Source organism: Dasypus novemcinctus, chromosome 12, assembly GCF_030445035.2.
Source record: "Dasypus novemcinctus isolate mDasNov1 chromosome 12, mDasNov1.1.hap2, whole genome shotgun sequence".
Classification (NCBI taxonomy): Eukaryota; Metazoa; Chordata; class Mammalia; order Cingulata; family Dasypodidae; genus Dasypus; species Dasypus novemcinctus.
The window spans coordinates 82,505,486-82,568,984 of record NC_080684.1 but is presented as its reverse complement, the minus strand read 5'-3'; the positions used below and the strand labels follow the sequence as shown (position 1 = coordinate 82,568,984).

Below are 63,499 nucleotides of genomic sequence, written 5' to 3'. Positions count from 1 at the left end.
GGGTGGGGGTTCAGCGTGTGCTCAGGTCCAGAGGATGAACAGGCCAGCGTGGGGTAGGGCTCAGGCAGAGCTGTGAAAGCCAAAGGCAGGACAGATGCAGTATTCACCAGGGATGTTCATTATTGCCCCTTCACGCTCCTCAAATAAAGGTTCTTGCAGGCTCAGTTGCTGAAGAGATGAGATACAAGCCCCAAGCAGGAACAGTAGTGGAACCTGGCAGGGTTCATATTCTCCCACATCTCCAACCTCACAGGACCGACCCCTCCTTGATCCACTCATTACACGTCTTTCTTTCACATTCTCTTCCCTATGAGCTCTCCATCCCCTCTCAAGCCTGGCTTCCCTGAGGACCTAAAATTTCATAAGTCATGCTAGGAAGGGGGATAGACAGAAAAAAAGACATTACCCTATTTACCACCAGAAGATAAACTAGGTCCTGGGTCATCTCAGCAATGAAAACCAACAATCTACAACTATCCATTTCATTAATGAATGATTAATATGGATTAACCTCATTAACAGAATAAGCAAAAGCCACTCACAAAGTTAATTGTTCTATTTCTTATTCCATGTATGTATGGTCTCATTTTAGAAGCACCCCCCACTCCCCCGCTAAATCCTTTCTTTTTCAACTCTCAAGCTACTGCCCTCTTAGAGCTATCAACACTTTGCCCCACACTAACAATGAAAATGGTCTCATCAAGGTCAATGATAACCTGATTGTACATTTATTAACTCTTCCCCCAAAATGCCCAAGTCAGGTTCAAAGATATTCCTCAAACTGTATCTCATGTACTGCTGAGCACTGTAACTGGCACAAAGGAGACAACAAATATATGCTGAAACGGGTGAAAAAATTTTGTAAACAATGAATCTCAGCCAATTTTAAAGCACTCTGAATATAGCATAAATGCCACTAATGCTTCTAATACCAGGACATAACAGAATCACATGGAATCCCCCCACCCCACTCAAAGCTTCCCTACTTTCTTTTCAAGGATTTGGTGGGAGGATGGTATGTGAACTCTGAAAAGCTCTCCAAGACTAATTCAAGGTGACAACTGACCAGATGTTTATAGCCTTTTCTTGCTGAGACTATATTACTGATGAGGAAATAAAATGTTTAACACAATGACAAAGAAAAGGAGAAATGAGAAGTCAAAGGACAATTTTATTTTTAAATGCAGATCCTACCAAAGCCAGCATAGCAACTATGCCTCCCTACCCCCAACCAAGGGCAAACAGAAAGGCTATAACCATGGGCAAGGCTCAAACTCCTACAGCTCAACTAGATCCAGCTACAACTATGAGCAAATTCATCTACAATGGAAGATAGTGGAGGCTGATGCAGTGGGAGCAGCTATGGGCCAGGCAGGTCATCTTTCGACCCAGGTTCACATGGTAGCCATGGCAGAGGTCCCGGGGGCGGCATCTCCTACCAAGGCAAACAAGGAGGCAACACATCACAGTCAAAATACAGATCCCCTGGAGTCTGAGCAGAATTGCAGTGGCCCTCCCAGCTCTCACCAGTCCCCACAGAGCAACTATGGCAGATCACAACATAAACTACCTGTACAGTTATGCCCCTCCAAGAGGCATGAAGCTTAGTACCTTCTGCACTTACACCCTATTGTAAGATGCAGTTTCCGCATCAGTTAGCAAAGCTCTGAAATGGTTGCAGAAAAAAATCAAAATTAGAAGTCATGCTATAGAACTTTTTTTTTATATATAGAACTTCTAAGAGGTTTAGAACTTAGAGGTACCCACCCAAAGTGGAAGGGCAGGGCTGAACCCAGGAAAACTGGTTTAAAGAATGTATATACACATTGGTGTAGGAAAAGTGGCCATGGTGGCTGCTGGGTGCGGGGAATGGAAGAGATGAGATGTGGAGGCGTTTTCGGGACTTGGAGGTGTCCTGGGTGGTGCTTCACGGACAATTACGGGACATTGTAGATCCCCCCAGGGCCCACTGGATGGAACGTGGGAGAGTATGGGCTATGATGTGGACCATTGACTGTGAGGTGCAGCGATGCCCAGAGATGTACTTACCAAATGCAATGGATGTGTCATGATGATGGGAGAGAATGTTGCTGTGGGGGGAGTGGGGGGTGGGGGCAGTAGGGTTGAATGGGATTTCATATTTTTTGAATGTATTATTTTTTAAAAAATGAAAAAGAAAAAAAAAGGAATGTATATACAGAGTTGGTCTCTTAGGCCCTCTCTGCCAAACCAGATACAACCAGATCCATTATTTCCCAACTATGTAAACTTGGGCAAGTTTCTTAACCCCTGAGTATCAATTTCCTCACTTGTAATGAAAGGATAAAATGCATACCTCACAGAATTATCACAAGGAGTAAATGAGTTAATGCAGCAAATGCACAGAATACCTATGGTAAGTGCACAATAAACTTTATTGTAATTTTAAGCCTTTGATGTTATTTGTGTCCTAATTAATTACAGCGTATGTATTACTTTGAGAATCAATCATTTAAATAAAATTACCTTTGTGGAGAGACTTGAATGATGGAAAAATAACTGAATTTTCATCTTTTGAGGACAGGTCCATGAAAAAAAAAATGTGACATTTTTGCTTCGTCTCAAAGTAAGATTAATAATCATGAGGGTTACAGTAAAACAGAGGAAAAAAAGAAAAGGAGACTGAAAAGAAGTAGTTACTCTATTGGAGGAAGTGGGAGAGGTATCTTTGGAGCTTCCTTATGTTATTCTGTGAGTATAATGGCTATACATTGCTTACCTAAGAACTAATGAGGAACTTACTATCATGAATAGAACATGTGAGAACAGACTAAAGAAAGAACTAAATCCTCAATAATTAAAAAATACTCTACAAGTTATGTTATCTCAGAATTGTAGTATGTTATTGTATAGTTGTGTTGTAAATCTGGAAAGCATTTATGCAATGACAAAACCAGAGGTTAATTACTTTTTTATTATTGAATTATATTGTAAAGTCTTAACTACTACATCTACAATTTAATCAAGAAGAAATGCTTTGCATTTACATCAAGGACACATTTACTCTAGTGGCATAAAACAGACACAGACAAAAGACCAAGTACATGTTTTAAAAAATAAAGACTACATGTTTTAGCTGGTCCTACTTTTGCTATTTTGGACCACACTTTTCCTTTTAGAGAACTGACATTACAGACATGTTAAATCTGATTTATCTTCCCACATTTTTAAACATTAAATGCGGTTTCTCACACTTTCTAAGTTATAAACAAAAGACTGAAAACAATATGGGAAACAAAACTTAAAAACAAAGTAAGACCTGCTGTTACCCTATAGCGGAAAGGTTGAGTAAAACGTGGCCCCTCTGTGGCTCATCTCAAAGAAACACTTTTACTCAGAGGCAAACATTTCTGATCTAGGAGTAAGTTTCCCACTCCCTCTGCAGGACCAGATCTTCAAGTGTTTCTGGTTTTGAATGCAAAGTAAGTGAAAATGTCTACAAAACATCAACTAGCTAAAAATCAGAACAGGGCTAATTAAAATCAAATTTCTGTGCCAGTCTAAATATATATCTTCAGCTTCAGCTTTTTCCTTTTTTGAAAGTGTCATTTTTATTGTAGATGATATTCAAAAATAACTTACATTTTTAGTGTGCTTTATGTTCAACAATTCTAAGTCTGAAATGCAAATGATTTAAGTTTTTAATTTTTTGTTTCACTTGATTCTATGGGAATTTCAATTACTTACAACTTTACTTAGCCAAGTTATACATGAGGTAAGTGTCAGCTTAAAAAAAAAAATCCACCACAAAGATAAAGTTAACCAGTTCAAGAGTATACAAAACCATAATGCCCTCCTCATATTCTGAGTTTACAATTTTATGAGTTAACTACTGTATATCCAAGAAAAGTTTATGCATTGAAAGCAGATACTTTTTTGCACTTTATAATCAAATTATGTTGGGAAATACAGGGCAAAAAACTTGGCAGAATTTGTTTTTGGTAACAGGAGACAATGCAATAATGAATCCAAATGGAACGTAAGACCAGTGCTTAAAGTTTCTAACTTCTAAACAAACACACATACTTATCTATCTAAAAATTATTTATGTACCAAATTGTACAGAATAAATGTTTTGCTGTAAATAAAGAGGACAAATTTCCTATTATGGCTTGATAGCCAGCTAATAGACTTTAAAAACGTGTATAGCCAATTTACAGTAATCTAAAACACATATGTTTGCACTAAAAGATCCCTGCTAAAAATCAACTGTATTTAAATGGGTTTTACTGAAGTAGGACATTCATGATACTAGAAATCTTTTAAAAAGTGAGTACAATAGGGCTACAACAATAATATTACTATTAATAAAAATTACAGATTATTGCTGTACTTTTCCCCATAAACACTATCAAACTTTGTTCAAATTGTGCAATTCCAAATTACTTTTCCTCTTACTGAATTTCATTATGTTTCACATATCTAAAGCTCTTAATTCAGCAGAGAATAAATCTTAAAATCTGTTCTGTAAGAATTCAAGGTATTTAAATGTGTGGCTTCACATTATACTACCATGTTTTGCCCTTCTTGTTTTCCAAATACACAAAAACAATATACATTTTTCTCAAAAAATGAAGTAAAGATGTCCACATTAAAAAAATAAAGCCTACAAAAAGTTCCAGAGCTAAAAAAGGTTATTCGTATGGCCACAAAGTGATCTCCTACTAGTCCAAAGTCCAAAACATTTAAATGAAGTCCATTTATATGCCTTCTTTTCAATGGAATACGACATTTATCGCGGTGAAATCACATTTTAGTTCTTGAGTCAACAAGAGTACAGTGTTTATATACAGTTATTAAAATTAGGAGACCAAGTTGAATGTGCCAAAGATATAGCATTCAGTTGGATTTTGCAGACTTATCAGAAAGAAATTTAGTGAAGGGATTTCCTTGGTTGGTTTCCATAGCTTGATAGACCAAAAACAGAAAGACTGCCACAACAACAAACAGCAAAATTTTTATCCACACAGGAATGGAACGTCCCTTTTTTGTTTTTTCTGACTTGACATCTACCAAGGGAACATATTTAGGAACATATTTAGATGAAAAAGATTCCTCCATCCTGAAATCACTGAGTTCTAATGGCCGGCCTGCAGCCCCTTTGATTGGCCTGCGACAACTAGCACTGTTGGGAATGAAAGAAGAGAAAAATAAATTTTAGATAAAACCTTGATTTAGATAAATAGCATAAAATGACATTGCTCTTTGTAATTCCAAGTAGCAATAAAAGTTATCACTGCTACTCCTAATTCCAAGCACATTCTTTTGAGGTAACTAAAAAATTATCTCACAAGTGGTCTCAGTTAAGTCAATAACCTACTTTTAAACCTCTATTTTTTCATTTAAAAAGTCAGATGTGTATCTTTTATCAGAAAATAATATTTAGATAAATATTTATCAGAAAACTGATAAATATTCTGTAAATCTGCCTTCTTAAAACTTTTCCAAAGCTTATTTAGGAGATAAGTGTGTGTGTGGGGAGGAAGTAGTTTGGTTTTAATTCCTTTGTCAGAAAACAAATCAATGAATATTTAAACACAGCCTTTTCATTTAGGATAAAAGTATTAGGAAAATATTTATTTCCTTATTATATGAAATATACAGTGGGCAAATTATTTATCTACAGTTACTTAATCAAAGTATTTCTGAAACTAGCTCAACTTTCAAAAATATGATCATCTGGTAGTTTAGAGGAATTAAAGTGTTCCCAGAAGGAGAACAATTCAATCCTGAGAACAGAATTAAAATAAAAAATTCCCTAGTAGAATGCACTAATACTTGTTTCAATGTATGTGAATACCTAATTCCTGTTGGTGTAGATGCTTCAAAGGGAAACATTTCCTTAAGAATATCCCTTTCTACTCTTCTTTCCTCTGTTTTTTCTCCCACCTAATAAGAAACAAACAATCACAAGTTAAAATTTAAGTAAAAGTACAATAATTAAAACAATTTTAAATAGCAGTTTTAAAGAACAAAATGCATTTAAAGAAATCTACCCTAGTTTTTACAAATACTGTTTCCAAGTTCATTATTGCCTAGGTGTCCAAAAGCTTCCAAATGCTCTTCAAATTTCTTCAATATGAAGATACCTTAATGTGGAATTTTGGGGGGGGGGAGCACCACATATTCAAATAAGTTTTTTTTAAAAAGTCAGTACATCTAATAGGGCAGTATAAGTTTCCTCAATGGATATACATGCATTTCTTCCTGTTAAAGATTCTGTAATAAACTGTCAAATATAGAAGATATCCACTTAACACGGACCTTGAACAAATTTCAGCTATGTTTTAAATTATAGTTAATCCAATTTTCCCAACTTTAAAAACATAAAATCTTTTAACAACCTAATTGTCTTGCTGTTTACCTTTATGACCAAATAAAAATAAATACTTCATCTCCTTCAGTAGTCACTAAAATTATAATGCACCATGCAGTTAGTTCTTTTAAGCTTAATTATACAGGATTTAAATCAAGCATCAGATGTCACTTCAAAGACCCATTATTTGACTTTTCAATCTAACAGACAAAAGTGTAGCCTCCCTCCCTCACAGCCTCAACCGTGACAAACAGAACATACTACAAGTAGCACATAAATGACCACTGCCTTGAAAACTGGATGTAGGCTCATAGTAGCAAAAAAAAGAGTATTAGCATATCATATTGTGTTAGGGTTAATTTCCACTTCTACTACTAAACCTCTCTCTTTAAAATAATATACACTCCACCCAATAAAGAAAGCACTGCACCCACCCACACCAAAAAACAAATAAGAATATTTCTTCTTTAAAAGATTAATGACAGGCCTCGATCTAAATTTTATTCATTTACTTCAGCTCTTGTCAATGGTTTCTTTGGTGTTCTTCTGGGTATGTCTGAGAATTCAGTGATTGGCAGAATAGGAGCTGCATGCTTGAAATTTCCAGTCACCCTATTGACAACCTGCCAAGATTCAAATTATTCAGACTCAGAATTATCCAAACATAACAAAGACACGTAAAAAAAAAAGAAAAGAAACAGAAAGATATTCTATGTCTGTAATATTTACAACTTTCCCTTAATATAAAAACTTTGGCAACAGAGCCTACAAACACATTAAGTGCTTTCACATGTGCCATCTTATCATTCTTTAAAAAGCATCCTTATAGTATTTAGGATTCTTGTACAATGAATCTTATTTATATAAATTTGCTATATAAAAAAATTCTTAAGTTCAGAACTGTATGGAGAAAATCAATTTAAAATACAGTATTTAAAAACATGAAAAATCTGAGACTTGGCAAAATTCACCACCTCCCCAATTCTAATTAAAGGGTAATTTACAAAGAATACCACTTGTATAATTTATGAAATATATTTACTAAGCTTTCGTTGCTTGAAGCCATTATGGTTTCAGCTATAGGAGTACTCTCTGAAATTACTGCACCATCTATACGAAAATGTTCTGAAGTTTCCACCTGTTAGTTTGAAAACAAAACAAACAATAAATATAAAATAATCACTAAAACCCTACCAATGTGAAAACCCAATTCTAAGCAATAAGCCTTGCATCACCCTTTTCCTTGGAGTTCTTCTCGACCCTCTTGTAGGTTCCCTAGTTAATGCCTGCAGAGGTCCGCCTTTTGAAGATCCACTTGTCCATTCAGTCTCAGTTATTCCAGCTTGAGAATAGCTCTATTCAAGCATCGACACATTAAAAAGCCATATTCTAACATCAAACACCTTAATAATAGCCATATTAGTATACTGAGAAGCCAAGACAAACCTCCAAATGCTAGCATTTACAAACATGTCCTCAAAATATTTCTAAATAAACTGATTGAACTAATATGTAGGCACCGGAAAACACTAAAAATATGGTGACATACACTAAAGAAGAGCCTATCATCTCCAATAGCTCACCAATTATATAAAAAGTAGGAAGAAAAGTATATCAATTATCACTGGCTACTTCTGTGACTGCTAGATGGCTCTAGTATCACAGCAATGTCATTGGCTGTCTAAACAAAAATCACACTAATCATGACTTAGAAAAAGTCATTTGTGATAACAAGTAAATTTCCTTTTAAAACTAAAATACAAACTTTTATGATTATTGGCATATCAAACATTTTTTTTATATGGTTAGGGTTACTTAAGTGAAAGATTTTGAATTATAATCCACACATAGCTATCTGAACTCAAAAGGTGTCAAACCCTTTTGAAAACAAAAAATGTCAAAATTGAGCAGCAACACAAACCTAGTGCTCATCCTTTCATGACCGTGTAAACCTAAAACGTCACTGCAAAACCACCATGTGATTCACTCCTACAGAAAAATAAGGAATGTGCTAGACAAGTTGTTACCTTCCTGTCTCAGATTCTTTTCTCCGTGAAAAGTGGATCAGTATTTCCTCATTTAACACATAATTGAGTAGCCCTTACATACCAGTTTGAAAATGACTAGGTTAGTGTTTCTTAGACTATAATATACATAAGAAGCACCTGGAGCTTTTGTTAAAATGCAGATTCTGATTCAGGAGAAGTGGGGTGAACCCTGAGATTCTGTATTTCAAATAGCGCAGCATTCAATTTTGAAGCCACTATTCCATGATTCTTTTTAATTATTTTAACCAGAAAATATCCACCAAAAATGATTATAGTAGAGTGTTGCTTATATTGTCACTTTTGCTTTCAAGTTAATATTTTATTTAGGTAACATATTTTTATAATCAAGCCAGTGTCTATTAATTTAAAAGATTTGTTTTGCTCTTATCTTGTGTCAAAAGATACTCTTGTAACAGAAGCAGTCATCCAATAAATGTTTATTTGGCTGAAAGCATTACTACCAAAATCCTGCAAGGTACACAATGTTTCATATATCTAATTTTGTATCTAGCCATATCTAGAATTGTCATCACAAGAGTTTTTCTTTGACTTAACCTGAATCACTGGGTTGCCTTATCCTATCAACTAGCTAAAAATTTTCAATGCAAACTTAATGTTAGTCAAAATATTACACACACAAAAATAGTAATGCTTATTAATAGTCAAAATCCTTATTATGTAAATTAATAGAGTAACTAATCTGAGTTTTCAACCCTTGGCTGTACAGTATCATTTGAAAAGCTTAAAAAATAAGCAAGGCCCCCAACTCTACCTTTGACCAATTAAATCACAACCTCTTCCTGAAAGACCTTGGCTTAATTTTTATAGCTCTTGAAGGGATTATAATGTGCAGCAAGAGTTGAATACAACTGAGTGAAGAAAACAAAGCGCTTTTGAACTACTTTCATTGCTGCTCCCCCTTTAAAGAATTACATTACTTGAAAGGGCTAATAAAGTTTTCAGTTCTGCAACTGAGCCTATATAAAGACCAGATATTGTGCCTATATCCATAAAGATAAGATGGGGATAAAAGACAGTCATTTTGTCCCAGGTTCAATCCCTGGTACTGCCTAAAAAAATAAACAGCCATTTTCCTTAAAATTGTTGCCTACAAAACTCTAGGACTTTGTATTTATGTTGTTTTGAATAATCTCATCAAAATTTTCACAATTTTACCAGTTATTAAATCATTTTGGTTAAGGGGAAAAAAATATGAAGAAATATGTACACTATTAGTATCTGTGACTATAAAGATCAAGTTCTAATTAAAGATTATTTTCTTCTGTGAAAGCAATTTAAGAGCTCATATTGTGGGAATGGCTGAGAATGGGGATGTTCACTATACATCACTTAAACTTTCTTTTGTTGTTTGGATTTACTAAATTCTCAAGTTGAGAAATGTCATCCAATTTTATTAGTACCTATATATCACCATCTAATTTAGAATTAATCAATCTTCACAGAAAATTCATTGACAATCCTTCACACAATCAGGAAAGATATTCTGAAGATTAATTTTTAGAATCCACTAAAAAAACAATTGGCTTTGAGAAGAAAATATGAATAAAAATTATAAAAATATAATCCAATGTTTTAATTAGCAAGATGGATCATACATTAATATAAAAGAAAGAAATTCATTGGTACATGAAAAAAAGTAAAAACCTTTTCACATTGCCTTCTGATAAGGTATCAGGTAAAAAGTTAAGCAGTAGGCATTAGGTAGTAAGGCACATGAGAACACAGAAGCTGGGCTATTATAGAATGTTATAAATCCCAGTAAATAAAAAAAAAAGCTCTGAACAAAAAAATTATACAAAACTAAGTTATTAAAAGAAATGACCAGGATAACTAAAAGCTACTTTAATTCTGAAAAGCTCACTATCACACAAATAATCTTAACTTTTTTTTAACAGGGTCAAATTTCTCTATTAGAGGAAGGTACTCTCATGCATTGCTGGTTGGAAGGCCAAATGCTTCAACTCTTATGGAAGGGAATTTGACCATATTTGTAATTTCGCAATTACATAAGCATTTGTAAATAAACCTGTAAATAAATTTGGCAAAATTACTTGAGCATTTACCTTATGACCCAGCAATTTCACTTCTAGATTTCCCTATGGTAAATTGACAAAAATAAGAAATGACACATGCAAAAGACTATTCTTAGTTTATTGTGGCATTCTTCGTAATAGCCTAAAACCAAAAACCCAAATACCCACCCAAAAGCAAACTGGCTGAATAAATTACAGTACAGCCATAAAACGCAATACTGTGCAGCTGCACAAAGTAATGAGAAGATGACTTCATAATGAGAAGGAGTGACTCCAGAATATGCGTTTCAACTGAAATCAGAAAGGTCAAGGAATGAGAAATGTAGGCTGCCTTTTGTATAAAAGGGCAGGAACACAAATAAATTTACATATTTACTCATATTTTAACAAAGAAATTATAAACTAAAAAATAATAAAAATGATGACCTATAGATTGAGTGGAAAAGGAGAGAAGCTAGATTTCTGACTCACCCTTGCTTTGCCCAAATGAAGCCACATACAAATTCTCAATTTTCAAAAAAATTAACTGTGAAAAGAAAAATGCAATCTCTAATATTAGATAGCAAAACTAACTACACAAACGGATGGCCTTACACACAAAGGAAAACATTATTTCCAGTGACTTTAAAGCAGTGTTTTGACTATCCTGAGGACAAGAAAAACTGAAAAAATTTTCAAAATTGCAATTAGCGGCCTTATTTTTAGTAGTAATGTTATATTATAATTCTTAAACTTTAATATATATAGTGATAATTTCTATAGTAATACCGTTTTAAGAACCAAGCCATTGATCCTAAGAGAAAAGAGATACACGTATAACACAAAGAAGTTAGATAGCTTATAATCTTAATTTGAAATATCAATATAAATTCCTAACTCTTTTTTCCTTTTTAAAAAAAATTAAAAAAAAAAAGGAATTCCTAGCTCTACCTACTGAAAAGGCTTAGAAGTAAGACAACCAGTAGGAATATACACCCAAATATGCAGATTGTAGCCTCCAAATAGCATTTTCCATTAAAAGAAACAGGTTCCCTGGAAAAATGGCTGATTTCAGATATGAGGTAGGAAATAAAACATGAAGCTGGGACATCTTACTGTACCAGAAAACAACTACTAGAGACAACTGAGGTCAATAAAAGATATAGAAACCAACTCAGTAATTCCACTGGCTAAAGATGATACAATGTGAACATTAAAAAATGACTACAATTGACTAAAACAAATAAAAAAGATAAAAGCCATAATACTAAAATCTTACTGGTCACCTTTCACAGTGGCTGGGTAACTGTATTTTGAAAACTGGTATAAAAAGGCGAGAAATAAATTTACCCCGGCTCTCCTGTATGAATTTTATTTCAGGGTCACCATGCAGTTTGAGGGAATATATGGCCAGAATTAAAACAAACAAAGAAACAAACAAAAAATCAATGGAACTATACTACACAATGAACGCTAAGTTAAACCTATGGACTATACTTAATAACAGTAAAATTCTAAGAATGTGCTATCAGTTATAATAAATGTTCCACAATGCTGTAAGGTGTGGGTGGTGGGCAGAGTATGGGAATCCTGTATTTTATACACACAATTGTTCTGTAAACCCACAACTTCTCTAATAAAGAAAAAAAATGGTTAGAGAAAATAAACAGAAGGAAAAAAAAGAATTATTAGTAGTAGATGCCAAGGAATGAGGCAATAAGAAAAATCCCCATTTTACAACTTCAAATGAAGTAATAGCTCAAGACAATAATCATCAGTAGCTGTTGAATTAAATAAAAGGAGGACCTGGAACTTTATAATGGATGGATCAGGCTTTTGACATCTGTTCATATTATTAATTAATTTTAATATTAACAAAGGACATTATGTATCTCCTGAAATTATGCAATAGGAGGGGCACAACACTATTTATGAAGTATTCCTGCCCAAGAAACAACCTGATTTTAACCAACCCTTAGCCAAATGAAGCTAAATGAAATAAAATTAAACATTAAGTGTAATTTCACATTCCAACTATTTAATAGCCATATGTGGCTAGTGGGTACCATAAAGGACAGGACAGATTTAGAACACTTCTATCACTGGAGAAAGTTCTGCTGCATAGTAAAGTATAATATAACACCTACTCTACAGGAAATGTAAGGTATAAAAGAGCAAATTATATAACATTTGAAAAAGCAATCTGAAAAAGCAATCTGCCAAAGAATGTGAGAAGTTCTGTAGAGAAATGACCTGGTTTCTTCATTGAATAAATGGAGGAAGGAGGAACTCTTATAGTGGGAATGGCCATAGATTTAAGAAATTAAAAACAAATGATATGTGGATCTTGTTTGGATCCTGATTTGAATAATTTCATCAAAAAAGAAACATTTCTGAAACAACTGGAGGACTCTGAACATGGATTAAATATGAAAGAATTACTGGTATTGGTATTATGTATTTTTAAAAAATTCTTTTAGAGATACATACTGATATTGTGTGAAATGATATATCAGATTTAATAGCCTCTACTAAAAAACAAAACTACAAAAGCAAATTGAAAAGCTAGAGGATAGAGGGGGAAGATGAAACAAAACTGGTAAAGCATTGATAATGACTGAGGCTCTACTTTTCATTATGTCTGATTTTTCCATAAGGCCATGGTCTAATATGGTCTGTCAACTCCAAAATCTACATCCCCCCCTCCCCCCACTATATATCCTGTTCCTCAGTTTAGATTCTTATCTCAAACACTTACCCCTTAAGTATATATATTTTACTTATCATCTGACCAGTCATACACTCCTGCTAGCACACTACCACCTTGTCTTCACACTCTGGACCAAAATCTCAAATGTTTGTTTCAGATTTTCCTAGTCTCTCTTCCTGTTATATCCTTAATCTTCAGCATGCTACTACAGCTCTTCCCTAACAAGCCTAGAGTTCGGTTCTACGTTAAATGCAATCTTTTTTCATTCAAATTTCTATATATTCTCTACATAGTCACCAAGCTTGTTTAGAAATTCAGCTTATCAATTACATCAAATGAGGAGAGGGATATAGCTTAAGAAATCTCAAGGATGTGTCATTTAAAAAATGATAAATATAAGATGAATAACCAATGAGAAAAATCTTCCAGCCAGGTATCAAGTAAGAGCAGGAAAAATCACTCAGTATAGCTGCCTTGTAGAGAATCTGCCAAATTACTATTAGGTTAAAGCTAATAATGTGCTCTGTAAACTAGTTCATTTCAGTACCTGGGCTTACTTTATTTCTAGTTTCTTATATTTTCCTTTGGAAAAATTTTATCTTACCTCTCCCATAACGAAAAAGGCAATTTCCCCCATAATTTTCACGTAGAAGAAAAGAAAGAAAACTGTATGGCTTTAGGACCAGACTAGCTTCCAGGCTAAATGCACAGTAAGAAGTCTGAAGACCAAGACACAAACATACCTTCCCCAACTTTCAAAAAGAATTATTTGAATCGTACTTAGCACAAAATTAAACTTGCATGAGACATTTATTAAGCATTTATTTTTACAGCAAGGAAAGGCTACAACACACTTACAAAAACAAAAAGTTGGGACTTCTAATTCCACTTTATTGAAAATGGAATGAAGGGTTGAATTTGCTAGAACCTGGCTGTCAACTATTCACCAAAGGCTAAAACAGAGATTAGTGTTGTCAAGGTATTATTTATACCTTTAATGGTAAAGATATTATTTATATCTTTAATGGTGATCATAAAACTAAGGATACCTGATTGTGTTCAAATCTTCTTTGCTTGAGTATTACTGGAGTCTTTGCTTTCCCCTTCAGTGGTTCTCTCTTCTCAAGCTTAAGCTCTACTTTAGAGTCTGAAAATAACATCAGAGAAACCATTACCATCTGAAACTTACTACTAAGTACAAAGCATCCTAATATTACTTAGGAATCCTGAGTTTAGGCACATTAATAAGTAAAACAAATTTGTCTATTGTTATTACCTCAACAGGTGAAAATTATTAACTATACTTTCTGTCCTCATTATTTTATTGAATTCTTATCCCCCCACTTCTTAATCTGATCACCATTTCCTAATTATTCTCCTTGCCATTTTCTGGGACTCATATATCCTTAAATATGAAGTGAATTAAAACTGTTCCCATGGAGGATTTTTGTTAAATGCAATTTAATTTGGGGGAAAAAGGACAAAGTACTGAGTTGCTGAGATTCTTTTGTCCACGTATTACATTATTATTTGACCAATGTAAGCTTATTAAGATTTGGAACGTGGAAGGGAGAAAGCTATACAGAATTTTAAGAATGAAAAAACCTGTAATATATCGTCTCTAAAAATTCAATAAATGGTAATTAACAATAACACATATGTACCATTTAAAAGTCTCTCCTCCCTCATTTGTAAATATAGTTACAAAAAACCTGGGTACAACTGAGGTGGAAGGCAGAAATCTTGTTCGCAACCAATCACAAGTCATTCCCTGCCACCCCCACCCTGCCCATAACCAAACCAAGATAACATTTCTTCCAAGGGAAACCAGTGTTCTTATGTATTAGTTGGCTTACACCATGATGGCTATTAACAATTCAAAGATATGTCTTTCTCTCTTTTTTAGGAGGTATTGGGTATTGACCTTGTACATGGGAAGGCTATCAACCACTGAGCTTCATCTGCTCCCTGACATATCTTTTTTAACAGACCCCAATATTCTATTTTTCCAGTCTTGGATCTTATCATCTTTGAAAGAGCTTTTTTTTTTATTAAACTACTGAACAAAAGCTTAGTTTTGCACGAACTCAATGTATTTGTGCTAAGAGTGGTCAAGATAGCTGTATTATGTGTCTTGCTAACTGTCCAGTCAAGTATTAGTCAAGAGACCACTTGGCAAGTTTCCCCAAATTGCACAGTGACTTTTACCAAGTTAGTTCAAACAGTCTAATCTTTATTTAGGACTGAGCTATTAACTCTACCCCCCACCGCCTGGTAACTTCTTTTAATGGATCTATCCGTGTATCTACGTTTGGTATAACCTTTACTCTTATGCTTTGTTAACTCAGAATCTAAGAATCAGAAAGCACAAAGTAAAAAACTCATTAAGAATTGAACAGAAATTGATTATAGACAAAAAAAAAAAAAAACCCACCAATTTTCTTACAAATTTAGATTCCAACAGCAAATAAAAATATGGTCCTCAAAGGGAAGAAAATCCACACAACCATTAGAATATTTTCAATTACACCACTGGAATGTCAAGTGAACTTCAGTATTGAAATGGAAAAGGTATGTGTATAAACAAATATCTAACTTGTTGCAATTCCAAGAATAAAACAAACATACGTTTCTGAAGACCACACAAAACTGTTCAAATTTAACAACTTTATTGAATTTGCATAACCATTCTACAGTAATACATTAAAAAAATCACATAGCAATTAGTAGGTACATGAATACATGTACATTTCAGAAGACAAGTAACAAATAAAATTACTCCCAGAAAGCTGTAAAGATGGACATGTATAGCTTAAGAATATGGCAGTGGTTAGAGAAGTACCCAAGACACTATATTTGCTTATGCTTATTGCAAGTGTTTTCCATAAAAATATTAAAAAATGTGATTATCAAATAGACTGTTTCATCTTACAATCACAGAAATGGTAACAGAGGATAATACACTGCTTTACACAGATACATAAATACTATATATTATTGATTTCTTATGGCTCTTTTTAAAAACCAGTAATTCAAATTTGCTTTTAAAGTTTAGTTTGCAAAGCTTAATCATCCATGAACTATACCTTTCAAGAAAAGTATTACTAAAAAATCCCCTATCTGTCCAGTGTCTAGTTAATCTGAAAAACTAAAGTGAGGGTGAGAATGCATTAATCCAAGAAATCTATTATATTCTAGAAGAGTGTTTAAGTGTGACCCATGGATTGGCACTAACCCACAAAATGTCTGCTACCAGTCCATGAAGAAAAGAGGAGTGTGCACCAAAATTCGAACCAACACGTTTATCAATAAAGTTTTACTACCCCAAAATCCCTGTCAATTAACTCTAAAAAGGACCTTTAGATTTAAATTCTGGTGCATGTTTGTCTTGTCTGTGGACCAGCACTTTGAGGTGCACTGGTAAAATATTATGTTGTAGATGTAAGTAAAAAAACAAATGTAAATGAAAAGAGCAAAAAATATGGACAAGTTCTAAAAACTTAAAAGATACTTTGATGGGAGTATTAAACAATAAAAATCATTGTTCTGAATGTATAACAAGTGTTTAGTTTTGTCCTAGGTAAAAAAGAGAATACATATGTTGCTCTTAAACAGTAAAGATTCTACTTATCCTAGTTATTATAATTTTCCTAGTTTTAAAGAGTTGTAAAAGCATAAGTAAAATGGAAAATAATGAACTATTTAAGACAAAAATGTGATCTAGAAAGCTTTAAATTTTTGTACCAAACATTCTATTTGTTCAACTTAAAAAAAAAGAGAGGCAGTTCTATGCAAGCAATTATTTTTGTACTATAATCTGATGGGCAGAAGCTTAACACTTTGAAATTAATCCAAAGACTAAAAAAAGATTTTAAAAGAAAATTTTGGCAGATACACCTGAAATTCCTAGAAAAGCTCCTGATTTCCCTGTATCAAAATAAGATGTCTTTGTTCTTAACTTTATCAGTGTTTATTTCTGCACTTTTTAATTACTTTGTGTATTTCTTCTCTGAATAATGTCCCACCTTTAAAGGGAGTAACAGCCAGCTTATTCTTAGAAGCTGGATTAATTTTGCAATCCTTCAGCCAAAGATATCTGCGACCCAGAGTAGAAGATCCCATTGCATGGGCAGCCATCTTCACTTCATCAAATGCAGCTTCACAAAGAAATGAAGCCGCATCATATGTTTTGCTCAGAATCCCAAGTGCCTGGTGCACATGACTAGGATCAGAGCTAAGAATTTGTGCAGTTTGACTAATGTCTGCCTGCATGGCCCTGACTACAAAAGCACTATGGGTTGCAATCTGCAATGCTGATGCTGCAGCTTCATATGCTCTACTGAGTGCTAGGTCCAACTGTTTATCACAAGACTCAGCAGAGGCTGCCCGAATACCTGCTGTTGGAGTGGCTTCAGAAATAAACTCTAGGATTTCATCATCTACTTTTGGAACGGATAATATCCGTGTTGCCTCTCTGGAAGAAACTGGATACTTGCATGCCAATGAAGGCAGTTGCCTGTCAATTTGCTGCCACTCCTCTTCAATTACTTTTAAAATAGATTCATGGAGAGGAAAAGATAGTTCTGAGGCATTTATTTTATCATGCTGTGATTGCTTAGACAATTCTATGCCTAAGGTAGTAAGTGAATGAGAGACAACAGTTTTAGCAAAAGAAGACATTGGTTCATCTTTAGGTAAATTTTGAAATGCCACAAATGTTCCTGAATCCCTTTCCTCTAGTGCCTTTTCATAGCGTCTAGGGCGTTTTTGTGGAGGGGATAGGGATTCAGTTTCTTGAAAATTTGATCGTTCAAGTCTCTTCTGTGTGTTTTCTACATCCACTGGGGGTATAGAGTTAGAAGTCCCAGGCAAACTACCTACCCTACCCTGAACCAATAGAGAACTGACATAATCTCTGATTGCCTGAGCAAGGGGTGGAGAAATTACCTGTGATCTCTCAGACTCTTCTAGTCCCTTCCTTTCACCAGGAAGAATTGACTGATCTGAAATATGGGGCCTTTCAGTATATAATGGTTGAATTCCACTTTTCTCTCCACAGCAAATATTTTCTAATATAGCTTTATAACAAGTAGTGGTGGTTTCTTTAGTCAGTGAAGGAGAAGCTGCAGCAGAGACCAACATGGCAGTGAGTTCATGCTGAGAAGATGACGAAGAACTTTTCTCTAAACACCTATCATGACTAGACTTGGAAGAAGTAAACAAATTCCCTCCAGAGGCTAACTTTTCCAACTGTTCCCTGCCAGGCAGGGTTGTGGCATTAAGAGGTTCCCTAGATGGGTCTCCCTTAGAAGTGTATACTCTCTTAGCTGCCTGTAGTTCAGTCCTGCCCAAAGGAGGACGGGTGGAGATTTCAGGAAAAGAAATACACTGAAAAAATCCACCAGAGGGAGTAGTTGGAAGTTCAGAAAAAGGAACAAAATCCCTAGTGGACTTCACTTTCTTGTGTTCTTTCTTCTTTCCTGTAGAGGCAAAAGAGGCAGGAAGTTTAAGCATTACTTGTGTTTGAGCTGATTTTATTCTTTGCCTCCTTGCTAAAATAGTGCTGTTGAAGAAAAAGGCTCTATATTGCATATTCTGAAAATCAATTTGACAGATTGTGCCCTGGCGGGCAATTCTTACGGAGATATAGGCAATGTGCATCAAATTAAACAATCACAAAATTAAGAATTCATAATTTAAAAGCTTATAAAAATCAAGCTGTACTACTAATACATTTTAAAGGGACATTTAATTCATGTACTACTCTAAAAAAAAGTTAAATATGTCAAAATTTCTTAAAATAGTTTAGTCTACTAAAAAAATGTACAAACTATTTGCTTTAAAGTTGCCTTAAAATCACATTATCTAGCAAACACTGTAAACAATTTAAATGTCTATCAATACAGAAGAGAGAAAAGATGCCCTATTCAAATGTTATCACTATATATTTATACAGGGAACAAAATAATTTTAATAATTAAAATTGGACCTCAAAAATATGATATGGAATAAAGAAAAGTGATTAACATTTAGTATATCTACTATATAGATTTTTAAAAAGCACAAGTAAGATAAAAATATATGTAAAAGTATGAAAAAATGGACTGGAAAGATAAGCATCAAAGTTATGTAGTGGTAACTTCTACAGAGGTGATAATGGGAATGTATAAGTGGAGGAACTTGGACTTTGTAATATTTTATTCTCTGAAAAGGTGATGGGCAATTTTAGATAATGAAAATTAGGTACTTGTACTTTTTAGTTTCTCAAAATTCTATCAACAAAAAATATTAAATCAAATTACTTGGAGGAATACTCCAAAAGATGTGAGCAAAAACTATATTTTACTAAATATAGTTTTAAATTTTATTTTCTTCATGGTCAAGTATCTTAAAATGAATCTGGAAAAAAATGTATTTTACTAACATTTTAAAATTTTACCTTCTTCATTGTCACTGTATCTGTCAGAGTCATTACTCCCATTTTGCCTTGTATTTTCTGCTGAGGAAGAAACTGTTGGCAGAGGTGTAGATGATCTTGATTCTGTTCCTTGTTCCCTCAGTTTCAGCAGCTTTTTCTCATAAAGCTTCCTGGTTGTTCCTGTAATAAGGCAGAACTTGCTTTATTTAGCTATTATTCTTGCCTGCTCTTAGATATTTCCCTACTAATTTTTGTTTTATATTTTAATATTTCTATTATTTCGAGTCCAGTTTAGGCATTTTCCTTTCCTAAACTTAAAAAATACTATAGAATTGATCCTTCCCTAAAATTGGTAGATTTTTTTGGGGGATTTTAAACATATGATTATACCACTGTTTACCAAAGAGCTCCCCAACTGTCTTGTCTTAGACTTTGTACTTTTTTCCAATACTAATTGTGAGTTTCATTCATTTTAGCACTTGCGTATGTAGAGAAATCATTTAATAAACAGACTATACCTCCCTAAAGAATTACTGTGATTAAACACCCACAACTCTAAGAGTCGATACACCTATAGCCACTGACTTATGGGAAAAAGAAAAGCCCTATAAATCACACCTAAAATATAACTTCTTTGCATTTAAAATGACCTTTTATGGTAAATGGATGACACAAAAAGAAATTATATACCAATCAGACAGCAAATTAAAACTGATTATAAGCAAATTCTTAACACATTTCAACATGTAGTGACAATTTAAGATAACATTTTTCACTGTCTCCCTTATTTAGGAAATGAAAGAAAATATTACAAATCCTCGCTTGAAACTATAGCTCTAACAAAAAGCAAATCCCCACAATTCTAGTGCTCAAAATGTTACAAAATTAAAATCAAAATGAGCTTTTCTTATCTTGAAGTTATTCCTAAGACCCTAAAAACTAAAGCATAACCAACCTTGCAAATCACCACCACCTAAAAGTAACCCAATGATATAAATCCAAAGTATTTAGTTCTAAGCTCTCTTTAAAAACAAAACAAAAACAAAGTTTGTTCTTAAGGGTATCTATCATTCTTGAGTTTCAACTGAGACAGGACTTTTTAAAAGGTACCTTTATGATAACCAAAAAAAAAAAAAAGGGGGGGGGTACTATGCTAGGAATTTAATAACCTGAGTTCTATTTACAAGTCTGTCACTAACTTACTGGGTTGGATGAATGTGGCCAAGCTATGCTACTTCAGTTTTCCTTTAATTGTCACACACTGAAAATACTATGCACCCTTATGGTCTCATCAGGAAGTGATATGAGCACCGTTATCAAACAATAACAATAGGGAACCCAAACTCTTAGAGAAACAATCTGGGGTACTGATTCATAGCAAAGACATTTGAAATTTTATCAGCTTACCTACAATAGGACCAGGATTCACTCCATATTTGACAAGCTGATCCAAAAGATCTTCATTAGTGAGCTCTGTTACATCTAGATCATCTTTATCTTCCAATCTGGGTTTATCAGTTTTCTTTGTGGCTTTCTGTAAACAAAGTCCAGTTATTTTTCAAATGAATTAGAAAATTTTCATTTATATATCTAAATACACCCAGTACACATTTATTATGATAAACATGCAAATTCATCTTCAAGTAGAGTTATAGTTTTATTAGGTATTAATTACTTGATTAAAAACTAAAAGCAAAATTTAATTTGAAGAAATTTTCTAAGTTCAATTCTAATTATACAAACAAAACAGCCAAGCCAAGTAACCCCATTTTAAAAACATTCTAGTTGAGACAAATTTTGGATTACATATCTAAAGTGGAGATCATGGCATCAAAAACCCAGAGAGAAAAACAAAACAAAAAACCAACAGACTTTAGACTACATTACATACTGTATTAAAATCAACTTCGTGCTTGTTTTCTTTTTTTTTTTTTTTAAAGATTTATTTATTTATTTAATTCCCCCCCCTCCCCTGGTTGTCTGTTCTTGGTGTCTATTTGCTGCGTCTTGTTTCTTTGTCCGCTTCTGTTGTCGTCAGCTGCACGGGAAGTGTGGGCGGCGCCATTTCTGGGTAGGCTGCTCTTTCTTTTCACGCTGGGCGGCTTTCCTCACGGGCGCACTCCTTGCGCGTGGGACTCCCCCACGCGGGGGACACCCTTGCGTGGCACCGCACTCCTTGCACGCATCAGCGCTGAGCATGGCCAGCTCCACACGGGTCAAGGAGGCCCAGGGTTTGAACCGTGGACCTCCCATATGGTAGACGGACGCCCTAACCATTGGGCCAAAGTCAGTTTCCCCTTGTTTTCTTTTAAGTAACTTAAAAATCATACTGCATTTCTTTAAGCATGTAACTCTTGATGGCAAGGGAGAAATAAAATATGAAAGTTGCAAAACAAAGCAAGATAACTGTATATACCATATATATAATTTACTACTGACCTCTTCTGGGATTCCTTAAATTTAAATTAATCCAGAATGTAAATACAGTAATTATCCAGTAGTAAATTGTATATATGGTATATACAATTATCTGGCTTCACTTTGCATCAAGAGTTACATGCTTTAAGAAATGCAGTATGATTTTACTAAGTTTATATTTATAGTTATATATAAAAATGATTCCTTTTAAACATTTATCAGACCTTAAGAAGACGAAACAAATTTTCTCCTTGTAACATAGTTACGAGCCAGTTTGTGATCCTTGAAGGAAACTGGAGACTTCATAGTCACACATTACCTCTGACACAGCTTGATCACTTAGTACTGACAGCCTTAGTACTGACTATCATTGATTATAGTTAATGTGGAATAAACTTGGAGGGAAATTTCAAAATGAGTTTTTAAAGTAATTTAAGCAATGACAAATTTATGGGAAAAACTATTAAAAACAGGCAAAATGCAAAATAATGGGTACTGTTCAGGGTTGCAGCAAATAGCCTTACGAATGCCTCAATAACCCTACAAAGCATCAGAGTATGAACAAAAATGGCCACAGGGGAGGGAGGGGATGTAGCTCAAGAGGCTTAGTGCAGGCTTCTGACATACGATTCCCTAGGTTCAATATCCTTCTCTAATACAAACAAAGCAAAACAAAACTCAAAAAATAGCCACAAACATCAATCAAAGTCAATTTAGGCCCAAATTACAATTAAAGGAAAAAAGAAGGTCAACAATGCATTAAAATACAATACTGTATCCAAAATGCTTAAAATTACAAATTGTATGGACTGCTTATTTTCTGATGATGCCGAGGGGAAAAAAAAATCAGGTATTATTAGATTGTGTATTAGAATTTTTATGTTTCTGACAAATAAAAATTTGAAATATTTCATATAATGCAAGAGTTGGGAAATTCCTTTTTTTTAAGACTGACTAATGAGAACAATTACATCAGTTTAAGAGAAATCTTTACTATAATAAAAATATGGCAGTAAAAGTTACAGAAAGGGTATGTTCATCCTTAAGATACACACATATTGCTCCGATCTAGAATAACTAGGCTCAAATCGTGAAGCAATCCACACCTCAATAACAAAATAAGTTGCCTAGAGTCTAGGGATTCTATATTCAAAGCCTTTAATTCTCTAGAAAAATGACTGTTTTAATGAAATACTTAATCCCATTTTAGTGACCGACTTGAATTTTCCAAATTGTAGCAGACAAGTTGGGGAGAAAAACTCCATTATGTAACATAAATACTTTTAACAGAGAAAGCGTGATCAGATTTGTATTACCTGTAGACAATCCCTTACACAGTAAGAATGTTTAAATTTTATCATCACCAGACCATTTAAGAATTTCAACTTCTTGTAACAGCCTGAGGTTTTCAAGAAATCTTTCTGTGGCACTCACTATACTCTCTACTTTCTATTGCTTATCTGAATACATGCTTTAACTTTCCCAGATGGTGATTCCTTAAGCGAGTCTCCAAATCTGGCTCTTATCAAAACCTCCAAACTTTTTAAAAAGTTACTACTATTTTAAAAATTCCTACTCAAGTCTGATTCTTACCCTTGGGCCTGAGAATCTGTATTTTTAACATGTATCTCAGGTGATTGGGATGCGAGTTAAAGGAGCAGCAGAAAGCAGGGGCACTGTGCTACTCATTTTTACATCCCAAGCTGCTAAAAAAAAAAAAAAAAAGTACCTGACACAGGTCTAGATAACCAATAAATATTTTGTCAAATGAATGAATGAATTAAAGTACAATCTGGGGAGGGAACAGTAAGTCACTTATTTTTGAAAATTCATTTCTTATTAAGAAATAACACAGGCTTATCAAAGTAAGGAACAAAGACTTTTACACTTTCCTTAAAACAATGAAAAACCTGAGCTGTACAAAGGAGTCTTAAGTGTATGACCAGTAAAATTTGCATAAGGTACATTCATAAAAGGCTACGTGATTTTTAAAAATTCTATTGGAAGAAAATTCCAGAAAAATAATGCCATATAATAAAATATTAAATTTAGAGACAAAAATTGAGATGTAGGTAGTATGGTGCAACATGGTTATCAAGACATCAGTTTTAATCAGGAAGAAGGAACTGTTTGCATTGATTTCTGCCTCCAGATAAATTTGTTACTTTGAGTGAATCACAACCACTTGGAGCTTCCTCAGTCAAAAATAGTAAGTACTTACTTTTTGACAGGCACTGATCTCCAATTTCTTCTTAGCCACCAGATGATCTCTAATGTCTTTTTCAACTTTAACATGTAACAGCTTGACAATACCAACTATGAGCTACTCTAACTTCATTAAACGCTATCTTTAGTAGCACAGGTACTAAGTATAATAATTATGAAAAGACAGATTCGATTGAACACTTACATACCAAACTAAAATTGTATTATTATCTTATTGAATTCTAACAATTCTATGAGATAGATACTAATACCCTCATTTTCTTCAGGAAACTGAAACCCAAGGTCATAGAGTTAACTCAGATAATCTTCATGCCATGTTATACAGTAACACCCAAATAGATTTTATCTATCACTTTTACATACTTATCCAAGTCTGAAAAATTGTATTAGAGTAACTTTGCATTGTATTGTACTGAAGACAAAAACTTCAGACCTGAGCACAAGACATTTCACGTATGCATTTTCATGTATGTAGTCCTCAACCTTATTATAAGTAGCTATTTAGATCATTCCTACATTTCAGCTGAAAAGTGATGATCTGAGAGGTGCTGTTAAGGTCATCTGAATAAGTAGCAGCCCTGGAATGGGAATCTATTGCTTTCTGATTCAAAAGCCTGTATATTTAACATCTTACTATAGTATGGGGCCAATTTACGATTTAATTAACATTGCTAACATACTTCTTATGGTTCTATTTCACATCTTTAGCTATTTTCAGTTTGGAACTCATACTCCACTAGACTAACGATTCAAGAAATGTTACCTTCCAAATGTTAATAATGGGGACAACTGTGTCTGTCTGATGATGGGGTGGGTTGGGGTGGGGAGTGTATATCGGAACTCTGTATTTTCTGCATGATTTTTTATAAACCTGTACTACCCCTGAAAAAAAAATTCTGTGCTCCACTGGATCTCAAGTGGCTACATTTTCCTACTTTATACCTTGGAACAAAAAGGCAAATTGCCAACTCTAGAAAATTTCAACACCTGAATACTGGTGGCATGAAGATACATATAATTTTAAAAATAAACCTAGAAATAAGAAAAACAAAACAAACTTCCAACATGCAATATAAGAAAAGATAACACAGTGATGGCTAAAATGAAAGGAGTCCTTTAAAAATATAAGTCAGACAAATCAAAGAACATCTCAATTAAAAAATGGGCAAAAGACCTGAACAGGCATTTCTCAAAGAAAGATACATACATAAATGGCCAGTAAGCACATGGAAAGACACTCAACAGCACTAACCATTAGGGAAATGCAAACCAAAACCACAATGATACCACACCGCACCCGCTAGGATGGTTATTATTTAAAAACAGACAAATAAATAACAAAAGTCGGCAAGAATGTGGAGAAATTGGAACTCTCCTGTATTCCTGGTGGGAATGTTAAATGGTGAGGTCAATGTGGAAAATAGTTTATATGGAAATAATCAGATCATTAAATGAGACATAAAAAAACTTAGCATAACCTGGACATAGTAAATACTTTTAAAATATTACTTTAACCCAGAACTTATATGCATGGTGCTGACCAACTTGGCCAACAAAAAGGGAAATTTTTTTGAAGTAATATGAGTAAATAAAGATAATCATGATACAAAAATCTCAAGTCATTGGATTATTATGAGTCATTAGATTATTAAAGAGCACATGGTAAGGCACTCAGAGACAGGATAATTGAACTGAGACTTAAAAATCTTTAAAAATTCTGGTCTTCTCCCCCACCCCCCACAAAAAAATCAGGGTAGAACGAGCAATATTCTGTTTTACAAAGTTGCTGAAGGAAGAAACAAAAAAACTGATGGTTATTTCAGTGGAAAATTAATCATTCCCTTAAAAATGAATAATGAATAAGCCTATTATAGACATATAACCCAAAACTACCATGGTCCAAAATTACATTTGCACAAGGCAAATACAGGGCTCTCTAGAAGGCCTGTTTGCCTTTTTTTTAAGCGTGCTGATTTAAACGGAAAATATTTCATTTCAACCCAATTTTTACTAAAATAATTTGAATACTTTCTTTTCACAGAGGGGAAAACTGGATAAACTTTACTCCAAAAGTAAATTTATATGATGCAGGATTAAAGTGGCTTTCTTCAAATCCATAGAAACAAGGAACTAGAAACAATAAAGCGGGGCTGGGTCTTTTATTTCTTGAACAAATATCTGGCACTATTTACCAGGTACCCATTTAAGAGATAATAAAACTCAATTTCTTTACAGATCAGGGTAAGATTTTCAATTAAATTTAAGTGTTTATCAAAACTCTTTTATTTCCACCTGGGGAGTGGAGAGGCACACTTTGAAAAAAGCAACCTTGAGTTATACTAGTAACCAGGAGCAACTACTCTCAACTCCACATTCAATGCTTCACAAAGTACTGTATATGCTAATCACTAGTTTTCACCACATTTTATTACGGTTTGACGTCTAACACTAGGTAGATTAAAGCCAACGAAATAAAAGATAAAAACCACGAAGAAAAAAAAAGATAAAAAGAGAAATAAAAAGGAAAAAATGAAAAAACACAAAAAAACAAACAAAACAAAAAACACCACAGGGCAAAAAAACAAACTATTCTTAAACAAAATAAGCATTTGCTGGACCCAATCTGAGACTGGGATCAAGACATCTTAAACTGAAATAGCAGAACGTCATGAAATAAACATTTTTTTTCCTGATTCCCAAGTCATCCCTTTCCTCTCTTCACGTAAAAATTACCCAAAACACGAAACAAAAACCACTCCAAACCCTCAGTAACTAATTTTCAAACACTTGAGGATTGATAAGCACTTAAACATCTAAAATGCCCCTTTAGCTTAACGTTGTCTCCCCAAAGATGACTAGTGGCTGGACGAAAGTAAGGCAAGCACGGAAACATTAACGGTTCAAAAAACCCTCCATATGCAAAAACATAAAAAGGCGGGAATTTCTTTTCTCCCAAGTTTTGGTTAGAAATTAGTATGACACAAATTGCCCTCCAGGGAGCGCTCTGAGCCTCTGTGACTAGTCATTTCAGTTAATAAAGCGGGAAAACGCTCAAACGTAACCTATAGTATTTTAGCGCTGGCCCTTCCTGGGCTTTCGGAAAGGGCAAGGATAGTCCTTCCTCTAAATATCCTGGCGGCCGGTGTTCAAAGAACACCGAAGTACACGCGCGGGCTCCAATCATCCAGGGGCAAAATAATAGCAAACACAAAACTTGACACCTCGGGGACGCGGCGTCAAAAGACGCGAGCCCCCCGGCTCTAACTTCTGGCCTCTCACCTCCAGCGCCCTCCCCTTCCCAAGCCTGCAACCCCTGAGCGAAGGAGCTCGGGAGCTCGGACCAGCAACAGCCGACACAAAGCTCCCGCTTCAAGGATCGGGCGCGGGGGGCAGCCGCGCCACCCACGGGGGCCCGACGGGGAGGGCGGGGAGGGCGGGGAGGGAGGGGCTGCGGGCGGGGGCGGGCGCGCGGCAGCAACCGCTAAACGTCCGCCTTTGTGGACCCGGCCCGGTAGGAGGTCGCTCGGCCGAGAGTCCTTACCCTGCCAGCGGCGGCGCGGCTTCGGCTCGCAGCCGCTGCCCCGGAGCCGAGGACCGGGGTGGGCTCGCGCTCCTCGTCGCTGGAGAAGTCCGGGGGCCCCTTGCTGTTGACGCCGGCGGCGAGCGAGGGCCGGTTGCGCGCCGTGAGGTGCTGCAGGTAGAGCTGCACATACACGTCTTTGCGCTGCTCCCCGGCCGGGAGCGTCACATTGTTGGCGATCAACTCACTCTTCAACTTCTCTTTCGTCAGCACCGAGGGGTCTTCCAAGAACTCCGGCATCTCCGCGGCGAATCCCCTTCCCCGCAGCCTTCACACCCGCCGCTTACGCTGGCGCGCTCTCTCCTCGCAGGGGGCCGTGCAGCCTCCTCTGAGCCTCCCGGCTCCCGTCTGGGAGGAGCACCGTAGAGCAAAGCAAAAACTTACAGACACAAAGCAAAGCAAAAACCGGACACAAAAGCCCTCCGAGCACAACTACGGGCCAAGTAGGGCCAAGATAGAGCCCCGCACAAGCCCCAGCCCACACACTATAGGCGAGGGGAGAGCAGCCTGTTTCGCCCACGCCCCAAGAACGCGTGCTGCCATTGGCCGGTGCCGGGAGGAAACGCGGCGGTGATTGGTGGATCGGCTCGCGCGGGTTCCATTAGCCGCGGCGCGGTGCGAAAGGTTGTAGAAACGCAGTTTAAAAGCCGCTCGGGCGGGAGCCCAGTGTTTGGTTGTGGTTCCTGGTTGTTTTCTTAATTCTCTTTTCTCCACCCTTCCCTTTGGACTCTGATAAGGAACTAGTGGTAGTGCTTTTGTGCGTGGTTTCCTTTCCCTCTCTCTGTTAGAGAAGACGCTTTCCTTTCTGGGTTCAGTAACCTACAAACGGGCCGAATTTAATGCCCACCGTGAGGACCCTTGGCTGGGCCTTTCTTAATCCCGGGACCCTGGCCCACCGAAGAATAGGCGCAGTTTTAGCCAGCCCTGAAGTGAAAGAAGCGAAGCGTGTTTGTAGGAACGCCTACAATCAAATCAAGCACCCCTATTCCTTGATTTGATTTATTTGGGGTCGGGAGAAGGGGAGGATGTACTTTAATCTCCCTTTAGCTTGCGAAGGCTTCTTTTGTTCCTGAAATTCAGGAAAATCCAGACCTCTATTACTGGGCACTTTAAAATGTCCTTGATTTTTGACAAAATTGTATTGTTAAATTTTCCATTCCTTTCTTACCCTAAAGGTTGGGGCATTTCTAAATTGTTTGATTTGAACAGTTGAAAGCTCAAGGCAAATTCGTGCATGCATTTTTGTAAAGCGTAGTCTGGGTTAGATTTCCACCATAAGTATCTTAACCACAATTTAATCGATCTTAATGTTTAATAATATAAAATTAAAACACCTTTAACGGGCATACTAGATTTTAATCGTAGAGGATGCCTAGTGACCAAAAATTAGGCTGGTTACACTCATCAAACCCATATTACTGATGCAAACTGAAACCTGGTAGACTCTCAGGACTGAACTACAATTAAAATGTCTTCCTGTAAGGGACACGCACACAGTTTATGAAACAGATAAAAGTCAGTGCTCATTTTTTGTATTTAAATATTAAAAATGATTCCAACTAAAAAAAAGTCTTCTAAACAAATACCGCTGATGACAAATATTTGTATTTCTTACGAATTCATATATGTGAATGCATGTGTATAAATTCAAGATGCTTTCTTCCAAGAAAGGAAAGAAGCTGATCTCGATTTCAGGGCATCTTAATCATTTCTCAGCAATCTGACTTCCAAACTATGCTTTATAAGCTGATGAATTAAAAAAGAAAATTTACCTTTTCATTATGATTTCTCCATGATTAAGTTGTAATAAATTTAAAACAAATTCTTTAACTAAAAACATTCCCTAATAAAATTGAGCCATTTCATTTTGTTCAAATTGAGGAAATATTTCCTGCAATAATGGATTATTTTCCTAGAGGTAGTTTTGTTTTCTAAAAACCTCAATATTTACATATATGTAAGCTATAATATAAAGCTCAAACAAAACTTGCATTTTAGTAATTAAGTCTAATTTGTAGAATTTTAGTATGTTTTGTAAAAGGTACCTGATTTCTCTCTCTCTCTCTCTCTCTCTCTCTCTCTCACACACACACACACACAGACACACACACACAGACACACACCCCTTCCCTGGGCAAACAGACAAAAGTTTATCTTCAGAGGGAGAACCGAGATACGAGATACGGGGCAAAGGACCATGATTTTGCAGTAAATCGTAAGCCCAGGAAATGTAATGTAGGTGGGATGGTCCCAATCTGCAGCGTGCCCCAAAAGTCTCAAATTACAATAGGCAGAGTAACAAAGACCTGATCATTGTCTCTGGAAAGCAGTAGTTGATGTGTCTATTCTAGTCTATTTAAATTAGCATATTATTCAGTTAAATTGTTACCTTGATAGTTAAAAAGGGTTTGGCTCCGGCTCTGGCCTGATTGTATTAATAGTTTTTAAGAGGTAGGTATTAATAGTTTTTAAGAGGTAGGTTTTGCCACTGTGATTGAAAAGGGTCAGGGTCACCAAGCTAGATTTCATCCACCTAGGGTAAATTACATAGGAGGGGCTTCAGCTTCTGACAGCCGCCCATAAGTAAGAAGATACCTAAGCAGTAGGGTCTCTGAAGTGGGTCCTTAGAGGAGGAGACATCACTGATATCTAAAGATAATCTACCTAAATTGGGTTTTGTTTTGTTTTGTTTTTGCCCTGCCTACACCTGATGTAAGTAGTGTACAACCAGAGGATGCTGCCTTGGAACTTTTCATAGGACCTTTGCACAAGAAATTTTTCAGGAAGTTAATTTATAAATACAATACCTCATCACACTTTTCCCACAAGCTAAAAAAGAGAAAATATATCACCTTTTGCACCTGAAAGTTGTTTTGAATAGATGCAGTACTATGCCCTAAAGGCCAACAGTCAAGATCATATTACTCATAAAGAATTGCAATCTAGATGCCTGAAATGTTCCTTGAGCAAAAACATCATTTTCATTCCTTCCTTAATAATCTCTCTCTTTCTTATCCCTATACATAATCAACAGGAGGTCACGTGCAGATGACTTATTTCACAGGAGATATAGTTGACCTAAGTCACAGTGAGACTTTCTAGAGCTTCCATAAAGTCAAGACATGAGTTCTCAAATTCAGACTTGGAATAATACTAGATGCAGCCAGGTGTATCTCCAGCACCACTACTTTTGGTGATGAAGGTAATATTTGCTTTTAACTTTGCCGCCATAGAGCTCTGAGGTTATTTTTCTCTCATATTTCATGTATATTAAGCCTAAGAGTTCGGGTTTCATTATTTGGGTGACTGGACTCTTTGTTCCTGATTAGTGCTTCCAAATGATTTCTCCTCTTTCCTTCTTCAGAAATACTGAAGTTCACATCATCTGGCTAAATCACCTTCCACCCTCATTATTGCTATCATTTACCAGCCTCCTGACTTTTCTTCTTCATAAATTATAGACTGTTGCTCCTTGCTGTAAGTTTTCTCACACCATCTCTACTCTTGTCTCCATTTTATGAGATTTTAGCATCTCTGTAGATGACCATCCAATATCAACATTTGACCTCCTACATCTTTGACCTCTTCATCTCCAAGGACTTGTTCCCCTACTCCATCTCATTCATCTGTTGTGGGAAACTGGCTTACCTGCCGGTTACTTGCTTCCTGTTATTGTAGATAATGTTGCAAGTTGCTTCCTGTTATTGTAGAAGATGTTGCAGTTGCTTCCTGTCATTGTAAATGTTGCAGTTGCTTCCTGTCACTGTAGATGTTGCAGTTGCTTCCCATTATTGTAGATGATGTTGCAGTTCTGATAGCAAACAGCTGCTTGTTAGTTTCCAAATAAATACCATGTAGAAACTAGGATTGAGGCTCTCAGTTCCAGAAGCTGTGAGTCCCCTGGTCCCATCTTTATCTCCTCTCTTGTGTCCCTCTCTCTGTCCTTTATTTCTTTAAGTTATACTCCACTTTCCCTTTGTGCAGACCTATTGTGAGCTGATTGCAGCAACTGGCACCCAATGTGGGGCACGAAGGGAAACTCAGCAACTGGCACCTGAACGGGGACCGGAAGGGAAGAAGGATTACCTTGAATGAAACTAAAGTTGGTGTGATGGCGCAGAGCCCTGAGTGGTTTGGAAAGCCTTCGAAATCCTCCAGGGTTTGCTTGTATTTCCCCAAGAGATGGAGAATGTGCTGTGTGGGTGCCAGCTCGATGGATGGAGCCGTACCATGAATGCCAAGAGACAACAAAAGTTCCTGTGGAACCCAGAACCTCTGGTCATGCAAACAGAGAGACAGACGCTGGAAACTGCATGGCTGGGTCTCATTCCAAAGACCAGAATGGCTTTACATCCAAAGTATCTAAACTAAAGAACTTGTTGAAGCATGGCATCATAAATCAAGTATGACTTGGGGACAGAAAGAAATTAAGAAGAAAATTGAGAGAAGGAAAACTGGAAAAGAAATGTTGGATTATAAAAGAAACCAAGAAGAAGAGTTAACAAAAAGAATGTTAGAGGAAAGAAACAGAAAAGGCAGAAGACAGGGCAGCTTAAGAGCATATAAAAAGTCAAATTAAAATCAATGAAGAAATTCTAGATTAGTAGATTTGGAACTCTTTTTGTGTTTGTCTGTTCAATGTCAGTGTGTGTGTTGTAATTGTTTCAGTATGTGTTAAAAAGAAAAAGAGAAAGAAAAAGAAAAGGGCAGGTGCCCAGAGCAGGGCGAGTACCCAGAAGGAAAGTGAGAAAAAGGGAGGAAAAAAGAAAAAGAGAGAGAAAGAAATAAAAAGGAAAAAAGAGAGAAAGGAAGGATAAAATGAAAGATGTAAAAGTTATGTGAATATTGAAAAAGGTAAAAAGTTTGTGGGAATGCTAACTGAAATGTTATAAGGTGTATTTTGTCCTAAAATGGTTAGTTTTGTAAAGTCAGAAAATGGAGAAATGTGACACAGAACTAGTATGCATATAGCAAGTTGTAAAAGTATTGTGGTAGCATTCAGTGAGTTAATGTGAATTGTAAAAAGAAAATGAACATGAATGAATACCAAAGGTACAAAAACTGTGTGAAAAGGTCAGTAATGGACTTTTGCAGTTCTTTTCTCAGGGCTTTCTACCCTGGCCTGATGACAATGAATCTGGCTGCATAGAAGAAACCTGTGGCAGTGACCCTACTAAGAAACATCAGAGACAATGGTATCTTAAGGGCCTGGCATAGGCAAATAATTAGGACAAGCTGTAAGGTCCCTGCTACTTTATCAAATTCTTAAATGTTGTGTGGCTGGGTAAGACAAAACTATACTCTGCTGCAATTGATAAAGTACAATGTTTTCTCATGTTAATAGAATTTGTAATACTGTTGGGATACTAAAAATCTTTTATCCCTCATTGAGATGTGTTAATTAGGAAAGGTCCCTCGTGGGAGTAGGAGGACCTCCAGCAGGCTGCTTTAAAAAATAATAATAATAATAATAAAAAGAGAGAGAGAAGGTGGATATTGACTTAGCCTGTGAATTGGATATGGGCAGCACCAATATTGGCTTTGGGTGGGGTTTGTGGCAAAGGCAACATTCTAACTGAGTACTTGTCACGCTTTAGTCACAATTGTGGGAAGAGGCAATAAGTATAAAATAAAATTTTAAAAAATTGTGTACGGCATAGGAAGCCCTGCTGAAAGTAAAAGGCTTAACAAAGTAGTGTCTGGTTTCTCTGAAGACTGCCATCCCTATCCAGGGGAGGATTGCAAATACCAGAAGGAATACAAAAACGATCTCTCTATGGGGGAGAGATCTGTGGAAGAACATCTGGGACACATGCCAGCAGTGACAGGTAACTGTCTGTCATGTCCTGCCCACTCCTCTAACATCCCTCTCAGGACTGTTGAGGCAGATGCCTCATGAAGATCCAGAGCCATACAACTGAGCCATACAACTGAGAAGAAGCAAAGGAGCTCGACTGGAAAGGCAAACGTGAGTACCAGACCTGGTGGTGCCTAGGCCAGTGGTTCCAGCTGCCTTTTGTTCACCAGCAGTTTTTGGACGTCATCCATGAGTGTCCTTCATGCTCACTTCAATGACTGTGACATCAGTCCCCTCCTGCTCTTAGGAAGGGCAAGATATGCTTTCACTACTACAGACACTACATCGGGACTCTTATAACAAGCCAGCTATTGTTTTGTGCCTGGAAAATGAGTCCTCACAATGATGGACTAAGCTAATTCAACCCTGAGCTGTGGCCCCAGGTCCAGTAAAGATGCTAAGAGCAGGACCAATGAAGGCATTGAAATTATGTGATAGGGAAGTGGATTTGGCTCAGTGGTTAGGGCATCCGTCTACCACATGGGAGATCCACGGTTCAAACCCCAGGCCTCCTTGACCCATGTGCAGCTGGCACAAATGCAGTGCTGATGCACTCAGGGAGTGCCCTGCCATGCAGGGGTGTCCCCCGCATAGGGGAGCCCCACGCACAAGGAGTGCGCCCCGTAAGGAGAGCCACCCAGCATGAAACAAAGTGCAGCCTGCCCAGGAATGGCACCGCACACACGGAGAGCTGACACAGCAAGATGATGCAACAAAAAGAAACACAGATTCCTGTGCTGCTGACAACAGAAGCGGACAAAGAAGAAGACAGCAAATGGACACAGAGAACAGACAACCAGGCTGGGGGGGGGGGGATAAATAAATAAATAAATCTTAAAAAAAAAAGAAATTATGTGAAAAACTTCCAGCTGCCCCACAGCCCAAAATGGGAAAGTAACAATAATTTGTCATTGCCTATGCCTCAAACTATACAAATTGGGGAAAACGAGGTCATTTTTTAATCAAGTACTGGCCTATATAGCCTTGCTAGTAGGAAATCTTAAGCCCATGAGAAATAAGTCATCTGCTAGTTGGAAGCGGTATAATCTGCTGTAGTTATGGATTATATATATATATATGACATTGTTACTTAAACGATAAGCATGCAATGAGCCCTTCAGGGTATGAGGCAGTAAGAAACCACCTAATATGCCTTCACTGCTTTATAAAAACAAAAAGGGGGATATGTTGTGAGAAAATGGCTTACCTATTTGTTGCTTCCTGTTATTGTAGATAATGTTGCAAGTTGTTTCCTGTCATTATAGATGTTGCAGTTGCTTCCTGTTACTGTAGATGTTGCAGTTGCTTCCCGTTATTGTAGATGATGTTGCAGTTCTGATAGCAAACAGCTGCTTGTTAGTTTCCAAATAAATACCATGTAGAAACTAGGGTTGAGGCTCTCAGTTCCAGAAGCTGTGAGTCCCCTGGTCCCATCTTTATCTCCTCTCTTGTGTCCCTCTCTCTGTCCTTTATTTCTTTAAGTTATATGCTGCCTTCCCTTTGTGCAGACCTATTGTGAGCATTCATCCATTCCAGTGCTAAGACCCTGAAACTTGTCATCAATAACTGCATTATGTCTGTATTAGTCAGCCAAAGGGGTACTGACACAAAATACCAGAATTTGGTTGGTTTTTATAAGGATATTTATTTGGGGTAGGAGCTTACAGATACCAGGAAATAAAGCCTAAGTTACTTTCTTCACCAAAGTCTATTTCCACGTGTTGGAGCAAGATGGCTGCCAACGTCTGTGAGGGTTCAGGCTTCCTGGGTTCCTCTGGGCTCAGCTCCTCTGTTTTCTCCACAAGGTCAGCTGTAGACTATGAGGCTCTCTAGGCTTTGCCTCTTTCCACAAGGTCAACTGTAGACGATCAGGTGAATGACTCTGTCTCTCTCCCCGGGGCTCCAGCTTTAGACCAGCATCAAACTTCAACATCAGAACTCCAGCATTAATAACCCTTTTCCATGCCTTTTATCTGTGAGTCCCCACCCTCCAAAGGGTGAGGACTCAATGCCTTAGTGGCACAAGAGTTTTACATAATTACTTAATCAAGTAAACCTCTGAATCCAATATCATCTAATATGCCCAGAGGAAAGGATCAGTTTACAAACATAATCCAATATTTCTTTTTGGAATTCATCAATAATATCAAACTGCTACACTGTCTAAATGTCAATTTCAACCATCACAACTGTCAACCACTATCTTTTCTTTTCCAGCTCATTTATTGTACTTTCACTGAATAACTGAGACCTGAGACCTCCAATTCATTAACTCTTAACACTTTTTCAGAATTCTGTTCCTACCATCATATTTTCCAATTCCCCCAATCTAGAGTCCCTGACCAATCATTAAAATCCTCCTTTGCAAACATTTTCAACTCTCTTACCCAAGTGTTTATTTTCATCTTTCTTGCTTAAAAGAACCTCACCTCTGCTTGAGTTGAACCCTGCTTAAACCAAACTTTCCCTTTGCTTGCCACCCAAGCAGCATACATCGCTGGAGAAAATCATACAATGTGGCTGACTAGTTCTAATTCATGACTTCAGACCTGACAGGTGCACTCAACACTGGCTGGCAATACTATTCCATTTCCTGAACTAACCATTCATACCTTTACTTCTCAACTCTCTCACACTTCCTTCCCCTTCTTCTCCCCATTTTCACCTAGTAATCTTGCCTTATACTTCAAAAAACAGAAGCCATCTGTCTGCCAAATCTGTACTCACTTTCTCATGCGACTTTTTTTAGGAGATACTGGTAACTGAAACCAGGACCTCAAACACGGGAAGCAGGCACTCAACGCTCAAGCACTGAGCTACATCTGCTCCCTGATAAGATGGGAGTTAGTTTTTTCATTTTTTTTTTTTTTTAGGAGGTATGGGGGATTGAAGCCAGACCCTCTTACAAGGCAGCAAGCATTCAACCACTGAGCTACACCCACTTTCCTCATCCTTGTTTCAATGGAAGATAGATCCTTCTTTCAGAAGTGAATTCTACCATTTGTAATCTGGATCCCATCCCTTCCCTTCTTTTCAAGGACTTGGTTCTTTCAGTTATCTCTTCTTTCTTGCATAACCAGTCTCTTTTTCTATAGGACATTTCCATCAGTCTATAGAATATCAAAACTCTTTAGAGTTTCCTTGTGAAATTTTCTGAATTTAAAAAGACAAACCTTTTTTTAATGTTATATTAATCCAAATTTTAAAAAGAATACATAATTACCTTTCATGTTGAATCAGGTATTGTGATTGTTTCTTAAATCCTTCATATACCAAGGCATTGATACCTAAAATCTTGGGAATAATTAGTGAGGATATATTTCTCCGTGAAGCCACAGCTTTAAAAAAAAAGAAAATAAAAAGGATAATTGAGCCAATTTCTTGGGCAGGAAACTTCCAAAGCTGTTTTCTTGTTTTTGTTTTTCCCTGAATCCCTTGAATAACTGCCTCCATGTTCCATTTTGCGTGCTAAAGTTCTTAATGTAATTAACATTCAGCTAACTTTTTTTTCATTAACCTTTTTTCTTTTATTTGCATAAGATTTGATTGTGAATTTAAGGGTGTCACTTCAAAGAATAAGCTACTTTTAAAGTAATGTCAAAGATTGAGAAGCCAAATGCCATATGAAAGTTTATTACCTTTAAGCCACTTCTGAGAATTTATTCTAAAGACATAATCAAATATGTAATTCATTTATAAAGATAGTTATTGCTTCATCATTTATGATGGTGAGAAATTAAAAATTTCTAAGTCTCCAATAAAAGGAACTGGTTAAGTAACTTAGGATATGACTATATGATGAAAAACTACTTGGTCATAAAAGCCATGTTCCTGGCATTTAAGGATATGGGAGAATGTTCACAACATAGTATTAAATAAAAAACAAATAGAAAAAAGTAGAGAACCATATTACAGTAAGATCTCAGTTCTATAAAGAATGTATATATGTAAGTGTGTATGGATACTGTGCATTTAAAAATATATACTGAGAAAAAAACTGAATATAAATCAAAATGTTAGTAGTAGTTTCTTCTGGGTGGTGCAGCCATGCATGATTTCTTTTTTATTTTTTCTATATGTCCCAAGATTTCTACAATGAACACATATGATTTTTATAACCATAAATATTTTTCCTTTTTAATTAGCATTGGAAATTGGGTAATCAGTTAAGTTACCAGAATCCAGAGTTTATCCTTCAGTTTTGCATGTCAAAATGCTCTGTTTTGGGGAGTGGATGTTGCTCAAGTGGTTGAGTGCCTGCTTCCCCCATGGGAGGTCCTAGGTTTAATCCCCGGCCCCCAGTATCTCAAAAAAAAAACCAAAAAAAACCAAAAAAAAACCACAAACTCCATCTTGTCAGTTCATCCAGAGTATATCAGCTTTAGGTAACTGATGAAATATAATCTCAGAAGAGATAGCTAGATTATTAACTGGTGAAAGAAATGCTCAGAGCATTCTGTACTAGTGGATAAATCCATTTGGAAGAATAAATAATACACTGGGAGATTTTTAGTGAACTAGTGTCAGGATTTATCGACTCAAAACATGGATCTGTCTATTCTAGAGCCTCTTTCTATGTATCACCCCTATATAATGACTACAAAAGTTAAAGTTAAACTGATGTGTTGGATTTTAGGCTCTTTTGGAGTTACAGCAGGTCAGCCAAGGTGTCATTCTAAGAAACTACAGATGCACAACCTAGAGAAAGAAGCTGCAATCTGTAAAAAGTAGCAGTTTTAGAGCTAGAACTATTAATAATGACATTTATACAATGCTTTACAGTTTAGAAAAACAATTTGATGTATTTTATCTTATTTGGATCCCCTTACAACCTTATGAGGTAAATGAGACCTCTAGTCTTGCCTTGCTCTAGACCAGTTGTTCTTAAACTTTAGCTTGCATTAGAATCACTTGGAGGGTAGATTAAAACTCAAATTACTGGGTTCCATCCCCAGAGTTTCTGAGTCTATAGGTCTGGTGGAACCTGAAATTTTGCATTTCTAACTTGTTCCCAGCATGCTGGTTCTGGAACAACTACTTTAGGTCATTATTTTCCTCTTTTTGAAGCCAGATGTGATCTTGTCACAGTCTTGAGTAACAGCTCTGCAGTGGCTGCAGAATAAAATCTCAGAAAGTCACACCAGGGCCTGCATATCTGGTTTCTGCTTACTTTCCATCTTCATAGCTTTCTTCTTCTCCAGCCATACTGGAGAGCTAGTTGTTCTCCAAAGAAGCCAAGTTCTTTCTTCTACCTGGAACCTTAGCATATATCCATATATTTATAGCAGCACTTACTTGATCTTAGTCAGCTTGGACTAAGCACTGCTAAGTTTTAACTCATTTGTGCAAAAGCATATTCTTGTTAAGTAGACTAGGTTGTATCACTTTCTATAGTTGAAAAAAACCTCGATACTTGGGATATTAAGTGACATTATTGACTCACAGAAGACATTCAAATATGTATATATATATAAAGTCACATAGAAAACTTATTATTTTTCAAGATCCTCCTCTATGAGGCCATCATCTCCCCCAGATAGAGTTCATGTCTCTGTGTTGGCATCCCTGCACCTCTCTGTTCATGCTACTTCATGGCACTTCTCCCAATGTATCACAACGTACAGTAGCTTGACCTATGTCTCCTGTGGCTCAAAAGAACTGTTTTTACTCATTATAATTGGTGTCAATAAATACCTATTGAAACGGATTTTCTAAGCTCAATCCAACCCAACCGAAGAAGGAAGAACCAAGTACACAAAGTGAAAATACAATGTCCAGCTATACAGCTATATTAGGTTGAATCATATGAAATTAATAGCTGATGTTTTTAAAATACTGTGCAGAAAAACATAGGGACTTTATATGGAAAAAACCCAGTAAAAATTAAAAAAATTTCAGTCTTGCTGTTCATTATTTGTTCAGCAGGCACTTGACACAGGCCTAAAGGCACTATCCAATACTAAGAGTTCTGGAGCTTACAAAGATTAATGAGTAGCTTTGCTATTATTAAAGAGATTAATAGTCAAAAGTGTTGGGTGGGGCAGTGGATGTAGCTCAGTGGTTGAGTGCCAGTTTCCCATGTACAGTTCCTAGGTTCAATCCCAGTATCTCTTAAAAAAAAGTGAAGTGGTGTGTGATTTGACATCACTCTCATGGGTCAGTGAACATAAAAGGTACACTGGTGTATCTCTTAAGTCCAATGGCTTGTAGTACAATCTTTCAACAGTTTTTACATTTACTAACATTTATTCAAGTGGAGAATCTGAAATTTTGAGTGACCACTGCCAGTCACTTTTCTTGTGAGACACAGCCTCACCTATAAAAGAGGGTTATCAATCACACCTTGTAAAGTTTTGTTTCTTCACAAATGCACTTTGAACATGGCCTACCACATGGTAAAGTCTAAGCACATGCAAACTGCTCAGATTTACAAAATAGACTCTATTCTACTTGCTTTCAAAAGGTAAGCCACCTAAAAATTTTCTTGGAAAAAATACTGGTATATATTTCCTGCGAAGGACCAGAAAATACTCGATATGCCTATTAATGCACAGCAGTAATAGTCCACATTCTACACATTAGCATATTAAAAGAGCAAAACTCACTTTACAAGGCCAAACAGTGCAAACATCAGATTTGACAATCTCTGATATATAGTGAGCCTTATGTCTTTCCAGACTAACAGGGTGACATTTGAAGGAGGAAGATTTTATTCTAACATCAAAAACATTTTTGAAAAATGGCGGGAGTACACCTAATTTTCTGAAAGATGGTTTAAACAAACACAAAAGTGACGTGACCCCGACGTGATTCGAACACGCAGCCTTCTGATCTGGAGTCAGACGCGCTACCGTTGCGCCACGAGGTCCTGCTGGGCTGGGGCTCGCGTGGTTTCTTAGAACTCCGATAAGATGGCGTCTCATCCCGACGTGATCTATCTTACGTTCTTTTCTTTTCCTCCCTCTCCATCCAGGCTAGGGAGTAGCTGGAGATCGATTTTCTCTAACGCCCAAACTTTCCTGATAGCTAACGCTCCACCTAGGTTGGGACAAAACCAAAAGAGGCCGGAGAAAGGGGTTCCTGTATGATCAGGCCCCCAGGGTCAAAGGAAAAGGATCCTTCCTCCTCTTCGTAAGCTATTTCCGCTCTGGTCGCCGCCCCTCCCCCTGAGGGCGAAGATTGCGCTTCCATTTCCTCTCTCCCGCCTTTGGTTCAGCTAGCGGAGTTGCAACCCTGAGGTTGGAAGCTGCTGGGGCGTTACTGCGCACGTGTAGGTCTTTGTCAAGTGGCAGGTGAAAGGAAGCGTGGTGGCACTTCAGAGGGTTTCCTTTTTCTCTTCCCTGACCTTCTGCCAACAGTTTAAAGCGTTTCCTTTCCGGGGAAGCTTACATTTCACAGTGAACATTAAGCTGAAAAGTTACCTTTTTGATAAAATGTGCACTTACAAAATGTATCTTGCCAGGATATTGTATTTGGGAAGAGTCTGCCGTTGAATTTCCTGAAAAAAAAAAAAAAAAAGAAAAAGGAGTGGTTTGATACAAAAAGAACCTCTACCTCCCCGTCGGGGAATTGAACCCCGGTCTCCCGCGTGACAGGCGGGGATACTAACCACTATACTAACGAGGAGCTGCTTCTAAAGCTCTACCCAGGTACTATTTCAAGACAAGCAAAAGTCCTCTTCCTGGCGCGTCCCCTCGAGATGAGGTTTGGATTGATTCTCCGAAACTCCTCCTCTCTGGGCGCTTTGGACTTAGTTCTGGTGGGTGTAAAACTTCGGTTTAGAACAAGTTAAACGAAATAGTTCCCAGTTTTGATGGAGTTGAATTATTTGAACATAGTTTCCCGGGACTCTTTGCTTTTTCAGATGATTTAGGTTTCTGGCTTGAGGTTTTTTTGTTTATTTTAATCGTGAAGAAGGGTGTGTGAGGTGAAGCAGATTCACAAATTTATATTTTTATTCTGAAACTGAAGTTCAAAGCTATCATATGGTTGGACCAGTCAAGGTTGTTCACAGTCCAGTGCCTCTTCAAAAATTTTCTAAAGCTTTTTATGGCTGAAAGAAAGGCTCACACAGACAAATGAAACTTTATCAGCCAATATTTTTTTTTCTCTTTCGGTCTCTTGATGCATCCAAGGTTTACTTGAAGGACAGAAATAAATACGAAAATAGTTAAATAATAATATATTTAAATAATCCAAAACAAGGATGTGCCATTGATTAAGAACAGGGATAGGAAAGTGCTCTAATAGAATAAATTGTCTCTTTAGAAACAGGATCAAGCCTTCCCAGAGGTCCAGGAGGGACGAGGTAACTTTTGACATCGTCTCTAAAGAAGCATATTCATGGAGTCACAGACAGTCTGACATGATTGAAATGTTTGTTATAGAACTTTAACTTATGTGTCTTAAGGAATCCATTGCTTATTGGGTACTATGAATTAATTTCTTTTTATAAATTGCAGATTATATTACATTTTACATCTACTGAAAGGGATAATTTGTTTAATGTGAATATTAAACTAATGGCAATTTCTGATTCCAGTTTTGGCATTATTTTTTACTCTTAAGTACACCAAAAGCCTCAAAAACCTTAGCGTCCTGGAGATTGTCTACTTTTGACTCTCCAGTTACCTTTGTGACGTTAAGAGGGCACTGTGATAACTCTGATAATATCCTTTTTCTGGTAAAATTTAAGGGACTTGTCCGAGGTGTCTCAGCTGGCAGAGCTGCAGAGTGCTGAGAACCCACGTGTCCTGTACTGGTTGTTCACCAGCCCTGTTCCACACTCTTCAGAAGAGACTGCATCCTCCCCATCTAAGCTCGGTAAAGCTGTGCCAGGGTTCCTACACAGGTGTTATTACTGTTCTACTTTTTTTCTTCCTAGGGACACTAAGAAAGCCTAAGTCAGTGGAGATCAGGAGCAGGAATCTCAACACCTGTGGTTCAGTATCCTAAAAAAGGAAAGAGGAGAATTAAACTGAACAGGGTAAGGGTGCTCAGAGATTCTTTACTGTCAGCACTGGGTAAAAGTAAAGGTTAAAATCTGACTGGCACTACAGAGGACACAGAACTCTATTTTAAGGTAAAAATACGATGGCAATATTAGTGAAAGTCAGCTCTTGCTCTGATTAGATAATTACAAGTGTTTGTAGAGTTTATTGTAGTGTACAAAACAATTCACGTTCATTTCATCTTCTCAACAGCCCTGTGATATTGATAGGGCTAATGTATTTATCCCTATTTTAAGGTGTTAAAGATACTCTTGTCCAGGATTGCACAGGTAAAAAGTGGTGAGAGGCCAGGAAACACCCTATTCTTGACTGCAAATCCTGTGCAGTTTTCACCCTGCCACATTGTTCCACATGCAAGACATATATGTGTATTAACAAGTGAATATATGCTGTGGAGAGATAAAACTTTCTAATAATCACATGTGTGTCAAGCTTGTCCCTGTAATAATATTTCCTAATCTCTAATTATTTGTCAGTCACTGCATTTACTCATCAACTTATTGAATCTACAATATGCCAGACATTGTTGTGGATGCTTGGGGAGGTATCCTTTTCTTGTGGATCTTACATTCTAGCAGAAGGAAGGCTGACATTAAACAATGAAAATAATAATAAATTAACTATAGAGTATGTCAGAAGGCGATGAGTGAAAATGGAAAAAAATGGTGGAGTAAGGGGGTTTCGAGAGTAGCAATTTAAATAGGATGGTCAAGGTAGGCCTCATGAAGAAGATAACGTATGAGCAGACTTGAAGGAAGGGAGGGATGTAGCCATGTAGTTATCTGGGAGGCCTGTGGGACCTTAAACTTCATTTTTAAAGACTTTGGCTTTTATTCTGAGGGAAATGGGGAGTCACTGCAGGGTTTTGAACAGAAAAGTTATATGATCTGATTTATAGTTTAAAGAGTCTTTTGCTACTGGGTTGGGATTAGACCATAGACGGTCAAGAGCAGAAGCAGGGAGACCTGTGTGATCTATTCTAATAATCTAGGTGAGAAATGATGGTGGTTAAGGCTAGAGGGGTAGTGGTGATGAAGGTAGAGCTAACAGGATCTCCTGACTGAATGTGAGGTGTGTGAGAAAAAGAAGAATCAAAGATTTATCCAAAATTTTTTTTGGCTTGAGCAAATGGAAGGATGGAATTGCCATCGACGGATGTGGGGAAGAGTAATGCAAGCTCCCGAGGGCGCTATTCCTATTGACGATCCATGTGAACCGCTGTGCACTGCACAGCTGCAGAGGAGGTGGGGCGCTGTTCACGTAGAGGATGCTGCTCCTCAGAGCTGTACAGAATGGCAGCACTGCGTGCGGAGCAGTTTTCTTGGGGAAGAGCAGCCTTTCAGATCTGGATGTTTTAAGTTGAACCGGCAGATGGTTATAATTGTTGCATACTAATTGTGTGGGTCACTGTGCTGGTTCTGTATATATAGTGATGAATGAGAACCAATACTGTTCTGAGGGAGCTTTCATTTTAGTAGAGAAGACATGTTTTAACTATTGAAGTGTAGCACACAAAAAAGTAAAATTACAGCTGTGACAGTTCCTAAAATGTGCAGTGTGCTAAGAAATCCTATAAGGGGGGATATAACCTTTTAACCTAGTGAGGAGGTCAGGGAATGGTTTCTTGAAGAAGTCTTCTCAACAATGGAAAGGAGGTAACCATATCAAAAGGGGAGGGAAAATGACTGAGAAAGCAAACAAACAACAAAACAAAACAAAAAAGGGTGGGGTGGGGGGAGCTTTTTAGGAACCTGGAACTGTATGTGCAAAGGTTATGGAGCTGAGGAAACGTGGTGCGTAGGGTTTGAAAGAAAGCTAAAGGGGCTAAAGGGAGACAGAGTGAAGGAGAGCAAGGGTGAGATGAGGCTGGAGAGGCCAATGAGAGTAGGTCAATGTAGGGTTTCCCCGGGTGTGTTACGAACTTCTTTTTGGCGGGCGGGGGAGAGGGATAGAGCTTGTATTACCATTTATTTATTTACTTGTTATTTGAGATATAATTGACCTACAGTAAAATTCACTCATTTTAGGTATACAATTCTATGAATTTTGACCACAATTAAGATATGGACTATTTTTATCCCATCACTTCCATCAAAGTTCTTTTGGGCCCCTTTGCAGCCATTTCCCTCCCCTTAGCCTCAGACATCCACTGATCTGATTTCCATTTCCAGAATGTCATGTTAATGGAACCATACAGTATGTAGCCTTTTGAATGGCTTCTTTCACTTAGCATAATGCTTTTGAGAGTCAACCACGTTGTTGTGTCTTTTTTTATTATATAGAAAATGTACTTTATTTAAAAGTGTATGTAGTGTCTTATAATTAAAATACTAGACAGAGTAAATATAAAAATATCATAATGGAAAATATAAATGTCCATTTCCTTTTGCTATTTATATCTTTTGTGCATTTTTCTTTATTTTATAATTTGTTATACTTACAGTATAAACAATTTAAATATTATAGAAAGATATAAAGTAAAAAGTAAAAATTTGCTTCTTTCCACCCCTTCCCCATAAATTGATGAATTCTTTCAACCACCTGGATACATTTATTTTTTATATAAATTTTTTTTTTTACCATTATACCTGTTGTTTTTTAATTTGCTTTTTTCATGAACACTGCCATGGAAATCTTTCATGATATTGCGTTTAGAACTACTTCATTCTTTTTTTAAATTTATTTTTTATTGTTTATTTTTTATACTTCATTCTTTTTTAATATCTGCATTGTATTCCTTGACTTATCAATAGCTACTTAACCAATTCTCTAGTGACAGCTATTTAGGACACTTCTAATATTTTATGAAAAAAAGCAATGCTGCAATGAACTTGTTGATAGTTTACTTAGGTACAGTTGCAATTACTTGCAAATGCTTACACCCCTTTCTTCCTTTTCTAATGTTGTTGCATCTTTGCAGATTAGTATTCTAATGGATGGACACTTACTGTTTGTTCATTCACCAGTGATGGACATTCAGTTGTTCCAGTTTTGGAGTTTTATAAATGTAGCTGTTATAAACATTGGTGTACAGTTGTTTGAGTGGACATGTCTTCATTTCTCTTGGGTCAATACGTAGGATTGGGATTGCTGGGATTTACGGTAATTGTTTACCTTTATATGAAACTGCCAAACTGTTTTCCTAAGTGGCTGTACCCACCAATAATATATGAGAATTTTCATTGTTCTACATCTTTGTTAGCACTTGGTATTATAAGTTTTAAAAACTTGAGTCATTCTAATAGAGGTGTAGTGGTATTTGCATTTCCCTAATGATTAATGATCTTGAACATTTTTTTCATGGACTTATTTAAGCATAAAAATCTTTTGCCCATTTTAAAACTGGGTTGTTTGTTTTTTATTATTGACTTTTGGAAGTTCTTTATATATTCTAGTTACTAGTTTTAAAATCAGACATGTGGTTTGCAAATATTTCTCCCAAGCTATGTCTTATCTTTCTAATCTCTTTAAGGACTTTTGTTTTTATCCTAAGAGCAGTGGGAAGCTATTAAAAAGTTTTAAGTAAAGCATACCTGACCTAGTTTTACTTTCTTATATTTCTTTCTTCTCTTCTTTGTATTATTCTAACTTCCTCAAACAAACCTTTGAACATACTGTAAACAAGAACTTGTGCCAGTTTACTGCTCGACCTTTCCTCTTTTCCTCCCTCCTCCCCATAATTAAAGAGACTAAGCTTCTCCTGGATAGTTTTTGGATTCTAGAACCATTCATTCATGAAGCATTACTTACATCTATTGAATCCAAAATTTCCCATACAAGCAAAGGAACTACCCTTAATAAATATTAAAATTCAAGAGGGAATGTTTTTGATTTGGGCCTGTAAGGCATGCCTGGATGGGTACTGTTTATTAAAGGAAAAAGAAAATCTATTGGGGATGCTCAGACCTCACTATTTCCCAGCCTAAATTTTTAAAGAATAATCTAGAGTTAAAAGTGAGACACAAAAGTCTACTCCCCTCCAGTTCAATAAACATTTCACTCATTTCTTCCACCTTGCTAAAAAAAAAAGCCTTTGTTGATTTATCCTTCATGACAGCAAGTAGCTAGGCATTGGAAACAAAAATTTGCATAAGCCCCTTTGCCTCCTTTAGTCCCTGAAAGCAAGAAGGGTCACCAGCAGGCCTATTGGCGCCTTCCACGAAAATTCGGCCAGGGTTCTTGCCGCAACTGCTCAAACCAGCACCACGGGATCTGGGAATGCGGCCTCAATGTGTGCTGCCAATGCTTCTGTCAGTACCCGAAGGATACAGGTTCATCAAGCTGGACTAGGTGATCTTCCTTGAATGGATGTCTGAGACATCTACTGGACTAAAGGAAACAGTGCTGGCTCTTTTCTCTGTAAAATAAAACTAAAATATGAAAAAACAAACAAAAGTAAGACTTACTTCCTGTTCTTAAGGAACTCAAGTTTCATGGGAGAATTTGGACCTTTTGATTGGTATAGTGCAATTTGTTAACTATGGTGTCATCATAGTTCACGCTAATTAAGTGCCTACTCTGTATTAGGTACTGTTTTCAATTCTTTACATATATTAACCCATTTAATCCTTAACACAAACCCAGGAGTTTGGTACAATAATTCTCCCCCTTTTGCAGACGAGGAAACTGAGGCACAGGCAGGTTAAAGTCACTCAGATATAAAGTGATGGAAGTATGTGCAAAGTACTATGGGATTTCAGAGAAGGAAGGTCTACCTCTCTCAGGGGTGGGATGGGCAAAGACCTACTTTTCAGCTGGTCTTCCAAACGATGATGAAGAATTTTGAAAAAAAAAGGCAAAAATGCTTTCCAGCAGTCCTGGAATTGGGAACCACTGAAACAAAGGCTCAGAGTTTGTGTGAGACAGGTTAGTATAGGAAACAGGGAAGGCTGCTAAGACTGGGCAGAGAATATGGCCGGCAGAGAACAGGGCCCTGAGACTCTGCCCGGAAACTCACTACTAAGTAAGCCAGAGACCTGAGCCAGGAGGTTCCATTGGGAACTCCTTCTGGGGCCAGAGAGAAGCCCTGGATAAACCCAAACCCTGAGAGCTAAGCAGGGGGGATGGTAAGGCAACCAATCAGAACAGCAAACATCTGGGAATCCCTCCCCAACATTATGAAGGGGGAGAAGTAAAGGTTTTAAGAAGGCCTAACCTGGGGCCCCAAGCCAGCAGTCCTGCAATCTGTGTCTCAGATTGTGCACTTTTTTCTAGTTTCTTAAGTAAACTCTTTACTCCCTTGCCACACCCTATGGTGTATCCTTAAAGTCTTTTATGCCACATAAGCCAAGAACCTAGAAGCCCAGAACCCAGAGTACTGGGCTAACAAGAATATGTGGGGATCTGAAAAACAGCAAGTAGAGGGCCGCCGTTTATGGAACCAGGGTTGCAGGAGATAGGAGATGTCTTCATATTTCACTATACTGCACCATTGGTGATATATAAAAATTAGATTTTGAAGAGCTGGCAGGAAACCCTTTCAACCCTTTCAACTTTTCATTACATAAATAAGGAAACCGAGGCTCAGAAAGTGATTTACCTAAATTCTCAACCAAGAACATTCACATTCCCTTTTTCTTTTGTGTTTAAGGGAATCTGCAGGTTCAGAGATGAGGTGTCCATTGGAGTCTCTCCGGGCATCAGATCTTGGTATCACTTTCCCTGTGGCATCTGCCCTGGATTGGTCTTGGCTTCCCCCACTTTTGGGGAAGGGGCTGTCGGCCCCAAGCCTTAAGGCCGGGGGTCCCCTGATCCTGACTTTTTTTCTGGGCCTGCATTCTAGCTTGCTGAACTGCTCTGTGCTCATCTATCTCGCTTAGGAGCAAGCACTGGCTTTCGACTCCTCCGCTGTCCCCTGACCTTTTGGGGTCAGTCCTCAGGCTGCTGGGAAGGACGAATACGTTTTGCTTTTTGGGGTGGGATAAAATAGTGTCTACCCTCCACCCCCCCTTTGGTCTTTTACCTGCTGCTTCTTCCAGCTGCAGGGCCACAGAAAAATGCCTGCTTTAAATGCATGACCAAGGCTGGCATTCAAATTGTTGCTATCTTAGGAAAAACTATCTGTAGCACTTCTGAAATTTTTTATTCCCTTTCTTGTGACTAACTCATGTGATAAGCAGTTTTGTTGTCAGAATTTGTTGATAAAGATAATGAAGTTGATGATACTGTGAATGAGAAGGAAACCAGCACAAGACAGCATTTTTCTATGTATTTATAAAGATTAAAAAATTCTGGAATGAAATGTGAAAATATGAAAAATAGTTATATCTCTTTTTGTTTTCTGTATTTTCTAAATTTTCTACAAGGTGCATATAAAAAACAATACGTTTTTAAATTTTTATTGTTTAACTTACTGATAGTGAAAGCAAATAGCTCAACTGCATAATGTGATAGTACTTCTTAGCTCTATGGTAACTATTTTATTCTACTTTGGTTTTCCTTGTTACTCGACGATTTCATATTTTGCAGTTTAAGTTTTTTTTGTTTTTTTTTTAATTCCTTAAGGCTGGGGTGGGGTAAGGGAGCTGAAGCAAACTTTAACGCAAGTAAAACAGGGCATGTAGCCTTTTCTCCTTTTCTCTTTTTCTCTTTGTCTTTACCGGCCCCAGGGTTCTGGGTCTTTTGTTGTCGTCCGTACGGACTTTGAGATGAAATTTAAAGAAACACAGCGCTGGCTGTCCTCGCGCCCTCTTGTGTCCCAGTGGGGAATAACCAGACAAAGCCAACAAAGACCAGCGAGCCATTTTCTGAAAGCACGGCTCTCTCCATGGGGTGGTGTCCTGTGACAAGAACGTCTGCAATTTTAGAGGAAGGAATCACATATCATCAAGCATGAGGGTTTAGTCTTTACAACTTAATCGGGCCCTCGAGGTATGGATAGTGACTTTTTAAAAGTTAAAATTATCTGGGCTATAAGAATTTAAAAAATATTAATAGTAAATAAGCCAGTCAATTCTTAAAGCATTTGGTGCAGGTTTCTGTGTTCTAAAGCTAAGAAATTCAGTTTTGTTCTATAATTGCAACATAAATCAATTATTTGTATTAATTGCACATAAATTAGAATTTAGCAAGGTGAAAGAGGTCTGGAAACCTAGATTTAGTCTGACTGCTGAAAATGATTTCTGTGACTTTAAGCCCAAGTTTCCTCATCAATATAATGAGAGTTGATACTGAAGGTCCCTTTTGTCCTACAAATCACTTTTTTGTATTGCATAGTTCATCGAGCTATGTGTTTTTTATTACAGTTTCACTGGGGGTAGAAACAATGAAGACAGAATATTCTTGATTTAAATGTTTAAAGATTGGTAGGGGCTCAGGCATTATGGTTTTATTTGAATAGGTGACTTATGCACATAATACAAAATTTATAAAGTACAGAAGAGTATACAGTGGAAGGTCTCTCTCCCATCTGTGACTCACTGCCAGTTACCCTCCCCCAGAGGCAACTGTGTCCTGTTTCTTGAGTATTCTCCCAGAGATATTCCATGTAAATTAAGCACTTATTTATGTGTTCTTTTTTTTCCTTTTTAACAAAAGTTATAGCATACTGTACATACTCCCCTGCACCTTGCTTTTTTCCACTTATTTTTAATGGCCAAATGGCATCTATATATCTGTACTTGGGTATTGCACACACACAGACATACACACAAATGTATTTTCTAGATGGTGGAATTTGTTGGATCAAATGTATATTAGTTAGGATGATTTCAGCTCCAAATAACAGAAAACCTCATTGATAGTAATTTAAACCATGACAAGTCTGGACATGAGGGATTTCAGGATTGGTCTCGCACCTCAATGAGGTAATAAAGGGCTCTGAGTTCACTTTGTCTTTCTTCTCTGCAACTCTTAGTAAATTGACTTTTTTTTTTTCATGATTGCAAGCTAGCTGCTGCAGCTCCAGGCATGATGGCCCATTTCAAGACTGGAGGACAAGGGAAGAAGCAGCTCCAGCAAACTCTCCTTTTGAATTAGGCTCTTTTAACAGGAAAGCCAAAAGCCTTCCCAGAGATGCTTTGGTAGATGTTTCCCAATGTTTCATTATTCACTAGTGGTCACAAGGAGGCTTGGAAAAGGACTATCTGGCAAAGCAGAATGGGTACTGGTCCTAACACTGGATTTTGGTATCCTAGTATACCATGTTGATCTTAAGAACTGGAATCTGTTAGTATAATACTGTTTTTTCCATAATTTAACAATGTGAAGTTTTAATTATATACTGCATTAAAATTTCAAATCACAGTTACACGTTTTGAAAGTATACTGATCACACCCTTCCTCTATTTCAAATCTTTCCTAGTTATCTTTTCATTGTTTTGATTCCAGTTTTCCTCATCGTTTGAGAGGCTGAGCATCTTTTCATGTTTGTCATCCCTATTTTCTCAGAGCTTGTTTGGGTCCTGATTTTCTTCCAGAGTTTCCTGGCAGAGTCATTTTTGAAAGGAAGGTCATCATTTGAAACAACAACTGAGACAATGGTGACATTATCTCAGGATTATTAGGGGTAACCACATTTCCCAGTTTGGGCCTGTTGTCCAGTGTATTTTATTAATAGCACTCTCATTCAATCTTAGAAGTGTCCTAGTTTGGATAAAAAATTGTATGCTCACCTATTATTTGAATACACATCAAAATATCACTGCTGCCATTTTGCTTCAGTATTGCAGTCTGTACAAGAGGGATTGCAATGAAGGCTTGAGTTTTGGTTTGCTTACTTCATGGTTGTACCCCTAGAGCCTAGTATGGGGCCTATCACATAGTAGGTGCTTAATGAATATGAACGAATGAATAAATTCATTGCTTGAGTCTGGGCACTTTGCCACCTGAACAACTGGATTCTGTTAACAGGAAATATGGAGGCATGGCTTTGAGCTACACAAGTAATGGTCCCTGCCAAAACATGCATTTTAGATTTTGATAGATATTGTCAAATCGTGCGCAACGGGGGTTGAGCCAGTTTACTCTCCCACCAGCAATAAGTGGGAGCATCTGTCTCTTTAACCTGCATCCATATGGTGTTATCAAAAGTTTTGTCTGTTCCAATCTGGTAGTTTTACTTTGCATTACTCTTATTATGTAGAAATGAATTTTTATTTCATTTCATTTAAACATATTTTCATATGTTTAAAAGTCATTTGAAATTCCTTTTCTGAGAACTAACTGTTCATATCCTTTGCCCATTTTCTATAAGTTGTTGCCTTTTACTTATTATTTGTGGAATGCAAATACTTGTTTCAAGTTTATCACATTTTTTGAGTTTATGAATGGTGGTGTTACTAAGCAGATTAAAAAATTGTTTTTATGTGTTTATATTTAGTTTCTTTCCTTTTATAGAATCTATATTTTGTATTAAGCTTAGAGAGAGTTTTACCTACTCTCATTTTATAAAATAATTTCCCTTATTTTCTTCTCATAATTTCAGGTTTTCTATTTTTCACATCTAAATCTTTGATCCATCTGAATTTATTTTGGTGTAAGGGATGAAGTATGAATCCAATCTAATATTGTTCATTGAATAGTCCATCTTTTCCCCACTGATGGAAATTCTAGAGTTCCTAATTTTCAGAGACTTTATTTGCTATGACCAGTGTTTTTAACACTCTAGTAAGTTCTAAGGGAAGGAATTCAAGGGTAAGGAAAAGTCAGGATGAAAATTTAGTCTGTAGTTTTCATGTTTCGCACTTCTTAATTTTATATTTGTTGAGCATTCATGTGTTAAGTTATACAAAGAACATTGTATAAAGCATATATAGTTTAAAGAATAATGGCAAAATAAACACTTGTATATCAGTTACCCAGGTTAACAAGTGAAACATTGCCAATAACTTGAAAGTTCCCTTGAGTACTCTACTTCAATCACATCCTCTACCTTCCCCCTCAAGCAACAACCACTATGCTGATACTTTGATAATTATTCCTTTATCTGCTTTATACTTCTACCATTTATATGTGTTCTTTTTTTTTGAAAGAATTATTTATTTACACCTCCTCCCCACCACTGCTCACGCTTGCAGTCTGCTCTCTGTGTCCATTCGCTGCGCATTCTTCTTTGTCTGCTTGTCTTTTCTTCTCTTTAGGAGGCACTGGGAACTGATCTTGGGACCTTCCGACATGGAAGAGAGGCACTCAATCGCCTGAGCCACCTCAGCTCCCTGGTCTGCTGTGTCTCTTACTGTCTCTCCTTTGTGTCACATCATCTTGTTGTACCAGCTCTCTATGCTGTGTTGGCCAGCTGGCTTTTTTCACCAGGAGGCCCCAGGATTTGAACCTGGGACCCTCTATATGGTAGACAGGAGCTCAATTACTTGAGACACATCCACTTTCCTATATGTATTCTTAAATAGTATATTCGTTAGTTTTGACAACCAAGTGGCAAGCATGGCCATTAGTGGCAGGATCTCAGAAGATGAGTTGAACAGATCTCTGGGTCCAGGTTGGCTTTAGCATCCCTGAGAGAATTCAAGAGACTCTTCTGCAAAGTCAGTGAGTCCTGGGAAATGGGCTAAACATTTGTTGGGGCATCTGGCAGGGCTGTAGCATGGGTCAGGTGATGGACATCTGCAGGAATACAGTCAGGGAATGGGCTGCCCCTTGTTTTCACACTTTCTATGGCCTCTCTCTTACTCTTGAGAGGAAATCAAAGCAGATTCCGTCTATGGGGTGAAATGAATTTCTTTAGCTGACCCAGACATCAGGCCATGGAGAGATGTATTAGTTTTGTATTGCTTTATAACAAATTACCACAAATGTAACAGCTAAAAGCAACACACATTTATTGTCTCACAGTTTCACAATTTATAGCTGGCTCCTCTGCTTAGTCTCATAAGGCTGAAATCAAAATGTTAGCACAATGTTAGCTAGCTATAGCCTCATCTGGAGGCTCGATGAGGGAAAGAACCATTTCCAGGCTCCCTCTTAGCAGATTTCATTTCCTGGCAGCTGTAGGACTAAAGTCTCCATTTTATTGCTGGCTGTTAGCTGGGGATTGCTTTTAGCTCCTAGAGGCTGCTCTCAGGTCCTCACTCTGTGGCTCCCTCTGCTCAGCAATAGAGATCTTGCCTTGTGTTGAATCCCTCTCATACTTTAAATCTCTCTGGCTTTCATTTCTGCTTTCAGCAAAAGAAATCTTTTTCTTTTTCTTTCTTTTTTTTTTTTTAGGTACCAGGATTAGAGATTGAACCCGGGACCTTGTATGTGGGAGGCCGGTGCTGGACCACTGAACCACATCGGCTCCCTGGAGTTGGCTCCTCTCTTGGCTCATTGTCTGCTCGTTGTCTGTTTTTTTTTTGTTTGTTTGTTTTTTCTTTAGGAGGCACCAGGAACTGACCCTGGTACCTCCCGTGTAGGATGTGGGCACTTAACTGCTTGAATCACTTCTGCTCCCAACTCTCTGCTTTTAAGGCTCATGTGATTAGGTCAGGCTCACCTGGATAATCTATTATAAAGTCAACTAATTAGTAATGCTAGTTATATCTGCAAAATCTCTTTTGCCATGTAAAGGTAAAATAATCATGGAAGTAACTTCAGGGGGTGGAGATGATGGGGCCATCTTAGAATTCTGTCTACCACAGTGGGGAAAGCAGAAGCTTCATCTATCTGTTCATAGTCAAGGCAGACTAAGGACAGATAAAATTTGGGCCATCTAGCCCATTAGAGCATTCTGTTCTCAAGTTAAAAAGATGGTCTGATGGCCAAAAGGGCATCTTGGAGATAACTCCCCTAATGTGCCTGTATCCAGTCTGGATTGATTGTCCTCTGCGTCTTATACATAGCTGTCAGTGGAACCTTTTTTTTTTTTTTTTTTTTTAAATCATCCTCCTGGGGATCCCCTTCACATCTCTCTTGTGCTGGATTGCTTCTTTACTGCATCTCATTTTTCTCTCTTTCCTCTTTCTTGATTTACTCTTTTATTTTGGTGGAGCAAATGCTCTTGAACATCGTGAAAGGAGGAACATGAGAATTACATTTTTTGAGACTTTATGTGTCTAAGAACTTCTTTTATGCTCATACTTGATTGATAGCTTAGCTGAGAATATAATTCTAGGTTGGAAATTATTTGCCCTTAGAATTTTGAAGACATTGTTCCACCATCATTGTGCTGAATTGTCTGTTGTCAGTATGCACCATTATCCCTTCTATAAACTGTTCTGCATTAAGGAGAAACTAGAAACTACGTGTCCCAGAATCCCATTCCCTATGATTCCAGGCTCGAGTCTTCCAATGAGAGGCACCTGCATAAAATGGAAAGAAGATGAGAAGAAGAAACCATTATGCTTCTGAGGCAGTTGTAGGTAGACACATGGGCTAAAGGCAAACTTTTGAGAGTTTCCTCCTTAGGTACAGCCAACAGCTGGGTTTGAAGGTAGTGGCTCCCTTTAGACTGCTGAAATTTTGTGTTTGGTGAATGGAGTATTGTAAATCATCTTCTGCTAGCTGCTGCTCCGACCTTCATGCCCTCAGCCCTTAGTGGTATTAAGCCTGTGATGCCCTAAGTTAAAACCCTTCCTATTTGTGTACACAGACCGTGTTCTGTTTTCCTGGCCAATCTATGACTGACATGGTAGTCTTACTTCCAGCATTGCTGTTGAGAAATCTAAAGCCATTTTGATTCTTAATCCTTTTATATGGGACCCCTTTTTCCTCCTTGGGAACTGGTAGAAGGAAGAATCATCTTTTTGTCCCTCAGGGTTTTGCGTTCAGCACTGATTGGTTCCACACGTGAGTGATTCTATTTTTATCCATGGCTTATGGTTCTCAGATAATTCTTTCATTCTAGAAACTCATGCCTACAGTTCTGGGACATTTTTCTCAATTGATTATTTTCTTCTGTTTATTTTCTGTCTTGTCTCTCTAGAATTCCTTTCATTTGGATGTTGGACTTCTTGGGTCAGTCCTCTAATTTTAGAGTGCGTAGCTGCTCTTTTCCATAGCTTTACCTTATGGATCTATTTTCTGGAAGATTCCCTCAAATTTATCTGCTTATCTTTTCTTTTTGAGTTTTTCTTTGTTAGCATAATTTTACTTTCCAAATGCTTATTCTTATACTCAGATTATACTTTTATTTTACTTTTTTAAAAAAATTTATTTTATTTCTTCAAGTTGTCGTCCTCCTCCCCCCACCCCCCCTTGTTTTTTTGGTCTGATTTGCAGTGTCTGTGCTAGGGGCTTTCCTCAGATGATTAGAAATCCTTGGTTGCCTGCCCCTGATTAAGAATGGGAACCTGAAAAACAATTCTAGTTCTGGGAGCGTGGGGAAAGCTTGTTGACATTGGAAGTTTCACTGTAGGTGTTCTGAGTGACTACCCCTTATCCCTATCTCAGTATATTTTGTTCTTTCCCATTGAGCTGGTTAGATTACTCAAAAAGTGTTCCAGTTACCTGCCTGGAGGGCTAAGGTCAGATTGCCAGCATTTTGGGAGCCTTGTGAGGAAAAAGGCTGAGGTCTCAGCATCCTTCCATGAATACACAGTCAGTTAATACCCTGATTTCAGTACTTCAACCTTCCTCAAGTTCAGAGAACACTAGTTTACCTTTTCCAGCATATAAACTCTGTATTTTGCTGGTATATGAGAGGGGCCTTTGGCCTGGTTGTATGGAATGCCGGGGAAGGATCCTAAGGCTTTAACTGCTGCCTCCTTTTATCATCTTCTTCCACTCCAGTTCCAGAGTTCCCTGGTTCTACCTGCTCCCAAATTCTTTTAGGATTCTGAAATGTTAATCAGCTTGGTGCTTAGCTTTTCCTATTGCTGGCTTAGAATTCAGCTCTCTTGGGTCTGCCATCAATTACTCCTCATCCATCTGTTTCCCAGTTTCCAATCTTTCTTGTTGCCACCTCCTCTCTTGTTCTCTCAGATCTTGGTCACAAAATGGCTGCTGCAACTCCAAAATCCCATCCATGAATACTAGCATCCAACACAGGAAGAAAGAAGTACAGAGGCTCTTCTTCATACCTCGATCACAGAGAGACCAGGGAAATAAATCATTCCAAAGGTAGATTACCCTTCAATCTGATTGGTCAGATTTGTATTCCTACCCCTAAATCAATCTCATAACACAAGGGGGAGGGAAACTATTAAGGTTCATGAGCTGGGACTGTGGCAAGAGCCTTCCTTCATGGCATTTCTGCCTTATTCTTGCACAAACTGGGGCTTTGTGAGCCAGAAATATGGGGAAATGGCTGTCAAGTAGGTAACCAACATTGTCTGCCATGTTCCTAACATAAACACAACTTACGTGGACTTTTGTTTAGTTGACAACTGTAGACAAAATCAGATAAAATATGTTCTTAACATCTCACAATTTTATAACACCATTTATGTTGCAATGGTCAATCAATCAGTAGAACAGAAGTAGAGGATATGGATGCTATTTAATAATGAGATATATGACAAGAATTAGTGAAAGTTTCAGAATTTGGCCTTAGCAAAAAAGTTAAAGCCATGTTATAAAAATTTTTTTAAATTCACAGCTAGAACCAGATATTTCACATCCATATCAGTAACAAAAAAGCAAAGGAGAAAACACTTGGTAAAGGGAAAAAGTATGTTTGAAGTGTTTTTTCTTTTTCAGATTCTACTTATGAAAGAAATGGTTTTCAGCTGGTAAAAAAGTCAGTAGACTTCACTACATAGCTGATGAGGTTAGCTAGTTTTTCTTTCCTTTTGATGAATTATTAGAAGACTCACCCCCTGAGAAAAAGCTGTGTGCATTTAAAATAAATCATTTATAATAGCATTGCATGTAGCTTGTGAAAAACAAAACAAATGCTTTATCTCCTTTTAAAATATTAGTCCTGAGTTTTGAGGGGATTGTGTCAGTCAGGTTCTTTGTCTGATGTAGCTCAACTCACTCTAGCTAGTTCAAGCAGAAGCATATTTTATTAAGGTCTAGCTGGTAGCCCACAGAAACTCTGGGAGGATCAGAGTCAAGCTTGGTGGTCTGACGGTCAGAAATAAATTACGTGGTGGCCACAGCAAGACTCCAGAACAGTTCAGCCACTGCTGCCTATGAAGGCAAAGAAGACCCTGTTAGAGCATCCACCACCACTGGGAATATACCAATAGAGCAAAGGCTCCTTTAGAAAGTTCATCACTGCTGCTTTTGAAGGTGGGCTGCTTGACCTGCACCCTTCCTAGAAGCATGGGTTCTGTGCACTGCCTGTCTCCTCATATTGTTTTTCTGCAAATTGAATTTTCATGTAGGTGTATCTTACTGGTAGAGCCTATGTCACATAACAGCATGATAGCTGCAAGAGAAGCTGAAAAGTGAGTTTTCAATTTCTGCTTTTCAGAGACTCATAATGTGCTGTGCAGCAATTGAAAACCAGACTACAGGTACAGTAGTATCTGAGAAAAATGAAATAATTTAGTGGAATACTATAACTATTATTATTTTTTTAATACTCTCAGATTCTGTTGGTCAGGAATTTGATAGTGGGTGAAGGGATGACTTTGCCTCTGCTTCACAGTGTCTGGGACCTCAGCTTGGAAGACTCAGATAGCTGAGGGAGACTCAAATGAATCTGGAATCATCCTGAGGCTTCTTTCCTCTCCTATCTGGTACCTGGGTATTCCTAGAAGGCAAGGCTGAACTTGGCTGTCACCCAGAGCACCTACACTTGGTCTTTTTGTGGGGTTGGGATCTGAGAAAGACTCCAGAGAGCAAGCAATCCAAGAATACGGGGGGAAGCAACCTGGCCTTTTCTGACCTAGTCTCAGAAGTCATGGAGTGTCACTTTTGTCACATTCTATTTATATAAGCAAGTCACTAAGGCCAGCCCAGATTCAAGGGGAGGGGAAATTAGACTCCAACTCTTTATGGGGGGTGGCAAGGTCACAATTGCAGAAGACTGTATGGGATAGGAGGTTTTGCTAAGGCCTCTTTGGAAAATGCAATCTGCCATTACCTGGTAAGGTGAGGTGGACTATTGAATGCATGTCAGCCTGCCATTAAAAGTTTGGCCCGTATAAAGATGTTCCAGATATATTACTAAGTGATAAAAGCAGGTTATAGAATAGTATGTACAGTATGATTCTAGTTTTGTTAAAAAACATGCAAAGCTGTATGTGCATGTATGTGTGTATGTGCGTGTGTGTGTGTGGTGGGTATGATATATCTAGGCCACAAGACTGGGTGTGCTAGAAATATAACTTAATTATTTTCTAAAACGCATCTTAACTTATGACTTCTAGTCCCATATCCCACCCCCAACATTGATCGCCTGCCTAGTCTGCCAGATACTGAAAATAGTTCTTAGTCATTTCCAGGTGAACATAATCGACTTCAGTGGTTTCTCAGCCACTTCAGTCTTAAAGTCCTGACACAGGCAGGATTGTTTCCTTTCCATTTCCCTCTTGCCCCACTGGAGTTGACACCAAGCCCCAGGAAGCTTATGTAAAGGCCACTTTGGCAGCAGTGGGGTGCCTACTTTTTCCTCTTATCCACGGCTTCCTGTGTCAGATAAATCTCTGCCCATCTGGTCGGTCCCAGGCCCTGGCTTGGTTCCCACCTGGCTTCCTGAAGCCACGCTCCATGGGGATGGGGCCTCATTCTCAACAAACCCACTGTGGGAAGAATCCAGGTTGTAGCCTTCTGTTGTGAATTCTTGTTTTCGCTGAGATATGATTTTTGTAGTCCTGAAGGTTTTCTCTCTCAGATTACTTGTGAGCCCCATTTGGACTCCAGCAAGCTTTTGGATGCCCTCTCATGCCGATCTGGGCTCACAGGGAACCCAAGGGGCCGTCTCTTCTCCTATAATCCATAGACAAGCTCCCCTGCCCTCTCTTTCCCTACTGCTGCTCTGTGAGGTGTAGTTTCCAAGGCTTGTTGCCTCTTCACTTTACATTTGATTACAGATCTCCACTCTTGGCTCCTAAAAGTTTCAAAGCAATTCGATAATTTCTGTTTATCCTGGAACTCTGCCTTAAGGATTTTTTGTCTGTCTGTCTGGAGCACTTTTGGTCATAAGAAACAAAACCTGACTAAGCAGCTTAAATCAGTAGGGATTTATTTTTCTCACACAATAAGACTGGTGCAAAATGATGCTGTTTATGTTCTGGGGGAGCGCTATCCAATAGAAATATGATAAGAATCACATAGGTAATTAAAAATCTTCTGGTAGCCACATTAAAAAGGTAAAAGTAACAGGTAAAAATAATCTTAATATGTATTTTATTTAACCCAATGTATCCAAAATGTTACCATTTCAATATGTAATCAGTGTAAATTATTGAGTTATTTTACATTTTTTTTGTATTAAGTCTTCAAAATCTGGTGTGTATTTCACATTTACAGAGGATCTCAACTTGGCATAGCCATGTTTCAACTACTCAATAGCCTCATGTGGCTAGGGACTGCTGTATTGGACAGTGCAGGTCTAGGGTCTTCATCTGTTTGCTTTCCATCTTATTTTAGCCTCTTAGCTTGTTGCCTCATGGTTGCAAACTGGCTGCGGCATACTAATGATCAGTTCTGCTTTTAATCAGGAAGAAGGAAGAAGGAGATGGTGTTTGTATCAGGAAAGCAAAATATATTCTAGAAATCTCTAGGTGACCCCCCCCCTTTTTTTTTTTTACATCTAATTGGCTATTCCTGTTTCACATGGCCATACTTTATTGCAAAGAAAACTGGGAAAGGGGGACCTGAGCATAATTTGGGTTCTCTAAGTAAGAGTGAAAGAGACATGGGATACTGGGAGGAAAATGAGCAGCGTCTGCACAGGGCTCAATGCGGTTACCACATTCTGCACTTAACTCTCTTGCCTCCTTTCCTGACTTTTGCAACTCAGAAGGTCTTATCTGGGGACCTGGGAGAGGGTTGGAAGGAGACGGACGGAGGAGGAAAATGGGATGGGGGAGGGCCAGGAAAGCTGTTTTCAACCCTTTGCTTATACATACTTTCTTTTTCTTTAATCTTTTCTTTTTAAAGATACATAAATCACACAGAATGTTTCAATAAAAAATATAACAGGTTCCCATATACCTCACTCTCCATACCCCCCACTCCTCCCATTAGTTTGGTACATTCATTGCATTTGGTGAATACATTTTGGAGCATTGCTACATAGCATGGATTATAGTTTATGTTGCTGTTTACACTCTCTCCCAGTCCATTCAATGCGTTATATGGCAGGATATATAATGTCCTGCATCTGTCCTTGCAGTAACATTCAGGACAATGCCAAGTCCCGAAAAAGCCCTTTTCCCTCTCCCTGCTTTCAGCAACTCCTGTGGCCATTGTCTTCCCATCAATGGTATACTCTCTTCCGTTGCTAGAGTCACAATAATTCTATAGTAGAATACCAGTAAGTCCACTCTAATCCATATTTTATTCCTCCATCCTGAGGACACTGGGATGGCCATGTCTACTCCACCTCTAAATTGAGAGGGGGCTTAGATCCCACATAGCTGATGGATGGAATTCTCCTGCTTGCAGCTATAGACTTTTGGTTGCCTGGTGTGGTGGTTGACCAACATTGCATATCCTTTCTAATTCTTTCTATCTTAGACTGAAATATGGCTTTTGTTCTTTTTTTTTTTTTTTTTTAAAGATTTATTTATTTCTCCTCCATTGTCTATTCTCTGTCTCCATTCACTGTGTGTTCCTCTGTGTCTACTTGTATTCTCATTAGGCAGCTCTGGGAACTGATCCTGGGACCTTCTGAAGTGGGAAAGAGGCAACCATTCTCTTGTGCCACCTCAGCTCCCTGGTCTGTTAAGTCTCTTATTGTTTCTCCTCTGTGTCTCTTTTTGTTGTGTCATCTTGTTGTGTCAGCTCTCCATGTTGGCTAGTGCTCCTGGCAGCACTCCTGCATGGGGCGGCACTCCGTGTAGGCCAGCTCACCATGTGGGCGAGTTTGCCATGTGGGCCAGCTTGCTTTCACCAGGAGGCCCTGGGTATTGAACCCTCGACTTCCTATATGGTAGGCAGGAGCTCAGTTGCTTGAACCACATTCACTTCCTGGCTTTTGTTCTTAAAAGTAAAACTATGTGTTATGTGTTCTCTTTTGTACCTGTGCTGAAAATCTCTAAGATAGTGGGTATCCTCCCATCTAGCTGCTTAAAATGGGGGCAAGAAATGCTGAGTCTTAGAAAGCACAGCAGTCAGTATTTTATATATAATCCTGCTACATATGCATAGGAAGGAGAATGATGTACATTCTGGATGATAAGATCATGTGATTTTTTTTTTCATTTTCTTTTTCTGTCTGTATTTCTAATTTTATACTATAAAGAATCAAGATTTTAAAATATAAAATAATCTTAGGATACAATTTTATTCACTGTAATACTATAGTACTCAATTAAATATTAGTATATACTGACCATGAGATATTTAGGGTAGTATATTTAAATGACTAGAGTAATAACTCAGTTGAACCTCTTTGATTAAGTTTATCAGAGGCAAATGAAGTCATTTACCAGAAGTAAATGCTGGTTTGGTTCAGAGGCAGCCCCTAATTCAGGTTGGTTTGAGCAGGTGGGTTTTACCTGGCCCATTCCTTGGTGGGAAGAATCTGAGACACCTGGCCTGGTGCAACTGCTTTGCTCTAGACTAGAAGTTTGGATCCTAGTTCAAAATTACAAGTCTGGTTCCACTTCACGTAGTCTCCAAGGGAAGGGAAATGGGGTGCTGTTTTTCTTGGCAGTCTCATGGCAATTGCTTCAGCTCAGAGCGTTCTCCTGCTGCCAGATGATCTGACTGGCCAGCAGACTCCACGAGGAGTGCTTTGCATTCCTGGACACCAAGGTTAAAGAGAAAACAAAGATTCCCTATAAGGTGCCAATCTCCTTGAAAATAAAACAGCTTATTAGGAGAATTCCGGAAAAGGGGAATGTGTGTGTATGTGTGTATTTGCGATTTTGGTTTTGTGTTTTAAACCAATTTGTAAAACTTGAAGGGAAATCATAGGGAAGCTTTAATAATGGAACATTCAGTGGAAGCTTCCAGGCTGTTGAAATCAGTACAATACCAGGATTTAAGCTGTGAAAGTCATCAAGAAGTGAACTTTTTTTTAGATAAGAAAAAAGGTGACGTATTTTTTCTTAAATAAAACTGTCTTGGTTTGGCAGGACTGCTATAATAAAATACCACAAAGTGGTTGACTTAAACAACAGCAATCAGAGGCTCAGTTTATTGGAGGCTAGAAGTCCAAAGTCAAGGGATCTGCGGGCAATGCTTTTTCTAAAATCTGTAGGGCTCTGGTGGTGACTTGCAGGGAATCAGTTGCTCCCTCTGTCATATAGTGATTTTCCTTTTGTCTCTTCCTGAGGCTTGTACTTCCATGACCAAATTTCATTACTTATAAGGACTTCTGTCATACTGGATTAAGACTCCCGCATCATTCCCTGTTTCAGTTTGGCCTCTTCTTAATAGGATTTTTGAAGATCCCATTTACAAATGAGTTCACACCCATGGGACCATGGTTAGGACTTGAGCATATCTTTGTGGAGGACATGATTTGATCTACCACAAGACCTGCTCCTTCAGACTAAGGCCTGCCTGTCTAAACAAAGCTTAAGTAGCATTTTGATTTTCAAAGGTTTATGTTCATTGAATTTTTTTTTTTAAGTTTCAAAAATGAGGAGGGGGTAGAGTCATTTTCGTTATCATAAAAATCCATTCCAAGAAATTTTATTAAAACAATTTCCTTGCAGTTGGTTAACATTTTCCCCACATCATATTCCTGAAAACATGAAAACAAAATCTTTCCATTTTATAGTCTCAGTAATAAAGAAATAATATTCTGAATAAATCTACTGAATTTATATAGCATTCTATAGCTTTGATGTTACAAAATGAAATAGTCTAAGATGAAAATAATTCAATTATTTTCAATACTC

At 37.5% G+C, this 63,499-nt stretch overlaps 1 protein-coding gene and 2 non-coding genes across 5 annotated transcripts; all 3 read right to left on the bottom strand.

Moving 5' to 3' along the window:
- Positions 1–2,935: 2,935 nt before the first annotated feature.
- Positions 2,936–28,339, bottom strand: TMPO (thymopoietin). Of its 3 annotated transcripts, XM_004464134.5 has the most exons (9): positions 27,750–28,332; positions 20,972–21,098; positions 19,586–19,744; positions 14,196–14,293; positions 7,591–7,710; positions 7,398–7,493; positions 6,868–6,978; positions 5,840–5,928; positions 2,936–5,164 (listed from the first exon to the last, which is right to left on the bottom strand). In XM_004464134.5, exons 1-9 carry the CDS (start codon positions 28,026–28,028, stop codon positions 4,879–4,881), a joined length of 1,365 nt encoding a protein of 454 aa, XP_004464191.1. In that variant the 5' UTR covers positions 28,029–28,332; the 3' UTR covers positions 2,936–4,878. The 3 variants fall into 3 exon arrangements, with proteins under 3 accessions (XP_004464191.1, XP_004464192.1, XP_004464190.1); XM_004464135.5 differs by lacking the exons at positions 6,868–6,978; positions 7,398–7,493; positions 7,591–7,710 and having other exon boundaries at positions 27,750–28,323; XM_004464133.5 differs by lacking the exons at positions 2,936–5,164; positions 5,840–5,928; positions 6,868–6,978; ... (1 more) ...; positions 7,591–7,710; positions 14,196–14,293 and adding an exon at positions 15,799–18,626 and having other exon boundaries at positions 27,750–28,339.
- Positions 28,340–40,441: 12,102 nt separating this feature from the next.
- Positions 40,442–40,513, bottom strand: TRNAW-CCA (transfer RNA tryptophan (anticodon CCA)). Its single transcript has one exon. It is a non-coding gene; the product is annotated as a tRNA-Trp (tRNA).
- A 686-nt stretch (positions 40,514–41,199) lies between these two features.
- TRNAD-GUC (transfer RNA aspartic acid (anticodon GUC)) lies at positions 41,200–41,271 on the bottom strand. Its single transcript has one exon. It is a non-coding gene; the product is annotated as a tRNA-Asp (tRNA).
- Between the last annotated feature and the right edge of the window lie 22,228 nt (positions 41,272–63,499).

Bases quoted from the DNA above. Each gene is read 5' to 3' on its own strand.
- TMPO (XM_004464133.5), bottom strand. From the start codon at position 28,028: ATGCCGGAGTTCTTGGAAGACCCCTCGGTGCTGACGAAAGAGAAGTTG. The intron at 21,099-27,749 runs GTAAGGACTCTC...CTTTGTTTACAG, and splicing joins GCCGCGCCGCCGCTGGCAGG to AAAGCCACAAAGAAAACTGA. The intron at 19,745-20,971 runs GTAAGCTGATAA...GCCTTATTACAG, and splicing joins GAATCCTGGTCCTATTGTAG to GAACAACCAGGAAGCTTTAT.